This window comes from Chelmon rostratus, chromosome 1 (genome assembly GCF_017976325.1).
Source record: "Chelmon rostratus isolate fCheRos1 chromosome 1, fCheRos1.pri, whole genome shotgun sequence".
Taxonomy (NCBI): Eukaryota; Metazoa; Chordata; class Actinopteri; order Chaetodontiformes; family Chaetodontidae; genus Chelmon; species Chelmon rostratus.
In genome coordinates, this window is record NC_055658.1 from 9,123,241 (window position 1) to 9,195,329 (window position 72,089).

Here is a 72,089-nt window from a genome sequence, read left to right on the forward strand (position 1 = left end):
TTATTTGATTTGAAGTCTGGTTTCACGCAAAGATGCTTATTTCCTGTTTTTTCAACAAACTGGTCAAAGGGCACAACCAATCAAACCAGTGGGGAGTGCTTCTGCTTTGTTGGTGGTGTTTTAGAAACAGCACGTACGGCAGGCAGGAACACTTACACACCTGAGGTCTCATGTAGCTTCAGGTGAACTTTGGAACGCAATTTTACACTGAACCCACACTGTACATTTTGGTGAATATACGGTGGCACATGAGTATCGAAGTATCATAAAGGTATGCTCTGGAGTTTTTGATCACCAGTGGTGCTACGGAGCAATTGTGGTTTGGTGTGTAACACTGAATATAAACAGAACTTTTATTTTTTTTCCCCCAGAAGTGTTTCTCTCTGCCTCCTTCACCTCTCTTACTCATTATAGTGGAAGACTAACTGTTCATTTATGTGTTTACTTTAAAAATCCTGTTAGCAAGATTAGCATTATTATTAGCATTAGCATTACATGCCATTACGCAAAATTTCCTCATTCTCATTGCTCAGTCTGTACCAGAAACCTGATTTGTTCTACACATGTGTGAAAATGCAGGCCCAAGACCACAATTCATTAGGGAACTGCTAGTGTTAGGATCACCCGCTGGTCAGGCGTTAGGATCTGACCTACAGACATGCATGCACAGTACCGACTGGGCAGGGTGTACAGAGCGGGCAGTGACACTCATGTAAACGAAATAAAAGAAAAAATGGCCCACACTCTGCTGTTACAAGACAAGAAATGTGAGTGAGCTGCAACAGGAGTTTCCGAACATCTTCATCCTGGAAGGCGTCTTCCAAAAGGTTTGCTTTCACAGTGACCCAAATCTGCATTTGAGTGTGGACGAAAGGCCGAGACACATACACCGGACATGATGGCATACATTCTGGCTATGACTGATTTACAAACAGATGCTACATTTCCACTCAACTGTCAAGTAAACTTTATGTAAAGTTAAATATTACAACTTAAAAACATTAAAGACAAACAAAATTTGCATCAACTAGCTGAAGCAAGTTGATAGGTTTCCAAACCGTCCAAAAAGAGGCAAATTTGCAAACATATTTGCATGAGCAGTCAATGAGACATCCAAAGATAAACAAACGGAGAACATAACAGAGGTGCATAGCAGGCGACAACTACAGAAACAGAGACAGGGGAATACACAGTGATCAGCCAGCAAGGCAGAGAGAGATAGAGAGAAAAAAGGCTAAGTCTAAATTAAGATGTTAGATGCCGGCTTTCCAATAGGACCTTGACACAGCGGTTGACCTACTCATGACAGGATCCCAGTGCCGCGGATTTGGAATTCTATTAGTATTACCAGCTGTAGGGGAGGGGGAAAAATGTCATGCAGTCATCAGGAAGAGGCCAATCCATAGCTTCTATCCATCAGCCAATTACTGGTGCTAAAGTGGAATTAGATAGGTATTGACAATGAGAGGAGGTGGAGGGAGATTAGGGAGAGAGATGGAACGAGTTGAGGAAGGAGGAGGGAGGAGAGAAGAAGAGGGGAGAAGGTGGGAAGAGATGAAAGAAGAGTAGAAAGAGGGAATGGGAAAGGGAGGAAGAGTGGAGCGGAAGAATGACAAGAAAAGGACGGAAAAGGGAGAAAAAAGGGCAAGAGAAGAGATAATGGTGGAAGGAAAGAAAAAGGAGAATGGGACGAGAGAAAATGTGATCTTGACTGTGACAGGAGAAAAGAGGAGTTAGGAAAAAGTTAGAGATTCAAATTGGATGATGTTTGTACAGTGGAAGGTACTGAGGGAAAATCTTTTTGAAGCTTTATTGAATCTCACTTACAAAAAACATCAAGCTTTCAGCTTATTCATGAAGTGAAGAAAACACTTGGTGCACTTCTCTTCTCACTTCATGATGTCCTTACATGCTCCAAGGATAAATAAAAGAACATGAAAAATGGATTAATTTTTAAAAAGTTACTTAAGATTAAAGCACTTCATGAATGTTAAGCAGCAAATCGAGGTGACTGTGACTAAAGAACGATGGGCTAAAATGAGCTCAAACAGCAATGATCACTGCGTGTTTTCACCTTGGGTTGCAGTGCTGGGTGGAGCCCCTTTGGGCTGGCAACATAATCCCAACAGGGAATGCTGGTGGTCGATAACCATCACACCTGAAACAGCAGCAAAAACAGCCTCCTGAGTTCACACTGAAATAGAGGAATGAGAGCTGTGACGTCGAGAAAGAGGAAGACAGCGAAGAAAATGTAAAAGGGGGAAGAGAGAGATGGTGAAAAGAGAGTAAGGGAGGGAAAAGAAGAGATGGGAGATGAAGGGAGAAAAAAGAGAGAGAATATAAACTCAGAGCTATGTAATGAATTTATGCCTGGCTGGCAGATCTTTATAAGTTATTGGAAAAATAGCCGGGGCGGCGTATTGACACAGCTGGGCCTCAGATCAATACATTGAGAATGGGCAATACATTTTAATTTAAAACTGTTCAAACTTTAGCAGCAAATCCATGCGGCTCAGCGCGGCTTCTTGCCCCATCTGAGCTCACAGATACTTGCACATGCTCTCACACATACATGTGCATACTGACTCGCACACACACACGCACACACACACACACACACACACACCCAAAGGGTTTGGTTGAGAAAGATAGCAACTAAATCTGCTTGATCACAGCACAGACACACACACCGACGCCCACACACACACACACCCATACACACTTAACAAAACAGTGAGAAATTCCCTTTGGATTATGTTCATTTCTTCAACTCAACTCAGGCAAACGTTAACAATCTCATATTTTCTAAATGCCATCGAAATGCAAAATTCTCAAATGTTGCACACAAAGACATGACTAAAGTGTGAGCCTTCCTGTTCCCAGCAGCTTTACACAGGCATGCACACAGTGAGTAGGACGCATGCATAAAGCCGCTGCCAAACGAAGAAGTATACAGCAAAAAGTTACACAGAAACTTCATGAAAACAATCCAAGAAACGATCAAAAACAGAATGATTTTGTTGCAGTCATTCTGCACTTACAAATATCATGACAGGGCTACTTTGGGTGGAAACAAACATTAAATCAAATTTAAATAACTGATTGAAGTTCAAAGTTCAATATATGTGCTTGTTTATTTCAAAATAAGAGTATGATTTTGTCAAATATTACAAAAAAATCTGAACTTTCCCTGCATCCTCCACTTTGTGTCCGTCAGTGTGGACGCAACAGAGACGTGCATGCTGGTGAGGGTGCATGTGTCTGTGGCTGTGTGGCCGCGTGTGTGTACTGTGTGCAAACACTTGCATGTATTATGAGTTATTTTTAGATAAACCAATAGCATCTGTAATTAAAGGACCAGTTTTACCGAGGGATGAGTAGGAGGGCACTTTCGACATCTGTTTTCATCCTGCTCAATTAGCATAATTAATTAACGTTAATCAATCCAAACAAATTATTTCTTAACACCGAGAATAAATCACGGGACATCTCTCCATTTCTCAGCGCTGACTGATCCAGCACTCAAAGCATTCATTGATCACCCAACAAATGAGACAATGCAGGGCGATGAGGCTTATTGTATTGTATTCCTATTGTATTCTGCTGTCTGAATTCTTGCATCGTCCATCATTACCATGCCAAAAAAACAGATAGATTGTGATTAGAGCTTGGTGAAATAAATATTGACAAAATTAGTAAATAGCCGGACAGTGAGCAAGGAGGAAAAACTTTATTTGCTCAGCATTTTTCACGTCGAAGAACATTTAAGACATGTAGACGTGCAAACAATCAATAGAAATAAATAAGAAAATGGCAAATCAAACATGGAGGAAAAAGGTAGTTTTCTCTGTCTGCTCTAAAATTATGTCAACAACCAACTGAAGTGTGGCGACTATTCCAGCAGCCAGGACGTAAAAACTTAAACAGCTTCACCAGTTTTTAATTTCTCTAAAACAACCAGGCCTCTACCAGACAGTGGAGGAAAGCAGCCAAGTATGTTTATTCAAGTTTGAAGTACTCGTAGCCTACTTGAGTATTTACGTTCATGCTCTATACTTCTACTCTTTTACATTTTAGATGGCGCCATAGCAATTCTAACCCCACTATGTTCATCTGACAGATACTGTTACTGTACATCTCAGGTTGAAACTGTCCCGTTTTAGATGCCTACGATCTGTTAGCAGCTATTTCTCCTGCTTCTCAGTTGGTGCCATTGAGGTGGCTGTCAAAGACCATAAAGGGTAAAGGAGTCATTATATCACCATAAATTAGAAAAAAAAAAAACCCCACCCAACTCTAAAATAGTTAGAATAAATTTCACATATAATAATATCTGTCAGTTTTCTGCAGGACTCTTACTCTCGTACTTACTGGACTTACTTACTCTGCTTGAACTTTTCCACTGGATTTTGAACTGAGTGTTTTTGCATTAATGTATTTGCGTTTCCAATGAAGTAGAAGATCTGAGTAGTTCTTCCATCACTGTGCTCAGTCCTGTGTCCCTCTTTTCAAATCCATTGATCTTTGACAGTTACTAAGTCAAGGCTCTGCAAAGTGATACAATAGTGTCATCATGATAAGTGAGATGAAGTTAGCCTTTACTTTTTGTCTGCTCTTGTTAATTGACTTCATAATAGATCATTCAGGTTAGACAACATGCTGGGTAATGAAGCCTATTGCATTGCCACTCTATCACACTGCTCTGAGTCTGGGCCAAGTATAATGGTTCAAAATGCTGCTCCTTGGCCCTTTTTTGGCTGAAGCGCTACCCATAAACCAAATAAAAAAAAAGAATCACTATTGTAAGTTTTGCTTGTCAAGTTTGTCGTTTTATTGTTGTTTCTGCTGCTGCTACTGCCTTGACCTCTGGTAGTATGCATTAAAGTTTATGGCCATGCTATGGTGCATGGTATCCACACTAGTTGGGCTTAACGAGGGAATGAGGGACAGGTGTCACGAGTTGACAGGTGAGCCTACAGAGCCACAGGCAGGTGTCATCAGGCAGCAACAATTAGGGCAGTGAGGGTTTTTGTCCGGTTGAAATCACACTGAAGTTCAGAATAATTTACTGCAGCAAGTGTATTTTTATCTTGTATGGTAAAATAACACTTAGCTTTTGATCACTTGCCTTCAATGGCAACAGGGTAAACCACTGAATATGAAAAGCCCCTAAAATCTGCACAGTGTACATTTTCCACTTTATGGACAGACCATAATTACTGTAGCTCAGCAGTATTGCCACTCTCATTGAAGCAAAGCACAATGTTAATATACAGAAAAGATGTTGCTTGAAGGTGTAACCTAATGAAAAATCAAATAGATTTATGCTTTTTGGGTGAGTGACAGGTCAAATAAAAGGCAAGGTGTTCATTTTTTTGTGGAATTGCTGTATTATCTTGGTCAGAAAACCACTAACCCTAATAATACATCACTATGTCTTTTTTTCTGTCTGTCTTTTTTTAGCACTGCAGCATCCCAGTCCGCTTGTTTTCAACATTATCTGATTGAAATGTTTGGAAACTCGTAATTCCTCTTGTTTTTCATGTCAGTGTTGAGGCGCGCTGGCAGTAAATGCGGCGGGAAAAAGATGGCCGCTGCTACTTAAAATGACGGGTAGCCTGCGAACACGCTCACACCAACACGCGTAGATAAGCTCAGCACTGCGCTCACACACAAGCCACAACAACACTCAGACCTGTGAACGCGGCTGCGTATGTACCCCGAAGGTTTTACGAAAAGACAAAGGCAGTTTCAGGCGGACTTGGCGCACGTGCACACACACGTCACACACACACAGACACACACCGCTAATATTGTTACATAGCTGTCAGGTTTTCAGTGGTGTGGGTTAATCAGACAGGCAAGGGGAAGCGTGCTTTCTACTCACCACACTGCCACATTTATCGATTCCATTTACACACAAGCGCACACGCAAACACACAAACACACACACACACTCACACTCACACATAAACTGACACCCATTTTCACCACAAGAACAGGCACCCATAACACCCCTTTAACTATTCTATTGGCCCCAAATAGATTTTCCCATTTTACGCTGTGGAGGCAGGGGAAACACTGGAGCAGAACTGAAAGTGATATAAATGTATCAAAAAACAGATGAACAAACATTGAGGGAAGATTTATTACTGGGGATTTTAATAAAAATTGGAGGCGGATGAATTGATTTTGGTTTAAGGGAGGGTGTTATAAGGAACAATTTATCGGGATGGCCCAGGTAAGATGCATCATTTTCCGATTGTTATCCGGCTTCACTGTTTAAGGGGCTGATTTGTGTTGTGTATTGCATTTTATGGGTAAGAAGGAAAGGGGAACTTTCGATGATTTAGGTAGGATGTATTAATCAAAGGCAGCCGGTGTGAACCATAGATCGCCAGGAAAAGGAGGTACAGGTGACAGCTCATTCTGCTAAAGAATGTTTTGGAGCTGCACATCACCGCTTCTCAATTCCCCTTTCTTCTCCACACTTTCTCCACCTCCCTCTCTCTTTCCCTCTCGATCTCACTATCTTTCTCGCCTCATCATCTAAGTCCTTTTCTCTCTTCCCTTCATTTCTTGCTATCCCTCTATATCCATGCCTCTTCTCCACAGTTCGGTGCACGCTTGGTTTTAATTTTATGAGGCAGAGAGTAGCTTTTAACCATCCATGCGGCAAATAAACGGGGGATTAGGCGTATTTAGTGTTTTCCTCCTCCCTAAAAGCCTCATACTTCCTCAGTGCTCAGTGACCTTTGCTGCTGCCTCTGACATGTGAAGAGACAAGCACATCATCATCAGGTTTACACATTCACTCTGCTCTCAGTTGGTATGGTAATGCCTGTAAATGATGTACTGTTTGCCTTAGCACCAACAGCTTGGTTTCTGCTCTGTCTAGCTCGTGTTTAGCTGTCTTTGTCTTGGTCTCATGAGATGTTTCACTTTTTGCTGTTTTTGTCTCATTTAGCGCCATCGTCTATCCAAAGCTATATCATCATCTTTCTTTGTGAGGGTGGTTGGTTAGCATCCTTTTCCTCATTTTGTTTACATCTCTGTTTATGTGCTTTTATTTTCTACGACTGTACACTGCAGTTTCTGGTGAAGTCACATTTTTAACCATTAACAATGTAAACCCTTTGTCATTCACTCAAACGTAGTACAAGGAGGCCTTGCTGGTTGTGACATAGTCTAAATGTAATACAGATGCATCTATATGACTTGTAAGCAAACTAGAGAAGACTGGCTATTTCTGTTCTTTTTTCTTAATGTGTCACAGGGTCCAATTCCCCACAAAATCAGATGAAATGAGCATGTGTTTACATTTCCCAGTCATCGTTTCGCAGTGAGCAGTACATTATTCAGTTAAGAGGAAGCAGGAGGAGACTGCTTATTTTTGAGGTTACAGTATATTTCGACCAAATTGACCAGAGAGCGACAGTGACAGAGCACAGACGAAAGTGAACCTTGGTCGGTTGTTTAGCAGGTGAGAAATGTGGGATTTAAAAGGCTTCAAAACTTATTCTGATTTGGCTTTTCTCCTCCTAGACAGGTGTGTAATATGAGGAATGTTGATAACTTTAGCTTTCTCAACAAAATTGCTTTTATCAAGCAATCAAATCTGTTGGTGGGTCTGAGGTGTATGAATGGTACTTTAACATAAAGTTTAATTTATTTCACCACGGTCTTATTATTAGTCTTTCATAGCCACAAATAGATGCACTGCCTCATCGCTATGCATCCACCAGATATCTGTGTTTAAAAAAGTAGAAAAATAAAAATTCCAAAAATTCCAAAAAAGCGTCCATGATTCCTGACCACAGGACAGGAATCTTTTAATGACATTATGTACTGCAGAAGAACAATTCCGCAAAGTCTTAAGAAACAATGTTCTTAAATTGCTGCACTATTTGCCATTGCAGTTTGTCACAAAGGGGTGAACCCCTCCCGTCTTTACTTCAGAAAGACTCAATAGACCCAATCATGGTACTCACCTGTTGCCAGTTAACCTCATTCATTGTGAGATGCTCCACCAGCTGCTTTCTTTTAGCATTTCACAGCTTTTCCAGTCTTTACTTTCCACTGTCTCAGCTTTTTTGAAATGTGTTGCTGGCATCAAATTCTAAATGAGGATTTCATCTTCAAAAATCTAATCAAATTTGATATCTTTTCTTTGTGCTATTTTCAATTGAATATGGGGTTTCAATATTTTGCAAATCAGACATCTATTTGTTTGGGAAATAATATGTGAACAGAAATAAGAAATGTAGGCTACTGAGCGCAATCAGGGACCTTCAGTATCGGACCCCATGCCCTCTATCTGAATCTACAAATCCAAAACAAAAGACGCAGGCCCACACACACACATACAAACCTACTCTCTCTCTCTCTCTCTCTCTCTCTCTCTCTCTCTCTCTCTCTCACGCACACACACACACACACACACACACACACACACACACACACACACACACACACACTTATAATAAAAGGCTATTTGGCCAGGCCAGTCACCTGTGGCCAGGGCTGATTTCTGTTGATTTGAAAGTTAGATTGGTTGTGTGAAGAATGAGGCTTTTGTATGTGAGTGGGGAGAGTGCGAGTGAAATGAACTATATAACTGTAATCTGATTACATTATGCTCACTATTAGAATTTTCTGTAGTTAAAAGATAGGAAATGCAATTTTAAAGTTGGGGTCCTGGGGAGAGGTTTTTTTTATGCAACCAGCAAAACAATTGGGAAAGGTATATTAAATAACGAGTTAGGTATTTTATTTTGGACTACCTTTACATTTATACAACATACTTTCTAAAAACATTTTAAAGTAATAGTCCAATCAGTTAGTAGCAAATGGGAGTGGAAAAACGAATCCATCAATGGGAATAATGGCCAAAGGCCAAATCCAGTCAAAGTTCTTTGGACACACACAGTGAACCACAAATGCAAGTGTGTTGATGCGTGTTATAGCGTGGTCACTGGCAACCAGTAAGTACTTCACATTCAAAAGCACGGCCAGACTGTGTCACGTGGCAGCTGCTATACCCTTTCTGAAAAGAATCCTAACTTAAACTGCCAAACTGGTTTACTTTGTGTTAAGATTGAGCAATTACCAGGCACTCTCACACATCATTCATACGACTCATCCAACGCTTCATGTACCGGACACTGATGGTGAAGCCCAGGAGGAGCACTGCAGCCACACATTGCACAAGGGAAACTGGCTCTACCTGAGCATGCACACAGACACACATACTAACATTAGATGCAGAGGGCAAACATACTATAATGTACAGTCCCACATGAGCACACACCACAACCACACCCAGAGACACCACAAACAGATAAATGGGATCAGGGGTCTCTGTAGTCTGTGAATCATGCACAGAGGCCCATGGTGGCCAAAGGTCAAGGTCTTTATGTGGAGCTGAAAGCCCTGTGCTCTGAAACAGAGGACTGTTGTGTACTTTTTGCCCCCTCCTCTTCTCTTTTGTGTCTCTCCCTCTCTGTGTTCAGATAAGGGCCGAGCAATCCCAAGCTCATTCAGAAAGAGAGGAGCTCGATCCATCCGCAGAGATGATGGTTGTTGTGGTGGCGGGCGTGGTTTTGGTATCAAGCTGGGATTTGAGGGGGTGGCTGACGTGGCCTGACAGTTGCTGTTGCTGTTCGTTTGTAATCAGCGCTCATGTCTATTAATCTGTCTCTGTGGAGCACAATGGCAGAAAAATAACTTTACCACAGTGTGTTTTCTGCAGCCTGGGCAGATGATGTCATCACTGTGGCTGACAACTAGGGGCAGGGTCTGCAGATGGTGGCTGTGGTCCTGAACTCCCCAAGGCAGGACTCATGGCCAACCCCTAAAAAGTGTATAATTGGGCGGGGGGAGATTTGGTGTCTGGGGAACCCTCTGGCCCAAAGGCAGGTGTGCCCCCAGCTAGATAAGTCCATTGCCATTACCACCTGCCCGAGGCGCGGTCTTAAAAACGATGCGAGGTGGTTAACATATCTGGCACAGCTTCTGGTTGTTGGTGCTTCGTTCTCAACTTTTTGGTGTTGACTGCAGTCGCCTGGCTGATCTTGCTTGGTAGGGGGATCCAGCCCACTTGACAGAGCAGTACCAGCGGGCATTTAAGAAGGTTTATGTGTCCCACTGATGAACTACTGCTAACTTCTCTCTCCTGTTTTGTCTATGAGGATGTGACAGACAGAGGGATTTTAGCTTTTTTTGCCCAGCTCACCCAAAAGCATAGGTGTTAATCTGTAATCTGTCCTACTTTTATAGAGCATCAGAAGTTTCCCCACACAGTATAATATGCATTAACTCCACAGGAATTAAAACAAACAAACAAAAAAGTTCTCCAGAGGGGGCGAGCATGATTTAAGTAAGCATGACAAAAGGAACTTTGACAATAGCGACATATGTAGGTACAGATGTTCACACAAGAAGAGATTCAATTAATCGTAAAGTCACTCCACATGTCATTGCCTCAGCTGAACAAGGTCCAATGTATCTGAGCCAGAACCACTATACATTCCTGTGTGTGTGTGTGTGTGTGTGTGTGCATGCATGCGAGTGTGTGCGTGTCCCTGTTTGTGTGTCAGGGCTGATTGCTCTTGACTTCATTAATCTCTGCAGTGTGGTTATGATTAGCTCTCTGAGGCATGCCAGAGGACATCTGACACACACGCTCACACACTCACTGTCAGGTCTGGCCACCTCTCCAGCCTGCCTCTCTCACGGTCCAACCAATTAGCTGGGAGCAAAGAGAAACAGACTAGCTCCTGTGGTGGCAGCACATATATATATACATGCAAGCTTGCTAAAGGCTTGTGATGCTTCACACAAAAGCAGCAGAGTGTGTGATCAGAATGTCACAATTGTATGTGCAGAGTTATGCTCCAGGAAAAGCAGAACAACATGAGTTTGGTTGACTTTAGTGGCTTGTATTTTTCATTGTTCTTCATTTGTATCTGGGGAGCTGGATGATCCTGCAGCTCCCATATGGAATTTCTCAGGTGTGTGAGAAATCATAGGTTGTTAAAAAACATGAACTTTAAATCCATGTTTGAGATTCCTGCAAGCCTAGTTAAAGAGTTTGTTAACATGATATATTATGTGTCATGTGTGCTTTACGTGACAGATGGGTACAGCATGCCCATTTAAAGAAGGAGATTAAGAATGAGATGCAGTGGTGGGAGGGTGCGGGGATAATGTCAAAGAAACAGAGGGGAAAAGAGAGAGACAAAGGGAGACATTCATATGCAAGAAATTAAAAAAGCCCGGACAGACAAAGATAAAGCTGGTATGTAATGCAAACCAGACAGAGCAAGCAAAAGACAGACGTGAATCAGAACAAGAGAGCAATGGACGAGCGTAATAGTGGCTGGGCAGGGGCAGATGAAAAGAACAAGTGAAGTGTAAGTGGTGAAGTGCTACAGAGGGGGAGAAAAGGGAGAATCCTCAGATGCATGCCTACACCCTGCCATGATCAGAGTATCCACTGGATGATTTATTTTCCCTCTCCAATATTGAGTCCCTGGGAAAAAAAAAAAATCTACATCCCATTAAACTACTGAGGTTTTTATTTTGAAAGGAGAATGTGATTGTGGGTGTGGATGTGTGGGGGTAAAGGACTGACCATCAGATGTGGCAATCATACAACTAAAAATGTCTCTCCTTATCTTTGCTCTCTTCTCCTCCTCTTTGATTGCTGCTCTCCTTTTCCTTCCTCTGTATAAAAAGTTTAATAGATGCACAAATATAATAAAAAATTAAGTGCTATAAGAGAAACTTGTGAGAAACACTCGCTGCCACGTTCACTAAGCCTTTGTTTCTATCACATACCATGCCTTTGTTAAACTTGTTTTTGAGCTACTCCTTTACTACAGTAGCTGCATTCTTTTCTTTAAAACCTTGTCCAAGTTACTGTAACTTTTATTACTGTAATTTCCTCAAACATTGTTTTAATAAATCTATCTCACCTTGCAGTAAATACAATTCTATCATAAGAATTATATCAGAAGGACAACAGACATTTGATTATTGTCCCACTCAGAGATTAGTTTTAACCAAACCACAGTAAAGTTTTGGAATGTTAAGATTTCATATGCTAATGACCTGTTTTGGATTCATTACATTTAGATCAAATTTAATGTTTGTAATTCTAACCTTGACCATCTACACAGAAAACATGCTGTATGTGTGTGTGTCTCTGTGTGTGTGTGTGTGTCAACAAAGACAGCAAATTGACAAATTGTTGAAAAGAAGAATGAGAGGAGTAATGACGGAACAATAATGCCACATGTGTACTGTAGCCTGTGTGTGCGTACATGAGTGTGTGTGTGTGTGTTTGTGTGTGGAGGGGGGGTGATGAATCTCTCATTGTGACAGTGGGGCCGGCAGCAGCGAATGTCCTTCTGGGTGGGACACACACACTCACGCTCTCTCCCACACACACACACACACACTCACACACTGAGACACGCATACACAGATGGAAACGACCACACTAATGGATCACCCCTGTCTGCACGCAATCCGCCACAAATAATGATGAACCACCCCTGCATTAAACTATTTTACACAATGCTCAATTCATTACTTCTCTCTCTCTCTCTCTCTCTCTCTCTCTCTCTGCCTCTCTCTGCGGGTATAGGTGAGCTAATAAAGGTATGATATTTCTCCTCTACCGGCACAATCATAGTTTTTATCCATTAGTAGGATATTAGGATGGGGAATGAGGAAAGGTGGGAGGGAGGGGATGGGATGGGATGGAGAGGGAAAAAGAGATGGCTTCAAATTGGTTTAAAAGCATTGCCACTGTAAAAAGTAACAGCAGCCCCGGGTAGAAAAAATGAAGGAGCAATTTGCATAGAATACCAGGGCCAGCCTCGGGCCTTTTCAGGCCCTGGGTGAGCTTTTGGTTTGAGTTTGATATTTTCACCAACATTTTAGAGTCATGCAGATGACATCAGCTCAAACTGGAAGTGCTTTAATCACTTTTTGGCGTTAGCCCTGAGTGTGTGATGGGGAATTTTAATTGTCTGGATGGCAAAAACTGGGAAAATAAGGCCTAGGGTGAAAATACCCTCAATTATCCTATAAAGAAGATTCAATAAAACTTTGATGAAAACAGTGTCAGTATTTTATTAACCACTAAACTCATTTTGGAGAAACAAAGTACCCTCTTTTATGTTCGTCCTTGTCTTAAAGTTTAATATGAACATATAGTTATTCGGAACATATTTGTGGTTATCTAATGATTCACATATCTTCCCTTCAAAAACTGTCCCATTGAGAATGTGTGAACCAAGGGAAAATATTTAACAAATATATTTTTTGTATTCTTTTTATATGGAATAAAAATTTTCCTTTAAAAATGACAGAAAAATTGACAGCCCCAGTGTAAAATGCACACATTTGGTTATTAATTTGAGATGTGGAGCTGGAGCTGGTGCAATCATTAAGTAACATTACAAAGAATTAAAGACGAGCTTTGTGCAAAGGAAACAACGAGGCCCCGCTATTTTCCTTGTTTGCTGATCCTCTGAGCTGCCCATGACCAAAATAACAGTACAATCATACATCTGAGCTCAACATGTTATTTTGTGCTATGGCCTTCAATCGAACTGATTCTTTGGCTTGAAGGCCTTTTGTTAAATACACACTAAATCACCATTCTTTGCTTAGGTTTATTATTTTCTATTTAATTTCCTTATCTTATTTAAGCTGTAGGGACTAATACATAATGACACAATCCAACACGCTTATTAGTGAAATGTTTCAGGAAAAACTGTCATCATAATTTCTTTGTTTTACACAAAATTAAGATGTTTTGTGGTACCTTGAGAGTGTATCAAGCTGTTAAAAATATATATGACAGAAGGTGTTAGAATGATTTCATAATTGCTGATAGAAACCTTTCCTTTTGTGTAAAATATATTTTCCAGCTTCACTTTGCTCAGTGTGGGAGGGAAGAGAAGAAAGAGTCATTATGGATTTCAATTAAGTGATCCCTGGGCAGAGAGGGATGCGTCAGAGTGGTGGAATTAATGTGCTGTGGACAGATGTTTAATAATAATGGCCGAACTGGTCCTGCCGAGAAACACGCATTCCATCCGCCGCACCCTACTGTGGCTGTAGGAACACACACACACACATGCACAGACAGACAGACACACACAGAAACACACACAGACACTCACATATAATCACTCATCACACTGACACGCACAATAATGATTCATACACATGCACTGTGCAGAGCAGTGTGTGACAGTCTCACACACACACATACACATTCGCCCATGGACACTGGTATCACCACTGGCGTGTGCGTGCGTGTGTCTTTATGACCAGTGCTGGCCACAGCGCATATGGCCCTCATTTAGGAACAATGGGCATGGAGAATGACTGGTTGGATGAGCTTCCTGACTGTGAGAGGTGACTGGAGGCATGTTAAATGACATGCCCCGTATGGAGAGATGGAACGAGAGACAGAGAGAGAAGGAGAAGGAGAGAGAGGGTATACATGGGTAATCCTGGATAAGGAATTACTGCCTCACTGAGCAACAAAAATGTTTTGACTGAGAAAGGACAGGGGATGGCGGGAAAGAAAAAGGAAAGCAGAAATGTGGAGAGGGCAAGCAAAAGTGCAGAGAAAGAGAGACAAAAGGGGAAGATATCTTAAGAGATGAAAGGGGAGGAAGTTGATGGAAGAGTGTATTACAAGAGGAGAGGGATGTGGAGAGGATGATGGTCTGGCTGGGTCTAGAAGTGGGTCATTAGACAGTGTGTAAACAGCATGTCTTTTTATGAAGTGCTCCCGCTCTCCTGTTTGTGTCATTCTCTCACAGATACAGTACACTCCTGGTGACACCTAATCAGCGTTGTGGCAGGACGAATGGCTTCCAGCTGTCCTTACAGTCTTGTCAAAAACAACACTTCCCTAAAAATCTCTCTCACTCACATACACTGTTCATACATCTTGTCACAACAACATTTCTCCGGTAATTACCAGGGTGGCCGCCCTCCTGCCGCCCCTCGATGGATGGGCTGAGCCACCATGGGTTCGCCCCTCCAGCCATAACTCTACCTAGGACGTCTGCCTACTGCTCTTCACCACTGCGTTGGCCCTCAGACGGCAAATTGGCCTGAGAGAAAGACGGAGAGATGGAAAAAGATACTTAAACAAGCACATCGCCTGGCTCAGAAAAGCAGGAATGCCGGTGCACAGACATGAAATAGCATGCAGATACACACACTCACTCACTTTCACTCTTTGTCGTTTGCCTGTCTCTGAGGAGTAATTTAGAATACAGACAGTTTTTTCCTCTGACCATTGGCCAGACAGACAGCTTTCCTTGCACAAATGCACAAGTACACACACACACACCCTGCTGAGGTGATCATTTTGACAGGTGAATATGGCTGCAAAGGAGTGACGAGGTGGGGAAATAAGGGGGGAAGGAAGTGTGGGGAGAATTAAACTGATAACTGTATGATGAAGGGTGATAACGTCAGGAAAGGATGGAAATGGATGGAGGGATGGATGGAAAAAATGAGGCAGCTGGCAGATCAATACTCAGATCCACAATCTGCATCCAGAGAGCAGGCTTTTTAAAATATCTATTCTGGGACTTTCTCCCTTTTTCATCCCCCATCCCCTTATATTATTTACACTGTATTTCTGCTTCTGTAGCCTTCAGTAGATAAGATTGAGGGAGAAGCAGAGTCAGAAATAAACAAGATGGCATATGGTTTAATTTCTGCCTGAACTAGTAATGGCACCAAAGTCTTTATTTAGTTTTGGTGCATTTATTATGGTGACTGGAGAGGAGCAAATGGTAAACAAGGCTTTTTCAACAAATACTTTTCATAAAAAATATTTCAAAAATGCAGTATGCAGTACCCAGTGCTTAAGAATATATTTTGATATAAGCTTTTAATTGTATCAACAATAATAAAAATATTTTTTGTATAGTAATATTAGTATTAGTCTTTAAATAAAACCATAAATAAATGTTAAGAAAAATAAGGAATGCCATGCCATCTTGTTATCCATTTCGACTAAAACTGAAGTCTAAAGGGGAAAAGGGAGCTGCTTTATGTTAAAACACTCAGTGATTTAAAAGAACAAAATTTACTGAAAAATACACAGCAAACTAATGATATAACTGAGGCACAAAGTTAGTTAATGTCTTAGAAATAAGATAAAACAAACAACAAAAAGGCTGATTTTGCAGTTAGTACTATTGACTTGTTACATAAACTCGCAGATAATCTCGGCAAATATGCACACTGACAACAACTGAAGCCAGATGTTTTTGAAAGTGTCTGTTTTGTCACGATGATAGGTACAGGTACATAGGAACAGTGAAGAGAGCGTTATTCATTGACTTAGTTGGGAAAATTCCGACTATATTGGTACTTTGAACGCATCTCCACCACCTTGGGAATCTGTTGTCAAGGCAACAGGTAAACTCTGACCTGAGTAGACATGGCGGAGCTGCTGAAAACAAAAAGTGAAGTTGAAGAGTTCCAAAAGGAATACGTCTACAGAAACAGGTATTTATCATTAACATGAGCACGGTTTGTTCAGATACGAAAATCATTGTGGCGGTCGTTAAGCAGTTTGGCTGCAAAAGCCAAACCATTGCACCAGTTACCTTGCTAACGTTACCCGAAGTGTCAACAAACGCTAGCATGTTTGTACTAAGCGTTATCTATCGTTAGCAAACAGCTGGTGCTCGTTACAAATACGGTTGTGTTATTGCGATTTTTGTCATGTTTTAGCGTAAATGGTGCTTAACTTGTAATTTAACCTTAACAATTATAACGTAACTTGAATGCACTGGCAGTGGTGCCATGACGAAGGTGATGAAATGAAGCACCTGCGGAGCAACCACCACATGGAAACCACAGCAAAGTCTGGCTGTGCAGTTAGAAGAACATATGATAATACTGTTTTTGTGGAATTTTAATGGACGTTTATATGCAACATCACACTGAGATAATGTAGCTACAGTGCAGTGTTGTTTTTATGTGTCTGTGTGTGGCGTAGCCAAGCAGAGGAGAACAGACAGAGGGAGAACCAGGCCGCCAGCCGCATTCAGAGCTGGTTCAGAGCCTGCAAGGTGCGGGCTTACCTCAGGTATAATTTCTGTGTGTGGTGAGTGTGTGTTTGTCCAATATATATCAGTAAACCTCAAAAATAAACTTTTGTTACTCCTTCATACACAATAGGAAAAAAAGAGTAACAATAATAACATTTAAAAAATTAATATTTTATAGTCCAATTTGAGGTTTGCTTTTCCCTTCAGGGGTTGAAAAACAGACAGGACCCTTAAGAGTTAATTTCAAGGGAAACCCTGATACCAGCTCACTCTCATAATTATCCCACTTCTAGAGCTTTGCAAATGGCCTAGAGGAATAAATGTCGCTTGCACTCTGTGCTCCTTTCACACACAGAGAAATGAATGTCTCTATCTCTGTGCTTGTTCCTGTACTGTGACCCCAGCACCATTCTGCAGGGTCAGCAGACAAACTTCCAGACAGTAGGTTAATTCAGATTACTTTAGTTAATTGATCAACGCGTTAAGTGGATAATTAGCAACAATTTTAGCTGCCTAAGTGCAACTCCGGGGTTGTGCTATCCCCACCATAAGCATTGATTTTCTGGGCATATGAATGGCCTTTTGGAAATTGATGGCCTCATTGGAGGCAGAGAATCGCAGTGGACTTGCATTTAGAGTATGTTTGAAGATGAATACAAATGTGTGCCGCCGACTAAAGGGGGTGAAAGGCTCATCAGACATGATCGAAAAGCTTGGAGGAGCAGGTTTGTTCTGTATGTGTGTGTCTTTGTGAGAGTGTGTGTTTGTAAGTGTAATGTTTCCCTGACCTTTTAATTGAAGTCCTTTACAACCTAACATTAGTATGCGGAAAACAAAACCACTCTTTTCTTTATCTTTTTTTTTTAAAGAGATCACAGTTCATTGCAGCAGTAGTAATTTTAGTGAATCACAGGATTTAATCAATTAAATTCTGTTCGTGTTTTAGCATTCATTGCATTATTTTTTTTTTGTTAATCTGTCATATTTCGCAATTTAATTTTTAGGTTTAGAATTTTTTTTTTGTATTCAATTAGATCATTTCTGAGCATAAACAGACAAACTAAAGATCGACCAAAAAATCTACAATTTAATTTCCATCTCGCCATGTGTATCCCAATAACTTATGTCAGTGTTTTCCTTCATTTCAACAACTGAAAAATACACATCCAATCCTCTCTCTCAAAATGCCTTTTTTTTTTTTTACAGCCATCTGCACGAGAAAGCAATCATTATACAGAAGATATGGCGGGGCTTCACAGCAAGGGCACATTTCAGACAAATGGTGAAGGTAAGCCAGAGCCTGGAACGGCTATAGATATATTGATTATGTAATGATAGCATGCATTAGAATTCAATTGCTATATTCCTTAGTCCCTGTGTCTGACCTTAAGAGATATAATTCACTCATTACACATTGGGAAATTAGCACTTAGGAAATATGATGCTATATGATAAGGAATTTCATCTATATTGCAACTCCTGGGTTGTATATAGAAAGAGTATGAAGAGGAATAGAGAGAAGGAAAGAGTAGAGGAGTTTGTGTTTATGGTGTGTGTGTTTGTGTATGTGTATGTGTATGTGTGTGCTTTAGTAAAACAAGGCCCCATTTTCAGCATATTGCCTCCAACTGCTTCTTAATTGAACAGATTGTTGATACCGGATCCAATACCCAGCGCTCTCACGTATAATTTTCCCCTGGATTGAGTTTTGTAAACGTATCACAACAAGCTATTTATCATGCCTGTAAATTGACTGTTTGCTAAAGCATAACTGCCAGCCGCCGTTTGGGAGGCGTTCAAGAAATGGAAAGGAGGGGGTGGGGGGGTGGATAGTGGGGGTGGGGTTGAGGGGTGTTGAAATAAACGATGAAGGATGTGTCACAACACACATATGGGCTAAAAAGAGGCTGTTTGGTCTCATTTGGAAACAGATGAGCACTAATTTGAATCACTCAAAATTGCCACAGTGCACTATTTTGAATTAGCCCTGAGAGATTTCCTTCTTCCCCTCCTCTCTCGCTCTCTCAGTCTGTCTTTTTCTCTCTCACTCTTGCGGCCCTTATCATGTGTAATGTGACGTGCACAAAGCCTCATTTCAAAACATCAAGCTGAATTTACAACCCCCTTTCAAGTCTTTGTCTTCCTTCCCTGTCCTCTCCTCCCTCTCTTCCCTGTCGTTATTAAAAAAGACGCGTTGAGATATGAATCCCTTTTATGGCCGACTCTCCAGTTTGCTCCTGAAATGTGCCCCCAGTGGTCGGCTGGCATGTGCGGTGTGCGACGGCTCGTCGAGTGCGCCACTGAATATCCTGTGGCCTATTGTTTGTCACTTCTGGCAGTGCTGTCATTGATTATGAAATCCAGAGGAGAGCGTTTGGCCGTCATACATCTCCATTAGCTTGCTGCTTGACTACCATAGATTTTCTTGGCCCTTGTCTGCGTTGGTGTATTGAGAGAGTACCGTCCTCCCCTTGATACAGTCCCGCTAACTACTCTCTCTCTCTCTCTCTCTCTCTCTCTCACTCTCTCTCTCTCTGTCTCTCTCCCCCTTCTCTTTCCATTCCCTGACTTTTTCTCTTGTTCCTCTTGTCTCTCTTGCTTGCCCTCTCTCCTTTTCTGCCCCCTTCCCTCCTCCCTCCCCTCTACAGTGGCCCTATCTGTGCTGCCTCTGTGCAATGTATTATGTATAAAGAGCTCTTTATCTTTGACGCCTGCTGTGGACAGATCAGAGGGCTGGGAGACAAGATGTAACGCCATCTTTTCCTTTGTGTTCACAGGCGGCATATTTTATCATGAAGATGAATTTCTACGAGGAGATGGCGGTCAGGGTAAATATCACCACAGTGTCTTGTTTTAGCAAATGGAGTGTCGTGGTGGTGGTGGGGGGCACTCTGTTGCACTGTGTGTGCTGTGAACGGGAGGTCCCTTGAATAAGCAGCCTGTAACCACTTCATTGCAAACATTGCCGATCATAGCCACTTTTTTAATCTAACATGCAGTTTGTTTTCTTACTTTTTATCATGTGACATCATGCCATGACAACATTCCTGTACAATTCAATTTTACACATCACTTAGGCCTAAAATTAGACATAACAGAAACTGACTTATAAATAACCTCAAACCTTATTCTGTTTATGCACAGTGCTTGGTAAGAGGCCCTCTGAATAAAAATGTAGTCTGAATGCTTTATCCTTTATCTCATTGTCTGGCTTGTATCTCAGTTTTAGCAACATTTGTTTGTTTGTTTTTACTCAGTGGTCATGCCCATCAAATATCGTTTGTCCCCTCAGCAGCTATACTGTTCAACCCATAAATCAAAACCCTGTGGCTGTGACTGATGCTTTGGCACTTTTACACAAGGATATTGCACGGAAACCTTATATTTTTACAATTCCACGTGGCCTACTCTTTTGGCTAACAGTCTCATTCTACCTAAACCATTAAAGGGTTTTATAGGCCAACAAAAAAATCAGCTAGTGTTTATTGACGAGGGTGTGTCGCTGTCCAGCTGGGCAGACAGGGATGCAATATTTTCATATTGCTGCAAAACCCTGGAAATTGAGGGCTTCAAGTTTTACACTCAATAGAAACCCAAACAAATAAAACGGGCCACCCTGTCATTTCAATAAATGTCACATAGGAGAGACAGATCCAGGAGTAATGTTTGACCCAGCTGTTTTAGGTCATGAGGCAAAAGGTTAGGGGTGATGTCACCATGTAGAGCAGAAGCTTCTGAAGTTAGAGGGAAGAGGCCTTTATTACCCATATAAAATAACCACAGTTTCCTCAAGGAAGCAATAGGAATTTTAAAAAATGCAATATATGTGAATAGGGCAACAAAGTAGCTCAGTGGTTAGCGGTTTGAACCCCACAAGGGCCAAATGAGGCTTTTCTGTGCAGAGAGTGCATTTCATTCTGTGTGTTTGTCTGGGTTTTCTCTGTATGCTCCAATGCTTTCCCACCGCAAAAGACATACATGCAGGTATTTGTAAAACTCCTGGCACTGCCCATGACCAAGGTTTTGGTCTAAGAAGTGGCGTTGGTTCCTGAGCGCTGCACTGTGCACTGCTCCTAAAGGGATATCATGGGGCAAATACAGACAAATTTCTCCAAGCAGATTCAGTATGGGTAACTTAATAGTTCAAATGTTATTGGTGATATAAAGGTATTGTGAAAATTTATCTAGCACCTGGACCTGGACCCTCCACCTGTAGAGGATTTTTTTACTATGGGTGCCAGACTTAAAGAGACAATATGTTAGGATTACTTAGGTTATATCCTGCAAATTATTGGCAGGACTGTGAGCACTGCACTACAGTCTCTTCTGATGCTTTGGCCTTTAGGACAGAACTAAGCAACAGTGTTTGTTCATATGTATGAAACTGCAATAGAGAGAGACGGACCCTGTGCCAAATGAATGAGTGAAGGACATCTGTACTTACAGAACATATTTTACTGAAGATATATTCAATGTGTAAATAGAGAGAAAGAAGCATAGAGAAAAAGGGAGACACAAAGGGAGAAACAATCATCTTAGAATCCCCTTGTGACACTTACTTGGAATCAATTGTAAATCTTTTCTTTTTTCTCTCTCCTCCTGTTGTCTTTATCACGGCAAGGTAGCTAACAGAGGATAATGTATTAGGGCCATAATAGAAACCAGTGTTTACATGCCGCACCTCGGATTTGTATTAGATTCAACAGCATCGATTTCACTAGTCAACAAAGGTCAGCAAGAACTCGGGAGGCGGCAATTACTTTATTTAAAATTATCTATTGACTGGCAGATCAATGCTAATTCTCGTTTTGCTCTTTGTTGTTTTTCCCCATCCTCCGCTTCTCCTCTCCTCTCCTCTCCCTTCTTCTCACAGTGTGATTATTCTTTTACCTGCCATTGTTTTAATCTCCTAATTAGTCTGAAGGACATCCGCCCCCTTGCTTTAAAATGGTCCACTGGTGTGTGTGGGGGTGTGTGTGTGCTCACTAATCTGCAGCCTCCACAATCAATGTGGACTGATACAGTTAAACGTATGGAGCTGTGACAGCTGTCTGTACCCCCTTGGATTGTCCCTCCATCAGTACAGGGGAAAAAACTGCATGCATGGTCAAACACTGTTTAAAGGAGTTCTCCCATATATGTTAATACCATCATCTGTATTATTTCTTATGTTTAATGTGTCCTCCATAAGTGTAAATAATGAGAAAAAGTATTGGCAAGACTGTCTTTAGACAGCAAATACACATAAAAGCGTCTTTGGCTCTGTGACTTACTGAGTATGATGCTGATGTCTGTAAAAAGAAGAACTGATAAAACTGTAACATTTCCATGACATGTCATAATGTTTTACCTTACTGTCTGTTGAGACCAACTTGATTTAGTTTTAGTCACTGAAATAATTGCCATGTGAAACAAATTATTTCTTTGATATTTGTTAACAGCTAATCATCAAATTTGCGACACTACCGGATTTCCTGTCTCCTGCATTTGCCCATTTTGTTGGAAAACTTCTGAAGAACTCCTCTGTCATGCTTGTATCCCTCACAGATCCAGCGGAGATGGAGAGGATTCTTTGTGAGGAAGTACATTCATAATTTCTATGCACGCAAGAGCTATCTGGAAGGACTTTCAAGGAAAAATGAACTTGTCAGGTAAAAAAACTAACAAAACAAGTGGTGATGTATATGAGGCTCAAGAGAGCAGACAGTTACCTGCTCCTCCTTTACTTTACATACATATGCTGTAAAGGTAGACAGTTTGTATGATGTTGTATACTGACTTTACCTTTTCTATTTTTCTTTGTAGAAGTTTCGCGCAATTTTGAAAAGAAATTGTGGAGTACTGAACTTCACTGCTTTCCTGTCTTTTCCCGTCTCTCTCCTCTGTCTCACCTACTCTCTGTCTTGTTGTGTTTTTGTACCATTTACCCTTGATGTGTCTTGGTGAAACACATTGTTGCCCAGGGACCACTACAGGATCGTGAAGGCAATCAGCTGGTGGCACAAGTCAGTCAAGATGAAATGATTTGATTACTATAAATGCAGTTGGTTAAATGGTGTACTCATTATCTTAAAGTGTGTGTGTGTGTGTGTGTGTGTGAGAGAGAGAGAGAGGGAGAGAGAGAGAGGGAGAGAGAGAGAGGCGCGTTGGTAAGATGTGTAGTTGCATAGTTGTTACCTCAGAGGAAGACCGGGAAAGAGGAAAGGAAAAGTGAAGGAATGAAAGAGACAAAGAGAGACAGAGTGGAAAGACGACAGAGAGAGAGCAAGAGAAGTAGAGAAATAGAGAGAGAGAGAGAAGTCCTCTAAAGCGCTCGAGGCGAAGAGAGAGAGAAGTGAACGATGTGAAGAAATTAAAAATTAGCCTCTGATTTGAACTGCAGCTCGTGCATTAATAAAACATCCTGTGCTCCAGGGCTTACTGCTAGAGATACGCCATCTTTTATTTTTGACAAAAAAAACCATCACGTTTAGCTAATAGTCACATTTTTAATGTTGCTAATATATTTTACCGGAAAATATCTTTAGGCTTCTGCTAAAATTAAATGTAAATTTGTTAAAGTGCTCCTTGGATCACTGACTTCCCCCCTCACTTCCCCACCAGCGTTCCACCTTTCCTCCACACTTCTTGCCCCTTTTAGAGGTAGGGGGAACTAGGCTGTTAAAGTCCATTAAGTAAATGTTGCCTCTTCAGTTACACACAAAGACAGACACACATGAACACACAAAACTTTGTCAAGTGATCACTGACAGTGATGAAAGATGTGCTTAAAACAGTTTGTCTTTTCCAACATGCCTTGTCCTAAACAGGAAACAGTCTTTGGCTCTATATAAATTGATGGCATGTACTGCTGTTATTTGTCAAATGTGTCTAAAAATACTTTGAATGGGCATTTATAGAAGTCACAGTGAAAGTATATTTATATGTGTATGTGTAATGGGAAGGAAGACTACAGAGCTTGTGATAACTTGTTATATGAGAGCCACTAAACTCAACTAATGTTTGTCCCTAACTATCTCAGACTGGATCAGCTCTGTGCAGATTGCAGCTCATGACAGTAACATTTGTATTTTGCCATGTTCTGGACCTTGCCTCTTTTCACCTTCTCACATGCTATTTGTTAAAACAAATAAACACAAAGGGCAGAGTCAGACTAGATGAGAGAAATGTGGAAATATGTGAAAAATGTGGAAAATAATTGTAATAATATATTTAAAAAACAATAGATGTGATGTAATTTTACTCATTTGGTCTTAATGTTTCATTGTCAACTGTGTGACATCCCCAGTCTCCTCATACACACACACACACACACACACACACACACACACACACACACACACACACACACACAGCCCCTCCTCCACAGTTGTTTGGGGTGTTGAGGTCACTTTCTCTCCAGTTAATCACATGTTTATTTAGTGCTGCTGGGGTCACGATCAATTAACGCCGTGCCGGCATTTATTTAAAATATCCTTTCTGTGTTAGCCGCTGAGCCCTCGGAGCTGCCTGATCACTCACCCCGCAAAGGTCCGCTTTTTAATCCACCTGCTCCCTCCCTCTTGTAAGTCTGTCTGTCTGTCCAACCCGCTGCATAAATTATTCAAAGTTGGACTAATGGTCCCCATTTAGTGCGGGCTCATAGGCTGTGCATGGTAATGATATAGGAGTAATCCATAGACTGCCGAACCTCTCTCTCTGACTCTCTGTTTCAGTCTCTCTTTCTCGCTCATGACAGATCTCCCCCGCACGAAACCATCTGTGTCATTTCATTAGGTACAGCATCCAGCTAATACACGCTACTTACACTACCCTCTTCTATCCTCTGCCCTCGCAGCGCCTCCCTCCCTCAGTCTCCTCTCTTTCTCCTTCTCTTTCTCAATCTATTTTGCTCTATATCTTTCTCTCCCTCTCTCTCTGCCGCCGGTTCACTGTGCTTCAGTGTCCATCCTCATTCATCCTTCCTCTCCTTCTGCATAGCCTAATGAAGTCAGGACCCCGGCGCAGTCCCCACTCTGCCACAGTTTTCCTTGATACCCCAACAATTTATCACTTTGTCAGGGAGACACTTAAAGTTCCTGGGCTTTAATAAGGGCATGCAGTGGGACGATGGGGGCAATTAGGAAAGCAGAGCAAGCCCGCTTTGCATATTTACTAAATGTGCTGGTGTCATCGCCGCCACCACCAGCACGGCCTGTTGACTGCATGAATTATTCCTCTATCTGCAATAAACAGCTGGGTAATTATTACTGCCATAATCAGATAAATAATTCTCGCTGTGATGTTGCAACGACATGGCAAAATCTTTTAACTCTTCCGAACGAGAACAAGGGAGAATTTATGGACTTGGTGTTGCTAGACTGAGCAGCACTAGGTTTTTTTTTTTTTTTTTTTTTTTTTTTTAAATTCTTCTCTTCTGGTGCTATGCTGTCTCTCTTCCTCTCTCTAATTTTTTCCTGTCTCTCCTAACTCCAGCCGTCTTCATTCCTCCCTCTCTCGTGTCCCTCTCAAGGACATTCATGAAAGGAGAGCTGCTACGGTGGAGAGAGAGTGCGGGCCTGCCTGCACGCCTGCCCTGCGATCACTCTCCGCTTCTATGCGTCAGTCTTTCTTTTGCTGCTCTTTCTTTCTGATCCAGTTTGGGTGGAGACAGGTTCACTCCTTCAGTCTGATTGGATTTGTTTATTCTGTGTGTGTGTGTGTGTGTGTGTGTTGCAGTATAATGTGGTGCTTTCCCTGCCTCGTTAGGAAATAACTTTTGAAAGTAAAACAAAAGAAGAGAAGTAGTACACAAAATGTATGAAGTTGTAAATGTTTTTTCTGTTTTTGAATGATTGGAACATTGATTTGAGATCATTTCAACACTATAATCATTGTTTAAGTCTACACCTTTTCCTGGCATCAGTTTTACTACTTTAGTGAATTAGTTAATCAATTAGTCAGTCACTTAAATGGAAACACTATGTTATGAGGGTGTTGAACGTTCAATACATTGAGCCGGTCACTGTCTAAATTGACTGGCTGGCTACCCCCTCCTTGCCAGCTATTGAATCATTTAATTGGAGCAATTAAACCGCCAATCAGGTCAAGCCTCCATTAAATATTTAGAACCTGGCCAATTAGCTGCTCTGGTGCTGGCCTGGACGACCGCAGGTGTGGCCTACCGTCCCACAATGCCTCAGTCTCTGATATCCCATCAGCCCTTGATGCCCCGTTGTGAACCAAGGAGTAAATAATTGAGGAAGAAGTGAGAAATTTAGATGTACTATATTAGCCATTTAAATAAGTTCACAGTCCAGGGTGAAAATGTCATTTGGGGATTCAATTATTTGAAAGTATGCTTTATTAGTTTGTCCAACAGTTAAGAAGCAGTCAAAAGTCAGTGTGCTCACACGACAATATATGGCATATTAAGCACATTATAAGCATCTAATAATCAATTTAATAGTAAATGCAATAATAAACTAATGATCTAATGTATAAATAACTATAACTACAGTTTATACGTCAACCAAAACACATTAAATGATAATGATAATAACGCCAATTGTTGTTTAAACAATACGTGCCCATATGCACATTGAAGCAGGTTTTATTCGCTTCAGCCATTTCTCCTGCACATACTGGCTGTGAAGAGACCACTTCCTGATGCCGTCTCAATTTAACTGATAAGGGAACATCATGAAGCTAGCCACTTGATTTGAATGCTCATATTACCCTTAAATAAACTGAACTAAAATATCACTCATTGTCACTGAGATACAATAATGAGTTAAAACAGTCGAGAATTTTTGATGAGTGGTCATTGGAGCAGGAATATGTGTTATTAAAATAATGTTTCCAATAAACATAGTCGAACCGTTACATAACTGATTTTAAGTAAAATCTTTCATGAAAAAGTTACATCTTAAAGTGTGACTCACTTATGGTATGTATTCCTGAACAGATTACAAGCCAGTGTTTTAAAACACTGTTTCTTGCTTTCTTTCTTTCACTTTCACTCTGTCAAACACAGACACACACACACACACACACACACACACACACACAGGGCACGTGCTGCGTGCCGAACAGGGCTAATGAGGGTTGTATGTTGTGGCGGCTGGTTGGGTCGACACAGATCGAGGTGCCTTCAGCCGTTACAAATCTGTTTGGCTTTTGTCCACTACACAGCAATTAATAACACTGGGGCTGGGGGCAGGGAAGCAAAGGTCACCCATTCAGCCTGACATGCACACACACACTCACACACTTTCACACACATGCACACATATGGACACACATACACGCAAAAGTATGTGAACACATAGCATGAACTTTGACGCACGCATACGTATTGCTTACACACACGCACACACACACAGACAGGTCCTGACCTCTGAAAACATTGCTAGTCAGTTTTTAAGGTGTATTAATGCATGAACGAACAGAAATACACACATATACTGCAAACACACACATGCACCAATTGGTTTGTGAACCAGACTGTCCCACACTAAACCAAAACTTTATATTTTACATTAATAAGTAATATCCCTGTGAGCCAGGTGGACAAATAGGGGCCAAGCAACCTCTATTTTTACGCATATTTAGACACACACACTCACACACACACAGACAAACACACAAGCACATATAGACATACAGCCACACATCCATATGCACAGTCCTAAATTACTGTGCTTAATATTACATAAACACGCACAGACACATTTAGACTCGCTCTCCTTCTCACCAGATGCACGCACACACATGCACACACACACACACACACACACACACACACACACACACACACAGTGCTCTGCATATTTCATTTATTTTGTAATTTAATCTGGTGCTGAGGAAGGAATGAGAATGCAAAGGCAATGGAGACGGTGTTGTGATTTCTTTTTAAATGTCAGTAGCTGCAGAATGTGTTAACCTCACATTACAGACACACTATGAATATTCTGATTCCACTGTGGAGGCTTGTAATTGAAAACAGAAGCTGGGTAGAGAAAGAAGCAGTAGAGAAGAAGAGGAGAAAAAAGGAGGAATATGAAAAGAGAAAAACGAAGGATTGTGGATGAGCTCCGGCTTTACTCTTAGCTGTGTGTGTGTGGGTGTGGGTGTGTGTGTGTTTATTTTCACATTACCATAGCATGTGTGTTTAAGTAATTCCCTTTTTAAGTTATTACCCCCTTGTAACAATGAGGCTGTGTGATTGCGGAATGAAATTGCTGTGTATGGGCTTTTAATGCATCCCATTTAGCCGGCTTCGCTTAACAGATGTCACAGACAGACCTGTCCTGGCTGCGGTGATGAAATATATCCATCATCCTCCCACTTATAGCCCCTTGCGCTCTCACTTTGCTTTTTTCTGTCCAAGCAGTCTCATTGCCTTGTTTTTCTCCTGCAGCTCCTCTGTCTTTCTGTGTCTGTCTTATCATTTGACAGTTTTTTTTATCCATCTGAAGGACACTTCAGGGAACAATCAGCATTTACGACAGAAGACTGTGTTCCAAATACACACTAACATGTGCGCAAATGCACTTGCATGAACTTTGCATTGTGCACATGTCTTTCTTTTATAGATTGTTAAGCTGTAAGGTCAGCTGAATTTCTGGATAATGTGTAGCGTAAAATGTTCGTCTCATGTGATTGTTACAGCAAGTAATAGACTTAAATAAACTGTAGCAGCAGTATCCAGTCATTCAACATATGTGAGTGTGAGAGGATGATGAACTTTTGCTCCCGTATGATTTAGATTGATTTGACTATTTGCCAAATCAAATTATGATGCAATTTTCCTTCTTTAGGCCTACAAGATAATATGACAAACTCTCTGTCCCTTGAGGATGACAGGGCAGTTCAGATGTCCCAATCAGGCCATGAAATTACATCTTAGATAAATAAACTTAATTACTTATTGTATTTTTTTCAGTTATTATACAGTGCTAAGTTATTCTGTTTATATTTGGCTGTGGTCACTGTCAATAGCCATCATGTAAATTCATTAAATGGAAGTTTGAATTTGAATTGCAAAAGTATTCATGTATTGTGTGTTTGCCCTGTAGGAGGGAGCTGGATGAACTTGAGGGACTCCAGAAGAGAGAGAGAGACTGCCTGGAGATGGTGAAAGAGCAGACAGCCAAGGTCTACAAAGCTCACAGGTTACACCACCTCCTCAGTACAGAGCAGGTTGGTCTACGGGAACACAAACACACGCAATGTCACACATTTCACATAAAAACGACTATGATTAGACAAATAATTGACTGAGGCTGATATTAAATTGTGATTCCTAGTTGACCACAGCTACAAAAAATATTTTACATAATTACATTGAGCACCTAAAGCAAACGAAAGTTCTGCACACAGGTGTAAGATGCAAAATGGTACTAGGATCCTAAGTTCCTTAAATAACTGCCTTCATGCACAAAGTGTCACTCTGCCTGCCATCCTCAGATTATAAAATTAATTACGATTAGGGATCTTACCCCGCAAAAAGATTTGAATTATAATTTCTTTCAACTAATTTTTACATTTTTTTCACAAGACACATCTGGCGGGCCAGATGGAACCTCATTGCGGGCCCCACTTTGCCCTGAGCTAGAGAATATACAGATAATGTCACTGACTTACTAGAAACTTTGTCCTAAGAGAGTTAGCATACACATACCTACACACATACATACATTTCCAACGCACATCTTAAGATTTAGAGAACCACACAGCCGTGAGATAAGAGCTACAGATAGGGAGTTCCTCCAGAAACTGGCTGCAGCGAGAAAAACTTTTTTTCTTTTCTTCTTTCGTTAACACAGGTGGTCTGTGTGGAGCTTAGGTGTGTGTGTGTGTGTGTGTGTGTGTGTGTGTGTGTGTGTGTGCATGTACGTGTGTGCCTCTGTGTGTGTGTGTGCATGCACATGACTAAGTATGTGTCTTCATGGCTCTTCTGATGTGCTGAGTGGAGTATTTTAGTGCTTCCCCTGGCACAGGTGTGCATGTATCTGTGTGTGTGTGTGGCATCTACGCAACTCTGTGGCTCCCCACTGGGATCATAATGAAGACAAAGCACACTGGTCACTGTTGATTCAGCACCAGTACTTCTCTCTCCCTCTCTCTCTATCTCTATGTGTGTCTCTCTCTCCCCTTCATGTGCGACCAGTATTGTCATCATCTGGCTTGCTTCCTACTTTCAGCAGGTATCACATTTTCATCTAAGACACTCACATACACACAACTTCCAAACATTTTATTATGCTAAACTGGAGTGCAGTAGATTTTGCATTTTATCAGATTGTGTTTGACTCTCCAAATGCTTTGGATTGGCTGTTTACCCTGATGTTCATTGTTTTTCTCATTTTATACAGTATATAACTATATTGCACATTTTATCAATAAGTAAGAAGGAAAGAAAGCAAGAAGAAAAGTTTGTGTGCTCTTCCCCGCCCTCTGTCCATCGCTTTCTCTCTATATATCTCTCGCTCTCTCTTTCTCTGCATATGGCAGGGGACTCCTTCCCTTCGTAGCTCTGACCTTGTCAGCAGTGAATAGATGGCTCTCCCACACAGTTCATCCTTCCTCACTTCTCGGACCCCAGCCCACACACACACACGCACAAACACTCACACAGCTTACCAAAAGGCCCCAAGTCCCTATGACAGAGACAGAGATGGTGTGTTCCTGGGGTCAACATCATTGCTCTTCCCGTAGCTAGGTTGGTACTTTTGGGCTAGCATGTGTGCATGAGTGTGTTTGTGTGTTTGTGTGTGTGTGTGTGTGTGTGTGTGTGTGTGTGTGTGTGTGTGTGTGTGTGTGTCTTTAGGAGTGGTGAGGATTACGTCTGTGTATGTGTTTGTGTGTCTCCAGCCTTTTGCCCCTTCCTGTTTGAGTAGGCTGTGTACATCCATCCGGAATACATGTAATGAGGATATTTCTCATATTTAGAGTGCCCAACACTTCTCAAGATGCTGCCGAGTGGTCTCTTGCATCAACAATTTTCAGAGATATTTACAAGGATATTTATTCAGTATGGTTGAGTATAGAAGCACTTGATTGTTTAGGACCAAAGGAACAAGTGCAGTCATGCTGCAGTAGTACAGTAATACAATATTTGGCAGAATATAGTGTCAGCATGTGGAGTTGGTGCAATCTTCAGTCAGGTTTCTGGAGGCACAGAGTGACAAGGCACAAATATATGGCACCAAGAATATTCTTCAAGGACATATAACATCCTATTTTTATAGTTGAATTATGGTTGAATAAACACTTTGTCTTCTAAAATAACTGAGTTAGAAGCTATTTTGTAAGATAAGAAGGCAAATATAATTAATTGTAGTGTAATTGTTTTTGATTACATTTTAATAGCTATTGTCTGTTGGCAATATTTATTTAATTTACTGCAGTGATTTAAAAGGTGGCATTAGTCTTATTAGGTTTACATGCCCACAATTATGCTGTGAGTGCAAATAATGAGCAGCAATGGTCTGGTTGCCTACATGATTACATGAACTGAGAACATCCCTCAGTGATTCAGTTCTTGCTGGTGTATGATGCCTGAGGTTTGTCTGTTTATATGGGACCTTATATGCACATTCTGCAAGTAGGTATGGAATGGATTGTTGAAAAGAAGCCCCCATTAATCTACAAAGTCGTGACTCTGGCTTGATCATATTATCATTGTATTTTGATGTATGTGTGTCTGCTAACCAGAGCCATCGAAGTTGCTCTAGTTTTAAACGCACAATGTTATATGTTTTGTTGAGTTGTGTACTTACATTATCTCAAAAGTCAAACTGCAGCTTTGGTTTTCATTGTTTTGATTGAGAGACCCTTGTGGCAGGAATTACATGCTGAGTGGAAAATAATGCATTAGCTGTACTGCCAGCTTTGCGTGGATTTAAAAAAAAAACTACATCAAGATAGAGATCCCTCAGTTAAAAATCTGTTATCCAGGTTTGTCTGCAGCACATGGTCACAGAAATCAGTGTCAGTGCAGTTTCTCTCTACTCTGTATGAAACCCTTGACTTGTGCATCAACAGTACTCATGCTCTAATAATGAAACATTTACTAATTAACTAGCTTGTTAAAACATTATTTTAAAAAGAGTCAGGTTTGGGTCAATATAGTTGGAGCAATGTCCCACTTCTGCCCTTTCTCTCTCCTCTCTCTCTCAGTTGTCCCAGTCTTTTAGAGTGGCCTAAATAGCAAGCAGTGTTATTAGCATATAGAGTAGATACAGAGTCCTCCAACTCAAAGCTTTGGTCTCGTAATTAACGCACAGGCAAAAGGATCACTGTGATTTGAATAATTATTACTGAGGCCGTCTGTGGCAAATCTCTACCCCACTTCAGAACAGGGGAAGCAAAGTTTGTATGTGTGTACATATGTGTGTTTGTGTGTGTGTTGTTCTCATGAACAATGAGATTCATGTCTTTTATAATGTCACATTTGAGAAAGATACAGCTAGGTGATCCCTGTCATCATTTTTTTGTTGTTTGTCTATTCTTGTGTGTGGTACACACTGAAAACAAAAACCTTGGGTTGGCCAAGAGCCATGGTGTATGCATTTGAGGCTGTGAAGATCAACAGCTATTTTCACCGAACACAGAAACAGTTTAGGTTAATATGGATAATATGAACGTCAATATGATGTAAAACTTTGATGCAATATGCCATAGCCCATAATACTTGGATTCAGAAATATACACATGCATGTAATCATATCACATTGCTCATACTGATTCTCTATCTCTCACTTTCACTATTACATCGGATTAACCTTTCTCCCTCCTCATCTCTTGCTCTCTCTCCCTCTCTCTTGTCAGTGCCCAGGGGTCTTCAACTCTCCATTCAGGCCAACCCCCCATGAGATGGAACAACTTCTGAGGCAGGTCAAGTACCAGGCCCCCACCAGGCTGGCCCCCAGGGGCAGGGCTTGTCTCTTGGGCATGCCTGGCCCAGAAGCCCCCAGTTTCACTGGGACTCTTGAATCCCCATGGATGAAAAACACAAGAATCAGCTGCTCCTCCAGGCTCATACTGCCCCCCATTGCCAGCAAGAAACAGCAGGTGAGATGGTTGAAGAGGCACCATACAACATGGGCTATAAGATGGGAGAAAACAGAAAGCAATAGAACATGCGCAAAAGGTGAAAGAGCGTATGCGTTTTATAAGTGTCTAATACTAATTATTAGAGGCTCCCAACATCCCCTTCTTGTCCCACTGGAGATGCGTCTTGATGAAAGCAGAGATCCTTTAAAACTCCTTTTAAAGAAGAATGACATCATTAAAACATGGCAGACAGCTCTCTTGGGGGCTACTGCACAGAGCAGCTTAATGCCTGTCCCTCAGTGAGTTCTATATGTGTGACTGTGTGGCTACAGGATACTATCACATGTTTTTGTACCGCGGTGTGTGTGTATCCCATGTCCCCTTTTCATTTGTGTTCCTCATTATTCAGTGTGGCTTGTCCAACCAGTGTGATGTGACAGGCACACAAAAGATTTGTATCTGAAAGTTTAATGTATGATATAATTTATTTTTAGATGTATTGGACCACTCGAATGTCCAATTTATAATATGCTTCTGAGATAGATATAAGAACAGTGGGAACTATGTCATATTTTAAGGGAGCTCTTTATTGCTACATTAAAGCTTCATTGGCAACTTTTTACTTCAGTACTTTTTGGAAAAAAAACAACATTGTCAAGTTATTGGCTAAACCTCATGCCTTCTTATATATTCAGCAGACAAAGCAACATGGTCGTCCCACTGAAGTTTTCTTTCTTGTTACCTGTTGGATTTCAGTCCAATATTCACTCAGCCTTTTTGCTTGTTTTTTAAAAAGGCGATTTGTTGAAAAGTGCTACTGAGATTTAACATTATGAATGTAAAAAAAGCAAAACAGTGAGTTGAATGTGCCTGGAAGAAACAAAAATCTGAGGAGTAGATTGGCCATTTTTATGTTACAGTGGGGAAAAAAAGCGTAAATAATGACATTAATGATGGGAGAATTCCATTTAGCTGCTTTCAGTTTCAGGGTCCTGGTGTTATGCATGCTGCCTCATCGTCACATTGTCACGGCCGACTCTTAGATAGAACTGAATCATCACAAATGTTCTTTGTAACAGCTGTGTTGACCCGTCATAATGTCTGTTGTGAGAAAGGCCTGTGAATTCAGTGTTAATATCAACCTATGATTGGAGCTTTAAAGCTATGCAGCAGTTGAACCTTGAAGAATTTATCTCAGTACAATTTATTGTAGTCCAGCTGTGCATTTGTGACTGTGTTTTGTGCATGTGTGTGTACGTGTATGATTGTGTGCATGCATATGTGTGTGTATGTTGATGATTTGATGAGGAGCCATCTCACCATTTGTGTTATTTACGCTCTGTAGCTCTTTATTGCAAAGTACTTTCCCTATTATTAGTTTCTAGTAATGTATAACATAAGTGAGCAGAAATGAGGCGTGGCTCTGTCTCATTTTATTAGCTGCACTTCATACACACACACACACACACACACACACACACGCATATGCGTCTCCAGCTGGCTGTAGTTAGGGTGAGTTCATTAATGGTGTCAGGAAAGTCTCCTGGTCCTGACATGGAGAAGAATACATTATTTATCTGTACTTATGCACATCTGTCTTTCTCTGTCTCTGCCTCCCTGTGTTTGTCTGTTGTGTGTGTGTGTGTGTGTGTGTTTGATTAGTGCAGGAAGTCCCCCTTTCTTTCTTTTGCACTCACCCCTACACCCCACACCCCCTCCCTCCCTGGTGTGATAACTATCTAGTGGTGATGGATAAGGTTGAGGTGCAGGCTGTGGAAGTGGTCAGGCCAGGCCACCGATCCCGTGGCGATAGGAGCAAGGACAGGGTCCCCGTCCCTCCCTCTATCTCTCTGCTCTCATCCTCCCTCCTTTTTTAACACAAAACAACAACTGAAGGTCACCTCAAACAAAGCAACAACATTTAAGTTAATCTGCACTTCACAAAGTTTACACACTACTCTCAGAATAGAGCATACACACTTACATAGAGTTACATATTAATGCATGTTTAGAGGCTGCACTTTATTCTCCACCAGACACACAAAAGTTTGAATTTGTTCAGTATTTGCGACCAGCGAACACACATTTTGCATACTGTGTAAAATAACATGAACCACTGACTCTCGATCATCAAAACTGGAATTGTTGTGCTGCTTGTGCTTTTAGAAATGGCAAAAGCTGACTTGTTAAATACATACTGTGTAAATTTGTTTTTCAGTGAGATCACTTTTGCATGTACTTGTTAAGACAGTAACCACTCGATTGAACATTTTTCAGTGCCTTTTGTACAAGAGTGTGACAGGCTGAAGTCTCCAGGGGAGGTTAGTCAGGGAACGGCACGAAAACTTGTTGCTAAAAGCGACTTTTCTTTTGTCTTTGCAACTTTGATATGTCAGCAAGACATCAGCACCACATCACTCCAGGGTAGGAGCCACAATGTCAAGAAGATGTACAAGGAATAAAATTGACGGACAGCTGTTTAAAGTTTAAGTGACTTGTTTGTGAGATGTGGTCTCAAAAAACAGCTGAATAAAGTTAGAGAGAAAGTCAGATGCATATTTCATGCAACTGCATGTCAAACACTTTAAGATAGAATTGAAGATGATGGCGTTCCTTTGTCTTTTTCTTTATATTTATCAACAAATCCTCAGAAAAGACCAAAACCAACAATGAATTTACCCTGTTAGAGGCATCATCTGTGTAGTCTGATATTGCATATGCCTTTGTTCCATAGCTCTTCAGCCTGAAGAAGAATGCAAGAACTGTTAAAACACATAAAAAGGATATGTTGTTGTAGTGATAACATTTAACTTTTTGTTGTCTTGAAAAAAAATTTTTATACACTAACAACACATTTCTTTTATATTTACTTATATATTGAGATCGGTTGTGCAGATTTAGTACAAAGTTAAGTTGTTTTTTTCTTTAATGACTTTAATGCTGTGATAATGTTGCCTGGGTCCCAAAGAAATGATAAATGACATTAAATGTGGAGGGGATATGAAAATAAAGGATATAATCATTGGGTGAAGGTAGAACAGAAGTGTCTCTGGGGTTAATAAGACAACAAAGTAGATGTGCAGCTGAGTGTGCATGTTTTTCTTCTCTTTTCGCTGTTTTGCTCTGTCGCTCCACTCTGTCCCTCACTTTTACTCAGGCATGCCTGGCTTTACTCCTCCTTTCTCTTTCTCTCTCCCAATATGATTTTCTTCATTCTCTTTCTCTCTCTCTCACACTGCTCTGTCTTTGTCTCTGTGTCACAGGAGGAGAGATGAAGAGGATTGGCCTCTGGTTTTAGCAGTAAGCCATCACTACCTGTGGGAGAGGGATCAGAGAACGAAAGGGACGGGGGTCTGAAACAGAAAGATACAGTGATCATTATCTGATTCTTGTGTTTTTGTGTGTGTGTGTGTGTGTTGGTGGTTGTGTTTATTCCAGTGTCTGTTCAGAGAGCCGGGGGAAGTGTGGGAGCAGCGCGTGCATTGTCCTGACCTGACGGTGCATCTGCAGACCTCTCGCACACACCTGGAGGAGGCCCAGAACCAGCTACGACAACACCAGTACGTAAGACTCCACAGAGGCACACTTTTAGAACAATACACAGACGCAGAATACACGCAAAAACACACAAACAAAATTAGATTACAAAAGCATTTTCCTATACAATCACATCACGCATAAACCAGAAGTGTTTCATTAAAGGTTTCCCTTTGTAATGTAATTTTTTTCTGCCATATGCACCAAGGAATACATGCTCGTGAACACATACGTGATTGGACACTCAACACAGTTACAAGCAAATTCATGCAACATTAAGTAGCAAATGGACACATCCTTAATATGAAAACTAATGGGTGTATGCTGGGAGATTATTTTAAGACTGCTTCAGACTGGGGCTTAATACAAACAGTCTCTCCCTGCTTTATTTCAAGGCTTGTATTAGTTTTAATTAGGAATGGTGCATGTGTATGTGTATGTGTCTTTGCTAAAACACTTGGCTATAACCTCATTACTACTCACGGGCTAATCCACTCAGTTGTGTGAGTGTGTGTGTTTGTGTGTGTGTGTGCGTGCGTGTGTGAGTGTGTGTTTAAGTACTGTTATTAACCCCTCTGTTTGATCTGCCTCACACAATAATTTCCCTGACTACAGTAGAAAAGACCACCCAGTTTTCTTTCCACTCCAGCCCTCATTTAGTCTTTTGTCTCACTGCAATCAAATGACACAAGACATTTTTTAAAGGAACTTGCATACCGTATCTGAATTTTCTCCATGTGTCTTCTCACTGTATTTTGTGTTTTTTTCTGGTTGCTGCATTTTCTGTATTGTAGATTCTTGCTCAACCTAATGACTGTATGACTGATATTTTAGTAAAGACTAACCTGAGGTCAGCTGCGACCTTTGTGACATATAACTTTTTGTTGTTGTTTCATGCCATTCGCCAACCAGAGGGACAGGAAGTATGCTCCACCATCCGAGCCACAGAGGCAATTATTTTAGCCAGCCAGCCTACGGCAGGAGCTTCAGATAGTAGATTACACGCTGACTCCAAGATGAGGTAGGTTGTAAACTACAAACTCAAACATTATTATCCGTTTAGTTATCGGGTATATGTACTATGTACCTAAATTAAGTCATCGCTGTAGACCGCACACACCCACCTCGCTATTGTGCTGTACAGACATGTAGAGCTGATGACTGCTTCCTTTTCTGACTGGCCTCTGCACACAGAATCCATCAAGATGGAAAACCCACCCTTAAATCACTTTCACACACAAGCCCTGCATGTTACACAGGATAATGAAGATGTGGCCAACCTGCTTATGAGCCATTTATTTCTGATTGCTTTCATCGTTGTTCACCAAAAATGTAGTGAAGCAAATACATCATGGCTGAAACACACAGTTAAACAAGACCATGTATAAATGTATCTTTCTGTCAAACAGAGCTATTGTGTTTCACTTCATTTAAAGAGGTTGCTGCACTATTTTTGCTGGACATTCAACATAATTGTGAGGGAAATTTAGTTTTTTTTCTTTATATCACCTCATGGTAATGCAGCAACTTAAACTGCGCAATCAAGAGTCAAACGTCTCTGAGATTGAGAAGAACAAAATTTATGGCCGAAAGGGAAAGATCATGTAGTATTTGCTATAGGTTTATAGGAATCCTATAATAATTTTATTGTGATCATACAGTTATTATAGAAACCTGTGTTCACCCTTGCAGATCAAAGTCAATCAATGTCAGGCCTGCGTAAAACCCAGGTTTGGAGTGTGGACATGAAGCCAGGTTAGACGACACTTGTCAACCCCTGCAAACTGATGGCAGTCACGGGTTTATCCTGGGGTTGCCTGGGTTTCGGTCTGAAAGGTATTATTCTCCTCGAAAAAAAAGAGGAAAAACAGAGAAGCAGTGCAGCCTAACCCTTTCAACTTCAGTTACACAAATTTGTCAAAAGTGACAGCAATTTAATAAATCGCCGCTCTCCATCACACGCATATGCACACCCACCCACACACATGCACACAATTCCCAGTTATGCCCTCCACTGCCCCCTCTCCATGTATACGTAAATGAGGTGCATGCATGGGTGTGTGTGTGTGTGAGTCTGTTATAGAGAGAATGTGTGTGCGTGGGCCCTGCGGTCTGGTCCAGGCATTAGGTAATTGACTGTGTCTTTGCTCAAGGCCTTTCATGGATCACCGTCCTTTATTAGCTCACTTCCCAGCACACACACACACACACACACACAAACACACACACACAAAGTTCCCAGCAGCTCCACCCCAACCTCTTACCCCCCACTACCAGCACCCAGACCCAATTGCCTGGAAACGAGGAGTGAAACAAGAGAGAGAGAGGAGCAAGGAAAGAAGGAGAGAGCAGCGACAGGGGAATGAACTAACACGGCCCCAGGAAGTGGAGATAAATAAGTATGGGGAGTGAGTGGGCGGGTAAATGGGGTCTCCTGCAGCTGACAACAGGGGGTGAAGGAGTAAGATCAGTTTTGCTCGGTGCATCTATGCTCTATCTGTAAAATACTGTATTGCTGGAAAGCTTGTGGGGTCTTTGTGCGTTTGTTATCCCATCAAGGGTAATTTAGCTCACCATTCAAATTAGAAACCCTACACACAGAGCAAAACACATTGGCACCAGCCATCATTGAACACAGTTTGCAACAGAGTATCAGTAAGTTTTGGTAAATTTAGTGTATGTGTGTTTGCACTCATATTGCTATTCCCTATCATCTAGCTGTCTCTTTGATGGATGCTGCAAAATGACAGCTAATGTCAAACACACACACACACACACACACACACACACAAACACACACACGCATACTTGTACCGTCATCGACATTATGCGTTCTGTAGCTCCTTACCCGTAACCTTAACCATCACAAACCTAATTCTAACGCTACCCTTAAAACCAAGTCTGCACATTCCAAGAGCACATTCCAAGAGCCCTTTGAAGTTGTGAGGGCTGACCAAAATGCCCTCACTTCCCAAAAATGTCCTCACTCAGTATGTAGCAAGTACAGCCACGCACGCACACAGAAACACACACACACACACACACACACACACACACACACACACAAACATATCATCAAGACCCACATTCATACATTTTGGCTAAACTTGACCTCCCTTTTCTCTGTGATAACATTGCTGCTGCTGTGTGGGATGTTGAAGAAGATGATGAAGATAGCAGCGCCTGTTCTCAGCCCAGTCGTGTCATACTGCTGTCACTCAGAGCTTATCAGACTTCAGATTTTTTCCCTGTTTCGTCTCTCTGTCTGACGCTCCATCTTTCTTTATCTCTCTCTACCTCTGTTTACTCTCTCTCTTCTCTCGCTCTGTGGTAATTAGTGCATTAGTCCTATCGTTGGCATGACCCCCAGCTACAGCAGCAGCCAGCAGAGCTTCTTGTCACAGCTCAGAGGGCCAATGGAGTGGACAGCTCAGCCCTGGTACTCATCATCTTCATACCGTGCCCAGCCAGCCTCCCCCCAGCCACATTATCTAGCTATGTTATCCAGCCATGCTCCTAATTATTTTTCAACCCCAGCCACAGCCCTCTCACCCAGCCTCTGCCACATTACCTAGCCCTGCTTGTAATCATCACCCTAAGCCTTGCTTCAACCCTCTGTACAGCCTGAAGCCTCATCATTAACATAGCCCAGTTTTTTCCTAGTTGCAGACCACAGCTCTCTGGCTTGACCATCACAGCTCTTGGCAGTATTTCATACAGCATCCCCAGTCCAAACTAAGCCCTAGAAATAGACCCTGACTCCTGGACCTTTATTTACCTTAGCCATCTGTGTCACAGTAAGAAAATCTATCAATGCAAATGTAGCCCTGCCTGTCAGGACACTCACACATAATCACATAGATGCTAGTGCCCACCTCTCCAGGAACTCAATGGCCCTGGCTTAGGCCAAAGGGGGCTGTGTAATGGTTGCCCTTTCTCCACCTCCTATGTGCCCTTGCCTTGACTTCCCAGCTTAGCCACTAAAGCTTAGCTTCATAGACCTCAGACCCTCTACTGCAGCTCTGTCCTTCATTTATTCACATCCCCCCATCTTTTGCAAAAGGCTAGGTTTTGTGAGTGAGCAGTGTCTAAACCTCACAGCACTGTAATGTTCATTGTAAATATTAGTTATTTAACTTCTGCACCAGCTAAATGCACCAGTAATAACTAATTTCAAATGCAGATATGGGAAAGCCCTCTCTGTCCATGCTAATTTTGTGGTTGTGTTATTAGCCATGTCACCAGCAGTACTGCCTATAACCATAGTGGAGAGCTAATTAGGAGGCTACGTGCTAATCAAGTACACTGCAGTGAGTGGTCACGTCTGTGTCTGTCTGCGCTCCAAGCCTTTCTTTCCCCTTGCATTAGACTGACACCCGTCACAACTTTCAAAAGCTAGCGTCTGATCAGAAAGAAAAGACACTGATAAACACCACAACACACGTTTGCACAGCATGTACAATCATATGTATACACACGAATACATGCATATACACAGTCCACTGCCAATACCCCAACCACACATACACTTTAATGTTGCCTGAGTGTCGTCCTCATTACTGGCTTTCATGGGAACACACACACACCACACACAAACAAACACACATCCCTTCTTGCCCCCACAGAAACACACACCGTCATCTCCTCCCAGCGAATATGGTGTAGCTTTATTATTGTCGTTTTTGTATTGTGGGTGCAAAGCTTCAAGCAATGGGGACAGGAAACTTGTGTCTGCACACATACAGACACGTGCTGGCTCACTCTAATGGCCTTAGCTAAAATGTATCACCATGATGTACACAACTGATGTATGAGGGATCTTCTTAATGGGAACAGTATTCAGTAGCAATTAATACCTAAACTGAAATAGGCCACAAGTAGAAACAGTGGAATTAGGTGGGGCAAGGGCAGCAAATGCATGAACTCATATGTGTCCACCTTTTATGCGCGTCTGTGTGTGTATTTCCAGTGTTATCGTGTCCATCCATCTCTCCAGCTCTGCTGCATTAGTGTCCAGGTTACTGCGGTGAGAAAGAAAGAACGCTAATTCTCCATAACCATTTTACGGCGTGTGTAAAACTCTGCAGCCCCTTCATTTGCACAGCCATAAAACATTCCCTCTGCCACACTCCTTCCTGCTCAGGACCTCAGATTTATCAATTAACCCAACACTTCGCTTCCATTATGGTGGCATTTTGCACCACGAGGCCTGCATACAGTAACGATGAGGGCCGAGTGCACACAACATGATATTAAATGGACAGTCTCACTTAAATGATTAGCCATCATATTTTGGTGCGACTTAAGAGAATGAATGACATTAGACTTTATTATTTATGTTCAAATCTGTTGGACCTGACTTGACCAGATTAACTCAGGTCACTTCAGGCCAATCTTTTTAGCTTAATTGTATGAATTTGTGTCAAGCTCCTGTTTAAAACTAATAAATTAAATGGTGTTGGTAATTTATGATTAAAATTGTTCACAACTGCTGCCATGAGTAAGATTCAGTAGCAGGTTTAGATTTGTTTCTTTTGGCCTGAATGTAACCTTCAGGCCTGCTGTAAATCAAGGCCTTTTCACAACAAGTCTGAAACAATTTGTAGTCTGCAAGCCAAAAAAGCAAACAAAAGAAAAAAGAAAAACACAATCTGTATGTTGTAGCATGAGGTTAGCAAGACTCAAGTCCTACAATTCAGCAGAAAATAAAGCTGTTCAGATGTACCATCATAAAGAGCATGAAAGAAAATGGGAAAGAAAGTTCTTTAGTCGTGATGCAATGTGCTGCTAAATGCATCTAGCCAAGTACATGAGTTCTCAAACATTCCAAACAAAATATTTGTATAATTAGCATGTATGCAGTGTATATGGCCATTAGAAAAAAGGAACACATGAATGAAACGCAATGCTATGCCCAACAAAAGGAAATAAAAGATAACTACTGTATAAAATGCATTGTCATCATAGTTCTTTTGAGGCAAAGTCAAGATGGGAGATTGCTTTCAGGTTTATTTAGATAGTTTCCTCTCCATGTATACATGGATGTAAGAGAAAGTAGGCAGACAAGCAGGATAAGGATGTCTGTGCTTTTAATGGACCACCTGTCCCTGTGCAGATATGCTCCACTGAACCATACTGTATGTTGTGTGGTATAATCACTGCCTATCTCTATCTCCTGCCATCACTCTTTCTTTCCCTTGCCGTCTTGTTTATTTGCACACTTGTTCTCTTTTTCTCTATCCTCTTCATCTGCAGTGGGTAGCTGCAATTCCCCCCCCCCACCCCCACCCCCCACTGCTTTTCTCACAAGCTATGTGTTGCGTGTGTGTGTATGTGCCATCAAATAACTGAGTGCACAATACACACACACACACACACGCACACACACACACGTACTTGAGGAACATGACAGCCCTCTCATACAGCAGTGTGTTGGTGATAGAAGTCAGCCCTGGCTGTGAAATGCAAATGGACTGTGATGAAGCTGCGGTGTTGACGGACATTGAGGAAGCAGCAGACAGCATACATAGACTTACACGTGTGCTTTGCCGTCAAAAAAGCGAAAAAATACATTTTCTAATAGCAGGTAGAAGATATGTTTTGATTCTCCTGTGTTACCTGTTTCCTCTTACATTTTACATGTTCTGCTTCTCTTGAGGAATTCTAGGCCATTGTTTTGCTCTAAACATCTTTTAAAGTATTTCAGCCATGCAAACCTTTCACCTTTTGCTGACATTCGCCATTAGCTCACCTGCATGATTCTTGGAGAAACAGAAAAGGAGTGACTACTAGGTGACTTCCACAAGACATAACAGTAGAGCACAAACATCTTACACTCTAGATTGTCCAAAAAAAAAGGCCCCTGGTCACGACACAGTGGAAGCCCAGACCATCAGTCTGTGACCTGCTGTGTGGAAAAAGCCAAAGCATAGATGACAGAGTTGATAGCATCTAACATTGTCAAATATCCTGTTAGATAAAGTAATATTACCAATTCAATAGCTTGAATGCTAGACAACCTAGTGTTGACAGACAGTTATGGCAGCGTTCGCTCGCTACCTAATTTTACAACATCGTTACATGGGATCTCTGATATCTGAGGTGCCAAAGGTTCAGAGGTCCTATGTTATCCTTCACATCTCAGTGAAGAAATTACAGCAGTAGCTGTAACCTAGACGTAACTCAGTTCGCCATCTCTTGCACTAGATGATAAATGCATGTTATGTATACAACATGAAATGTATGCATGAGTTAGCTCTTATCAAAAGCAGACGGGACAAAACTGAGTTTTAAGGATTTTTTTTGAAGCTTTTACATTAACAAGGCCATGTTCCATTCAACATGTTGGACACAAAACTCTTGCAACTCTGCTCACACTTGTTTTACACAGTTGGTAAGCAGTGTCATCTTTATGTGAAAGCCGCACATTTGCCTGTGGCATAAAACGGTTTGTGTGTGTGTGTGTGTCTTATTGCAGGCTTATATGCTCACTAGCCAGCACAGGGAGCGTAGGGGGGTGGAAAGGGAAGCAATCACAAACACTTAAACCTGCAAATGGCCTTGATGTCCTGTGCTAAGCAGCCTGTGTTGACTGATGAGCCTGTTAACCCTGGCTGAAACAACTCCAGCACAGGGGATTAGACAGCAACGCTGGTCCCGGCTGTTCCTGGCCCATTTTGCATGGGAATTGTGCATATTTAATCTAAGGTGTGCCGAGGTGCAAAGACAAGCCCCCCTCTTCTACGTTTCTCATTATAGATGTGTAATAGCACCCTGAGGCTGGGGGCCTTAATTCACCAGCCCCAGTCTTAATCTTACCCTCAGTCTCAGCCCCCACCTTTCCCCAGCGTCTACTCTCAACCCAAATCAGTCCTAGTCCCAGCCTCTTCCAAGCTGTGTCTCTCTTAGTACTTTCCTGCCTTGTGTGTTAGCTAAGATTACCCTTTCAAGACAGCAAGCAGCCCAGCACTGCAACACAAGGGGCTGTACTGGTGAATGTGTGTTTTTTCAGGTATCAATCTGGCTCAACTTTGGGAAGTTATCGCAGCAATTCTTTTATCTTTTGCTGATTGGAAAGTAAACAGTAAAAAAGCTGCATTTTTGTTAGGAATGTGGTTGTGCATGTATTTCATTTGACAGCGCTGCACCTATCCAGATGTAGGGAGTTGCAGCAAATGTTGAACTACTCAACTTTCTTCAGACCACATTTTGCCACACAGTCTTCATGAGAGTCTTCTGACAGACCCTCCAGGAGGTAAAGGTGAATCTGACCTGAAAAATCATTCCGTTGTAGCACAGACGTATATCCCCCCAACAAAAACAGACTAAATCTGCTCAGAAGAAAAAAGACCTAATGAAAATGCAGTTGATTGACCAATGATCTATGTTGCCAAGCTATGTATTCAGAGTATTGTAATATTTCTATTATTGAAGGATGGCAGAAACAATGGGGTTTGTTAGGCAAAACACAGAATTGAGTCCCAGCTCACAGTGCTTCTTAGCTGGTAAGAGACACCTCAATGCTCAGTGAGGTCAATGAGGTCAATAAAGATGGTTGTTATATTTGAAGAGTTATGTTTATCAGTTCTGGTGAAGGCTACATTTCTGAATGGTGGTGGTTCAGACTGTTTTCCTGATTAGTTTCTTTTTTGTCACCGTCTACAGACGCATGTCGACACTCATTCCTTCAGTAGTTGTCCTCGTTTAGACTTGCTGCCGCTTTTTGTGTCCGTCTTTGTTTCTTCATGTTGCATTAGTTGTGAATTCTGCATCCATTCCCTGATTAATGCAATTGAGTGTCAATGACAAGAGCTCTCTGAAGCATCTATCCATCTAATTCCATCTATCACTCCATCTCTCTCTCTGTCTCTCTCCTCTCATCCCCCTCTAATCCAGCCAACTCTCTGCAGGACAGAACAATTAATGTGTCTCCTCGTTTACTCACTCTGTCTCACCATTGTCTCTATTTTTTCACTCTTCCTTTTCTTCATACGTTTCTTCAGACAGTGTTTCTCATGCTTGGCTCATGCATCATATTGCTACCTCTTAAGAGAAAAGTATGTGTGGAGTGAGCGTGGGTGTATGCGTTTGTGTGTGTGCATGTACATAGTTTCAAGAGGGACCCCATGCTGTGTGTGTAATTTCTTGTTTGTACACGGTTCCAAACATCTTTGGCCACTGCAGAGCAGGGAAAAGATATTTAGAGAGACAGAGAGGTTGAACAAGACAAAAAAAGATTGAGAGAAAAGGAAAGAGAGGGGGGAGAGGGGAAAAAAACAGGATGATAACAAAAGCAGCTCGGATTTCACAGACGCATATTTCATCAATCATGTGAATAAGTCGTGGTGATTATGCATGGCGGTGGCAGGCCGAGGGGGGGCTGATTACCATACACCATAAAGGCTGCTTTCTTATCTCACACACACTGATTAGTTTCTGTCTGCAGATAGCCTCTCACTCTTCACTCTTTTTCTCCCTCTCTCTCTCTCTCTCACACACACACACATACACACACACAGACGCACAGACACTCATGGGGTGCGTCCGTCTCTGCCATACACATGTGTGCACATGCAAACACAGGCTCATGCACACACAAATCTGCTAAAAATCCGGGTAAATTGTTACAGTAGGCAAACCCCAAGAGCCAGATGAGAAAAGTTCACAGAGTCTTTCATTGCTAACTGGTTTTACTTTATCAGTTGTTAATCTTCCAGATAATAGTGATAAAACCATAGCAAATGCAAGGAACACTTCCCCCCAATATTGTATGTTTGAGGTGGATTTGGGTTCTGAATGGCACAAATTACATGTATGTTTTTAGAAGAAAACATGTAAGCAGTGTGACACCGAGATTTCTGCATCAACACTCAAACTGAGTATTAATCCACGTTTAAGAGAGCATTCTTTTGTATTGTAAACAGCAGCTGAAATTTATTTTATCGGCTTTCGCTTTCCCTTTTTCTGGTGGGTGACTAGGAAATTAAAAAGAGAGTGTCTCACTGTCGTTTCTCAGGTTGGTATTTTATGGTCCTCTTTTGATAACCGTGGCACATTTTGCTGGAACTGTGGCTTTTACATGATGCAGAACGAGAGAGAGAGAGAGAAAGTGAGGCGGGAGGAGGATGAGGAGGTGAGGCTGGGGCAAAATTAGCTACGTATGAAAGGCCTCGCTTTGTGTCTCAACCAGGGAATTAGAAATTACTCCTTTCTCTTGCGCTCCCCTCTCTCCGTCACTCTGATATATAATGTAAACTCATTTGGTAACCAGGCTGGAGCTGCGTTGCGCTGTCTGAGTGCCTGCATGTGAGAAGTGCGCCTGGGACGCATTAGGGCCTCCTGACAGGGGCCTGGGTGAAATAAGTGAAATTAATGGAGCTCCTTTCATGTCGGACAAGGCCGCGGCACCCCTTTCACGCCTCGTACAGTCACAGAAAAGTCAATACTTTTTTATTACTCCTCGCTTGCCCTACATTCCCCGCTACAAGTGCTCTACTCACTAATTGGTTTCAGTTTGCAGAGAAAGAGAGAGAGAGAGAAACGGGAAAGAAAGAGAGGGAGAGGACTCCATCCCAAAGAACACTGAAGCAAATAAATCAATCTCATATTTTTTCTCCCCGCTGTCTTTTTTCATTGAGTAACATCATGGCAGAGAGAGGGAGAGATGAGAGAGAGAAATAGAGGAGAGAGGGTAAATGGTTGGTTAGAGCACGCCTGGTCCCCAGGGAGCATAATGATATCTGGGAGCCTGTTAATGGAGACGAGTGGTTAAAGTGGTCTGGGGCCCTGGCCAGGTCTCCCCTGGGGGTTTTTAACCGGCAACCTCACCTTCGGAGGCTGCTTGTGCTCTGGGCTCAGAGGCACAATGGAGCATCCCACCAAAATACAATTTCAGGCTTTGATAGATTTGCAGAAAATGACATTCAACTCAACGATGTGTGTGTGCAGATGTGTGGAGATGAAGTCTTCAAATGCATCACGGCCTGTTTAGTGATTGTTTGGTGTTGCTTTTCTCAAGCCTTGCCGGACTGATGTCATACTGTATGTAAAATTCCCTCAAATATTGTCAATATTGACAATATTGTCTTGTGTGCTGAATGAACGCATATTTTTCATCTGAAATACGTATGTTTTACTGTAGCAATTCAAAATGACAAAGGTACATGAACACCTTGTGAAGGATTTGGAATATGGCTCCTGTGGATGCGGTGTCTGTGTGTGTGCGTGTGTGCACACATGCATGTGTATACTGTATGTATGTGTCCTGTCTGCCAGTATGCTGTTCACTGTTGTGCTAAGCTTAAGTGGCAGTGGGGTTAGCCTCTTTCAGAAACAGCACAGCCACAAATTGATGTGACACTTTGAACCCCCTCACTCCCTCCCTTCCCGCCAGCGCACCACCTCCCACAAACACACACACACACACCAAGCAGCCTCCAGTTAAAAGGAGGTTCCACCAGTCTCGTTTTCTTTCTGCGTCCCAGCTTTCACAGCTCTGGAGTGTGGGCTAGGGTAGGTTTGAGGGGTTACAACATGTGTGTATGCGGGTGCGTGAGAGTGTGTGCATATGTGTGTGAAGGAGCTGTCACACAGTGCTGGCATCACCATCCAGTTTGCCATCTCTTCCTCAGCTTGACAAGTCCCTGCTCCCTACCCCATGGCTAACACACACACACACACACACACACACACACACACACCGTCTCTTTATCTCTCTCTCTCACTCCTCCCTCACACACACACGTATGATATGTGAACTCACCGATCAAAAGCTCACATGCACCGTATGAATGCATACAATGAATAAATGCATAAGCGAACGCATACACACACACACGTACGCACGGGCAAGCACACGCTGAATTTTACACAATGAATGTGTTTGACGAAACACGCAGCATGCTCTGGACAGCGTGACAGTAACACATCACATCACATCACTGTTACTGAAAAATGTAGCGGAATTTAAAGTGGAATTTGCTTCAAGTTTTGTGTGCAAGAGTTTGTATTTGTGTGCACCACTGTGTGATGGTGGTGGTGGTGGTGGTGTGTGTGTGTGTGTGTGTGTGTGTGTGTGTGTGTGTGTGTCTGTGAGAGATCTTCTCGGCAGTCGTTGGCGTCAGATCGCGGAGGGGTTCTGTTTGTTACAAGGACAGGCTTGTCCCCGCCCCCAGGCGTCGGCATTACGATGATTGTCATGGCGATGGAGTGTGAGTGACAGGCGGGATCACATGTGGTAGCCGGGGAGCAGGAAGCCCGAACCGCCCCAGTCCCTGACATTAGTTTGTCCTTCATCAAAACTTTACACTCGTTTATAACTACTCACTCCCTCTGTTGCAAAATCTCGCCCGCTTACTTCTTTTTTTTTACCATCTGTCTCTCTCATGTCCTGATCTCTCTCTCTTTTATTTCTACTTCTCTGCCTTTTCCCTCTCATTTACATTTCATTTAATACTCTTACAACTGTATATCTCTGCTTGTCTCTCTCTCTCTCTCCTCGTCCCCTCGTCTCAGTTTTTCTCTCACTGTTTTCTTCCAGTGCCAAGCTTAAGATATGTTTTGGGTTTTTTTTAGATATCACACTGCTTTCTAGGAAATCTAAGTGATTGTTTCGGAGGGTAAATTCAACAGATTGTATCAGTTCACACCTACACAGTTACACACACAGTGTTTGTAAAAATGGGCTCAGAACCACCTATGGAACAGCAAAGTGTGTTTGGATGTGTGTGTGTGTGTGTGTGTGTGTTATCTATATTCTTTTGCCTCAGCAGTGGTTTTTGTCAGAGCGTATGTGGTATGATGCAAACGTATTCCTGTTTGTGTGTGTATGTGCACAGGAATGGACGTGTATGTGTGTGTTGTGGTGAGAGAGCTTTTTGTGCATCGCAGCAGAAAAGGAGGTCAGGGTTTGCACGGAGACTCGGGCATTCATCATTAGCCCGCTGCCGCTGCCGGTAATGTTGCCTGTTACAACCGTGATTAAGAGCCCCGCTTAGTTCCAGCAGCCGGTGCACACACACGCGCACATGTGTGGTACCAACTATGTCCCTGGTACTCTGTCGTTTGACAGAAAACTCTCTCTTTTACACCATCGTCCAGTTCAGCATGCGTTCATGTGAGCATGTGTGTGTGTGTTTGTTGTTCGGGGGCTGTGCTGTAGATGGTCTCTAACTGCGAGGAGGCTTCAGGGCCTGATGAGAAACCTGTCACAGTCACTCATGAAAAGAGCAATTCATTGCTCCACACACACACACACACGAGTTGCACACGGTCTTGGTGAGTGTATTTGTGAATCATAATGGATGGATGTACACCTTCATCCTCATTTATGAAAGCCAGAAAACCATCACGACAGCCTCTGTGTGTTCATGGGACGGGATGTTACTTGTGTTCAAAAGTACACAAAGAAAGTAATCAAATGCCTTCGTATCACACCACATCCTGACAACTCTGGTTCGAACTGACCCGTTAGATTTCTGGAATTATTCAGTATGTTTTCAGATGCAATTCCAGCAGGTGAAATGCACAGCCACAGAATAAAAGAAATCTTTTAAATGAAAGAAACTTTCCACTCTCTCTGTTACACAAGTCATCTCCTGGGTGTCCTGTGCCTCTGATAGGTTTGCACAAAAGTTTTTTTTTTTTTTTATTAATCTCAAAAAGGACTCTTGGACACATTTTATGACCACTGTAGTTTGGTTTTAACAGTCTTTTCGCTTCGTGTTTGAACTCAATCATAATCAAGAAATAAAATGTTTAATGCCCTTGCTTTTTTGTCCCTCCTTTCCCCACCATTTTTAAAAATGTCCCTCCATCCTCTCTGCCTCAGGTTTCCTCCCCTCCAGCCGTTCAAGACCGTGTTCACCACCTGCACCGCCTTTGATAAGTTTCCTCGTCTGTACTCCAAGACAGGCATCATTGTGTGACACACCTCCTCATGAAGAGATGAACAAATAAAGAAGGACTGCTTGTTGTATTTTTGTTCTAGTGGGTTTATTTAATATCTGATGTCTTCATCTGAACATTTTCTTCCTTTGGGTCTTTAAGTTAAGTGTTGCCAACCAAGTTAGGTTTCACCTCATGTAGCCTAACACACTTCACAGTGTATTGCTGCCTAAGATGTCAGTTGTATCGTCCAGAATGTGTGTGAATCAGAGTCAGAGTGGGACTGTGCAGCACACGCAGGTCTAATCGGTTGACCCATGCTAAGAGACAGCATGTGTGCCTATAGGCACTGATAGTGTCAGCAAAGGAAAAGATGCAGAACAGTTCTTATGCTGTTCACCACAAGCTCTGCACTGTGCATACGGTGTATTAACATAGATATCACACTACATTACAATGCATGGAGGAGAATTGGGTTGGATTTTCTACCACATGTTTCATTTTCAGTAGCAGAAGTCCAGTGTTGTTTCCAGCAATAAAGGCCAAAAGAACATTGAAAAAGCAGCAGCAACGTTGGTGCTTAACATATTAATTTCACAACCATTAATCGATTGTCAACACAGTTGGCAAAATCTTCTTTAAACAAGTTTTACGATGATTTGGCTTCCGATCCTGATTGGATGAGGAAATCCAGAATTTTTGTGATGCTAGGTTTTGTGCCATAGATATCACATGGATTTAACATCACACCCTGGCTAAAAATGATGATACTGTGTATTTTGACCCCTATTGGTAATGTACTGCTGTGATCCTTTTATTTGGAACCTTGTGTAGCAAACAGTAAAATAATTAGGGCTTAAACTATTGATCGTTTTCATTGCAGATTAATCTACCTTCATGATTAATTGTTTGGTCTATGAAACGTTCCAGAGGCCATGTTTTATCTGAGAAAATTAAGAAAACTGTAAAATAATCACGTTTGATAAGCTGAGTTTTTACAATGTTTGGTTATTTGATTATCAAAGTTCATTCATTTTCAGTCAATAAACTAATTGTTTCAGCTGTGATAATAACCATAAATATGTCCTCCACAAATGTATCATCTTTCTTTATTCTGACACCTTTCGAAAGACTTTTGTAGCTTATTTAAAATTTGAGTCTAAATTATTAAGACTTCTGAACTGAAGACTTCACCTGACACCTCCTCCTACGAGGCCCTGAGGCAGAGCGTCCTGGTGTAGTTGCCTGTGATGATGGTGGAGTTTAAAGTGAGTTCAGTATCTCCTCTCCATCACTTTCTGTCTCTGGAACAGTCACAGATGCAAAAGTTTTTGCATTAAATTTACTTGGTAATTCTCTATGACGAACTTCCCCCTTCTTCATTCTTTCCTCCACCTGCTTTTCCTTTCTCCCCTGTCTGCCTCTTCATCCTTCTCCTCTCCCTCTCCTCCATGTCGCTGGCATTCCCCCGGGCCTGTGCTGTAAGGCGTGGAAGAGGAGCAGAGACAGAGCATTTAGTAATGGCTTCTTAATGGGCTTGTCGACAGCCACATTAGAGCGCGCAGGCAGCGGGCGAGGCCGGGCAACGATATGCCAAGCCAGATGCCATGCCAGCTGTGGCACTCCGCACTCTCACTCACACTCTCATTTGTAATCACATTTCTCATACGGATGGACGCTGTGTGCGTAAAGAGAGAAAGCAGACAGACAGGCATGTCCCCTCCCTGTTCCTTCTTTTAGTCGGCTCTGTGCTGCATCTGCTGCACTCAGTTCTTTTAACTCATGGTCTTAGGCAGCGACGGAGCAGTTGTCATCTTTTTTAAGGGACGATGAATGGAAAGGCGTAAATAAACTGTGATTAGTAGTCTGAGAATGCGACTTTAAGCTTTAGTGTGTAGGATTTAGGGGGTTCTGTTGGCAAAAATGGAATATAATATGCATTATCATGTTTTCATTAATGGATAATCACCTGAAATAAGAATTGTGTTTTCATTACCATATAGTGATCCTTTTGTATCTACAGAGGGAGTGGGTCCTCTTCCATGAAGTCCGCCATATTGCACCCATAGACCGCATAAAACAATGGACGTAGTCTCGGTGACGTCACCCATAGGCTCCCGAAGAGCCATTGAGAAGCTCAGTGACAGTGGCTTGGCACTGCCTGATTCCGCTAAACTCCTGGTTGATACAAGAATAGGCAAAGAGATGGAGTGCGGGTGCAGCTGAGGCGGGCAGAATGAAGCCTGGTTGCTGAAACTGAGCAGGTAGCTGTTACCCAAAGCAGCCATGTCCACAATGCATAACTTTAAATATTAAGTTATGTAAGAATTCACTCCCCATATAGTCGTAATTGGGGAAGTTAGCCATAGAGACCAAAACCGTTTTTTAGTGCCAGGCTGCAAACATGTTCATTTCTGCCGTAAAGTCCCCATTTTAATATGCGCCTTTATGGGACTGACTCACTTTTAAAGACAGCCTGATGTGACCATTCCAAGAACTGCATTTTTTTGGCATTTTGGCGTTGGCTTAATTTTTCAGCCCCACCAACATGTTTCTACAGTAGCCCAGAATGGACGAACCAAACACAGGCTCTAGACAGCACCTTTTGGGGAAGGGTGAGGTGAGGGCTCTTCAATGCAATGTGCAGCCTCACTGCTAGCTGCCGAGAGATCCTACATACTGGTCCTTTAAAGGAAACATCTAACTTTGCACTCACCACTTTATTGGTTCATACGGATCATACAGGTTTTCAACAAACCCCCTGGTTGGACTTGATTCAACTTGCCTCGCTATAGTTCAGGCAGGCACAGAAGTCATTTATAGTCACATGTTCCATCCTCCAGTCGTGTGTGTCCATGACCTCACTCTCAGAAGGTGGTCCATAAACGTTTGGTGTTCATTTGATCTGCGTAGAAAAGCCTGAGCTCTGCATCCTCCGGACATGCATTTAGAACTGTTACTCCCTCCCTCTCCCCTCCAGCCTCTTCCTGTATTAGCATTTATGTGAATTTTGAATGGTGGTACATCTTCCTGGTACAACTTTGGCCTACCGTACTTGGTATTGCCAAACTGATTCTTGATTTTTGAGGTTGATATGATCAGTATTTCAGAGTTTAAACTAAAACTAAGTGATACATCATCGCCCGTTCATTTTTAAAACAGTCTTCCAATCTCTATAGTAATTTCTTATTGGTTATCATTCAGTATATATGCAGATACTGATGAATCTGTGATAAGATGATAACTAATGTTGGTATGTAGGCCTGACTGGCTCTAGTACTTCCCATAGTTGTGGATTATTGACACTTGTGCACACTTCCGATCTTCTGACCAATTGTGTTTCTTGCCCTTTTTGTGGTGTCATTGTGCTCCCAGTGTATAAATCTATCATGATGGATGGAATGATGATGCTGGCCAAAACAATTAAAATATGACTCAAGTTCTTTATCACCAAGCATTTTCCTCTTGAAGGGTCGATTCTCACTTTAATTCAATATCTGTTAGAAGTTGTACACATGTGTATATAGGAAACAAAGATGGAAAGAAAGGGTACAAGGATACAAGTTTAGCAACTAAATGAAAGAGGGAAGACTTCGGGAAGGAAAGAAGGAAGGAAAGAAGTAAGAGTTTGGTAAAGTGAAGAGAAAAGTGAGAGAGGGAGGAGTGATTAAATGAATAGACGGATGATTGAATCAATTAATGAATGTTAATGTGCTGCAGTGTAACCAGGGATTGGAATGTCATTGCCAAAGGTCTTATAGGTCTCCAGTAGGGGGAGCCGTGAGTCAGTGACTCCAGTCTGTGTCAAAGACCTTCATCAGTGAGATAGTGTGTGTGTGTGTGTGAGTGAGTGTGTGTGTTGCTAAAGACTGAATAGTCGGAAGGTGGTTCTTTGTTTCCTCATCTGATCTGATCTTGTTGCTACCAAACCAAATTTTCCTGTGTCAGCGATGATCAAGTGTGATGAGGATGCAAAGAGAATAAGGTGAGTGTGTGTCTGTGCATGTAAAGCCGTGCATGTGCTTCTGTGTGTGTTTATGTATTGGCAGCTGATAGCTTTTTAGGAGCTGAAGCCTACATACAGACTGGTGGCCTTCTACGCTGTATCGACAGCTGCCAATTGTCACTCCAGTGACTGACAGTTCTGTATTGATGGACGGGACCTGCTGACGGAGAAATGGAGGACAAAACAAAAGGAAACAGAGCACCTTTGGCAGAGAGGGGCAGAGGAGACAGCGAACGGAAGGAGAAGAAAAGGCTGGAGGAGTACGCTGACTGGGACCTATGAAACTTTCCCAAGGTGGTGGGAAGGAGAGGAGAAGGGGGGTTGGAGGGAGAGTTTCTCACCTGGGTCTGGATCAGTTCACATTCAGTTCCATCAAGAGTGTCTGTAATCTATGTGTCTGGTATCTGTGGACATTATCATTGTGAACATGATAATGATGCTCTATAATGAATAAATTGCAATTTCAGATTTAACTGAACCTACCGTGATGACATATATTTAGACCAACACCACTGAAACACTACTTCTATTGAAAGTTTGTTTTTTTTCACTAAATCTGGAAACCATGTCCCCACCACTCATAATACTTTTTGGGTTTATTTTCATTGCATTACATTCATACAAAGTGACTTAGCAACAGGCCTTTGTCACAGCAGACATTGACTCATTGTAGGTGAAGCACAGCTGTTACTGACGATATTAACAATGGCTCCTTTCTGTTCACGTGGGGATCTGCAGCTCTCCCCTCCTTTTCCTATTGTGTCTTTGTGTTTCCCTCTCCCTCTGTCTTCTGTCTGTCTCCTACCTGTCGCAATCACACAATCAAGACTCACCTGCAGCCACACTGAGCACCTAAGCGTCTTTCCACCCTTTATTTGTCAGGTCATCGGTTTATCTATGTGGTAAACTGAGGACCTCTGGTGAATCACTTAAGTATTAATGATGCCTTATTCCCTGTCTGCTTACCTGCTGTGCCCTGTCTGTCTGTGCCTCGTGAGTTCACCAGATTTGGACACTCTTCTGGCCTCATCTCTTAAGTGTTCCAGTGAGCAGTGACAGTTTCACTGAGCTAAATGGAATTCAGCCATCATTAGATCTGTGCGTTTCTTATTGTGACAAAGTGTCTGAAAAAGGCCTTAAAGTGCATTCGACCTCCATTTCAACACAGTATGTATGTTCTGCCACTAGGGGTCCCTCAGTCAAAATAATGAAAACACGTAGTTTGACGTTTTGAAGCACTGTGCGGATCATGGGAGTTGTTGTCTTTATTGTTAAACGACCACATTGCAGATAAAAGTCTGACTTTCACTTGAAATGTTCAGGGACAAGGTAACATGCTAAAGTTTTAGTCACGTTACATTCAGACACAGTCGCCAGCTTCCCTCCTCGCCCTCTGACGTGTCATGTGGTGTTTCCCATGTTGGAGGCGACCAGATGAAACTCTCCCACAGTACCGATGAGAAGGATAAACACACCTAACCAACACACAATGTGAAAGATCTGGATATCAACAGTTTTTCGGACATGCACAGATATCGCAACGCTGACCTTTGCAAGAAGGTGGTTGAATGTATGAAACAAGGAGGCTGTGTTCATTAATCTGAGTGCACAGCTGCATGTACACGCAAGTATTAGTGGAAGATTCATTTTCAGTAGTCATGTAAAAAGTAGTTTTTTCAGAATAGATGCAAAAACAGAATATTTTCTATGTAACTACACAACTCAGCAAAACATTTAACATCATGGTCTCAGAATTTTTAGACATTTTAATGCAGAATACTTATATACTTAATATTTTGCATTTAAATAGTAGCAAACAAAAGTTGTTTGTTTTTTAGGCGATGAGATGTTAACAAGAGCGAGCGTGGCGTGTTTATGTGTAGTGTGAGAAGGAGTTTTCAGCATGCTGCAGAAGATGAACAGTGGTTCCTGTTGTGCTGAACTCAGTGGAGGGTTTTTCCACCTCAGTGGGGGGGGGGTTCTTTTTTTAAACTAAAAGGCATCACAGAGGAAGAAACATAGGAAAACTCTGATGTGCACTTTTTTTAATTTTCTCTTTGTTTGGGCAGCGTAGTTTTGGACTGGAGCCGCAATCTTTGCATGTCTTCTGATTGACCTTCGCAACACATCCCCGACACACACATCACAACCAAACTATCGTGTACACACACATACAGGACACACAGTTGTGTCTATAGGTCTGTGTGTGTGTGTGCGTGTGTGTGTGTTGCCTCACCTCAGGAAACTTGTGGCTAATTCCATTAGTGGGAGGAGAGAGTATGTAAATGAGGGGAGACAGCTGGTGGTGAGGGGAGGTTGATGGAGTGAGCCTGGGGGGCCACAGACACACACCCACACACAAACACACACATGGCCACACTTTCACACATGTGCAGACATTATCTTATAAGGAGACAATGCATGCTCATACTAAACATAGTGTTATACATACAAGGCTACATTCATTGCTTTTTGGGAGGGGAGGGGCATTTCCTTCATTACATGGTCTGCTGTATAGAATAATCTGGAAATGAGGGGACAGAGAAATGAGAAATGACTTTTACATGTGCACCATTGAACAGGCGCACTTTGTCTAATTTATCCACACTCGTGCTGCTGCTTCAACAGACTCTGTCAATGCACAACCCCGTCTCCAAGAAAATACATTTACATACTGCTAAATACTTTCCTGTTGAAACATAGTGCCCCTGTAATTGCAATTTTTATCAATATAATGAGCAAACATCATTGATTAACATATCTTCCAAGTCACAAGACACTCGCAGCGGGTTTTGCATGTGCCCTTCTTAAACATTGAAGAATTTTCCTAACCTTAACCAGAGTGGGAGCGGGTTTGGCTATATCCAATCAAAAGCACTGCTGAGGATGGGATTCCTATTCTGTAGTGTCAAAGTCCTGCACCTCTTACACCCACCATCCACCCGACCACCTCCTCACAACTTTAGATAAAATGTAGCATGCTGTACAGTCGAAAGTGCAAATACGTTTTGAAGGAAATGTTTGTGCAGTTTCTTCACACACACATATAAAATGTGTCTAAGCCACATTTAGCCATAACTATAACTGTGCTTATGTTGTATGTATGCACATGTTAAAAACTCAACATGTGTGTATATGTGTATGTGTGTTAGGGCTGAGAGGCTGAGGGCTGATGGTTTGGGGTGGGGGGTTTGGACAGAGGGTCCAGATGGTTGGAGAGATAGATGGAGTGATAGATAAAGACAAAGGCAGAGGGAACAAAGACAGATGTAGTCACTGTTTATCATTCAGGAGCCTCTCCCGTTGGTCACTGCTCATGCACACACACACACGCACACACACAGGTAGGTGTTGGTCATAATCCTATTGTGTATCAGCAGTGACCACAGTGCAGGACTCTCTCATCACCTGTCACCTCACACACACACACACTATAATCCTGTCAGTAACTGTGATGGAATTTGGAGAGGATTTAATTTTTTCTAAATCTAGCAGCACACTGTGAATCATGGGAGCAAAAAGTAAGGTCCTGGACATGCGTGCACACACACACACACACACTTCTTGTTCCTATTCTTTCTGCAATATGTTTTCATGTCACTTTGATCCCCTGGCTGCTGTTTTTCCTCCGTTGCAGTGCCAGTTTGCCGTCTGTACAAAAGCCTCAATAACAGGTGACAACTTACGTATTCACAGGATCCATTATTTTTAACAAAATATTTATGACTCTTCTTCTCCCCCATGGCAATTTTGCATGATATTATAACCAAATTAAAGTGAAAGCTGCCTATGTGGGACTGGAAATGGCTGCAGGGATATGGCTGCAGATGGGAGGTGCGAGGGTAAAGGCTACTAAATGGCGCTGAATGTTCATAGATGTACATTAAACTGTCCCGAAGCACAGGGACAGCATGTTAAAACTGTAATTGGGTGGTTTTTCTCTTTAAAGTGAGGTATTGTTGGCTGAATGTGATGTGCTGTGCTTGATTGACAGGAAATGAGAGAGGAGGCTGGGCAGTCTGTCATATCGCTAATGTGATAGGTAATGCCCTGAGGACACACACAATGGAGTGACTATCTGTCTCTCTATACACTCCTACACACACCTCAGTTTCTCCATCTCTCTCAATCTCTGTCCACGTATACATGAACAGTTTGTCATTTTTTTCCTCTTCACACACACTCCCCCGCTCTCTCTCGCTCTCTAAGTCACTCGCGCACACACCGATATATGCACTCAATGTTTGGCTGTGTGGCGTTTTACTGCAGGTTAATAATGAGAGGAGAGGTGTGTGACCCTGTCAGAAGTGTGAGAAACTGACCCAAAGAAATCAGACAGGGGCCGAGACCCCCCAACCCTGAGGGCATAAAGTGTGTGTGTGTGTGTATATGTGTGTGTGTGTGTGTAATAGAGAGGAGAAAAAAGTGTGTGTGTGTGTGCGTGTGTGTGTGCGTCCATCCCCATCTTCTCATGGATGACATATGTGGGGTCATTTACATACTATTACCTTTCTATTGGATATGAGGCACCACACACACATGAGTTGGTGGATTGGCCTGGTGTGATGCCCCCGTCAGATGTCAGGATGCAGATGGGATGGGATGGAGGGGGGTAGGTCACGTCTGTTCCCCTGTTTTCTCACACACACACACACACACACCTGTCCTGCCCCCCTAAGGTGCCCAATCACTAAGAGAGTTGTCAGTACGTCTGCGTGAGGCTTCAACTGTTTGACATCTGCCAGCGACCCGCATGCACACACACACAAATTTCTCCCCCACCACCTCATTTCAGAACAACAGAGCATCTCCCAGTGATCAACATTTAGACACAGTCATCACTTACTGGTCCCAGCTGCCAACACACTCACACCACACACACATGCTCATCAAGAGAAAGAGTGTGAGAGAAACACTGAGCCACAAGCCTGAGAGGCAGGAAAGAAATACAAGTAAGAAAACGAATAATAGATGTCCAGTTGTGTGTGTGTGTGTGTGTGCGTGCATGTGTGTGTCTTGTTTTTCAGCTCTCCATACTTACACTCAGAGTGATAGAGAGACAAGCCTCCATTTGTCCCACTTTCATACAAGATAATGAAGCTGTCATTCTCAGACAACTTCATTGGATTGGTACAGGAGCACAGACTGCTGCTCAGGGACACACACACACACACGCACACACACACCTGCATAAGCACACAACGCTGCGAGCGATCCCCCTGGTCGCCGTTAAGCATATGTCAAATATAACCATGTATAGAAAGTGAGATTGTGTGACATATGTACAGCTGGTTGAATGGCAGACACACACACACACACACACACACACACATCCAGTTCATATCTTTAACATGCAAACAGACAGACAGCCCTGATAGCGAATAAAATGAAATCAACCTTGAATGGCAAAGCCCTCTGTGAATACTTGTCTCCTCTTTACAAGTCAATTTCATATCCTGCAGCTCCAGACAAACCTAAAGAGATTTGAGAACAGTGCAGAAACAGACGGAAGACGGGGAGGAATAAAAGGGGTTACAGAGAGAAAGTGAAGAAAGTGAAAGAGAGTGTGACAGACGGAGAGGGAGGCCTTGGTGAGAGCTGGGATCGTGTGTTAAATTGGGGTTGAAAAGTCATAACAGTAGCACCGATTCATAACTACGACTGCGCCGACTTGTACCACAAGATTAGAGGGGATTGGTGTTCTTTCAGACAGCTCAGTGAGTTAAGACACACGACATTATTTAATGATGTTGTGGGTTTGAGGTCTTTGCCTTTTTGTCAGGCAGTCAAAATGAATAACAATTTGCCTTCAAATGGCCTGTGTGTCTTTTAGCGATGGAGAATAACCCTGCGAAAAAGGTGAAGAGTGTGCACGTCCAATGCCAGCTGTGTAGATGTGCAGGATGAAAATGGGTGTTATTTTGCATCATGTGATCTCATAATTGTAGGTGGGACTGTCATTTATTTGTCTGTATATAAAACCTAATTTTCATGTCCACGTATTTGTTTGTGCCTGAACTTAACCGAAACAGGAAATGTTGTCAGATCATAAATCAGATTCATTTTCCAGCAGTGATTTGTGACGGTTTTGAAAGTCATGATGATTCTGTGGTCTGAAGGGAAGATACAAACCACATCTTTTGTCATTTCTCAATAGTAGTAAATAGTAAACTACAATGTTTTTAATCTTGGACAACTGGATAATATTACTATTTAGGTAAATAATTTCTCGGTTTTCTAGATGAACATTATTATGTATATAAAAACATGAAATACCTCATATGTGAGCAACCATTCATTAGGAAAAGGCCTTCTACTGAGTCATAAAATTAGTAATATTTCAAATTCTAAAGGAGTAATCCAATGATTTAATGTTGCACCTTCATAAAGTAGGATATTAAACAAATGAACAGTCACCAGAGGCCAGGATAACTTTAGTCCCTAGTGTGATTCATAAACACTGGATCCTGCACTTTCCATAATGTAACAGGGAGCCTTTCGTTCATCCCACGTCTTTCTACTTCGACAGCCTTTCCCACTGGTTTCAAAAAGCAAAGGGATTCAAAACACAGTTTTCACACGCTGAGTGGTCGTGAGTAAACCGATCTTTATCTGGAAAGTCGGTAGAGGTCCCCGTAACAGAGTTTAAATAACGTAATAGAATCTATCTGCATCTTTGTCAACTCATTTGAATTAACTTTACTCTCTTTTTGAAATCGAGGTGAACAAAACCCAACGAAAAACTCAGACCAAGACAGAAAAAGACAGGCAGAATAGAGGTGCAGAACGAGTGTCTGCTGTGTGTGAATGAGAGCGAATGAGGGAGGCAGTTAACTTCTTTTTTTATCCGATCATCCTCGTACCCACTCATCTTTGTCTATTCAAAGAACGCCATAATTACAGCTTTGAGTATTTAGCCTCATAATTTACTCGTTCTGTCACATTATTTACAACTCTCTCTCTCTCTTTCTCCCTCTCTCAGCAGGGGTTCACCCCTATAATCTAGTCTGTTAGGTCCAATCCGTATTCCAAGTTATTATCACTCTCATTTGCTTATTAAGTGCTCCCTTGTTTTCTTCAAATAAAGTTATAATTAGAGATTTAGTGTCGACGGCTTGAAATACTATCTCCTCTTTATGGAATCTTGGGTGGGATGAGAGAGAATCGTGTTTTATCATACTCGACGAGTTAATGAGGATGTGCACAGCTTGATATTGTGTTTGTATGTGTGTGCGTGTGTGTGTGTGTGTTTTCTAATTATGTCTCTGTGACAGCTTTCTGGCCTCCAAAATACCCATATACTGTATACCCTCTGTTGTTTTGTCTTCCCACTGATTTATGTTAATGAAGTCGATCACAAAAGAGCGGATATATAAGCCTGTGCTTCATATGTTTGTTTGAGCTAAAAGCATTGCAGCCATATTGACTTCATGCTACAGCATCATTTTTCAATTTTTATTTTTATTTCATAAAAATAACACGTTTTAGGACGCTAAGTATTTTTGCACTCTTTTGCTCTTTAACAGCTTATTTAACGTATATTACAGTCATAGGAACAGGAAAGACTCGGGCCTCATAACTCGACCAGTGTTCACAGCTTTGAATACCAATCACCAGTGTTTCCTGAGGATGATCCACTGATCCATTCTTACCTTCTCGTGACCCACCCTGTGGGCCCAGCCCTGTCTTTGAGAAACAGCAGAGTAGAGTACATTAAGACACGCCCCAGCAACACACTGATTACATATGCTAGCTACGGTAATGAGCTGAGCTGGACAGTGGAAGACTGCTGCTGTTTATGGCAACTCATTATCTGGCCCATTGACCAGAACTGTTCTACACATCATAGAGCCCTGTGTCCTCTACATCTATTCGACCATCACTCTCCCTGCTCGTCTGGATGGGGGGGGTGTAAGCCTCCCTGTGTGTGTGTGTGTGTCACTTGATGGTGGGTTGAATGGACTGGTGTGTGTGTGCGTGCATGCGATAGGTAAGATGTGGCTGTTAGATGGATGGATAAATGAAGGGATGAGTGGATGGATAGATGTGAAAATGTGTGTTTGCGTGCATCTTTGCTTACATAATGAAAAGTAAGATGATTCCTAAGCTAATGATCTCACACCCGCACATGCAGCATCACACGTTCATCTGAGTAATACTTTGTGCCGTTAGTTTCGTTTAAGTGTGTGTTTGTGCATTTCTGTATTCGATTATGTGCTTAAGTGTCTTTCTCACGAGTGTGTGTCTGTGTGTGTCTGTGTGCGTCTCTGCGTGCACGCGCATGTTACTATGATCGCCTGCCAAAGTAAAGTGTTTGCAGCCGAGAGAGACAGGGGCGCTAAGCTCAAGGGCACATTTGTTTCAAGCTAATGATAGAATGTAAATGGAGCAAATTTCCTCTGCAAGAACAGAAGCTCTCTCACTGAAACACACACACACACTTTCATACCCCCCCCCCCCCACACACACACACATAAAGACACGCTTTTTCTCATGCACACACACACACACACACATAGCGGCATCGTGTTGATGGAGTGCAGAATCTCATTACACATCTAATAGAATAAGTGTAGTGTGCGTATGGGGAGAGGAGAGGAGCAGCCAACCTGATTAGCCTTATCACTTTATTATGCCGCTCTGCACGCAGCGCACAGGACAATTGCATTAGAGAGGAGCAGATGAGCTGAAGGCAAGGAGAACTCAGCAAACACAGCCTTAATTGATTCCTCACCAAATTAGCAGGGACAGGTGGGGGGCTCGCCGGCTGCGTGGCTGCCTGACTGACTGGATGCTTGGTCGGCTGCTTCACCAAGTGGCTGACTTGTTGACTTGTTCGGCGGTCGCTCGACTGAGTTGCGGCGAGAGTAGTTGACTTACTGATTGGTTTGCTGACTAGCTGCCTGTGTAAGAGGCCTTCAGCGGAGGTGAAGGTGAGGAGAACTCAGGGGAGGCGACAACTGAAAATGACCTGCCGACTGACACTTTACTTAAACAGCATAAAATTCAAATATCTTTATATAGAAATGATAATGGCATTAAGTATCAGCTATCAGTGGCTGCAATCAAAATGCCCGACTAGTCCAACTCGGCACAGCTGAACTACTCTGTACAAATCTGTGCATTTTGACGCTTAATTACAAGAACTTCAGATTATTTGGGTTATTTAACGGTTATTTTCTGACCTGCAGCACTTTAATTGTAGCAAAACCCTCCAAAAGTGGCCCATAATCAAGATTCTTAGTCTTAGTCTTTGATTTTATAGCAAGAAGTTAGACCTGTACTTTATTAATTATGTTCCTGATAGTTCTTCCAGTGTTGAAAACCTGGTTCTCGGGTGGCACAAGAGGGAAGGCGGGGGGATCGGGTGGGTGTTATTGGGTGTGGGAGGAGGAACGAGGGGGAGAAAGAGGGGGACGCGCAGGACACAAGGGGGAGAGAGTTTGTCTTTGTCTCTGTAGGTCCCCCCGGGGGGATTGTGGGATAGCAGAGGTTAATGAATCTGATTGGCTGGTGGGAGTTTTTCTGCTGGTGCTGCGGTTTGCACACTCGCAGGGCTTCGCTTTTTTATTTTGCCGAGTTTGGCTTCGGCACAGCGCGGCATGAAGGGCAGAGTGGCAGACAAAAAGTGTGCTAAATTTTCCTGAAGGTGTGGAAGAGGCTGGAACTTTGATTCAACGCTCCGGAGACAGAAACACACAGGTTACATGTAAACTGTTCAACACAAACTCACTGACACCTGCAGTGATACAAGGCAAACAATGGTTTTACATTATTTCTCCAATGAATTACACACACTGTTTTTTAATTATGATCTGTTTAGAGCACTTCACCCTCCGTCTTTTATTTGGCTCAATCTGTTGTTGTTGGTATTCGCTGTGTGTTTGTGTCTTTAAGTGGATTAATAAAACAACAGAATGTTCATTTTAACAGGTAAACACACTCAGTTTGTATAAATGTGTGGTCTCAGTTATCAGTGTGTTTACTCTGCTTCTTGACATGAGAATTTTAATTCTACAAATATTTGGAAATGCATAAGGTTTTTGTGTCCTCATCGATATTTCTTATTAGATATTTAGATAGAACCAGTGACAATTCTCGCCATCATGGACGTCCTTGAAGTCTGCCTTTAAGCTAATAAGCACATCGGATAAATTTCTGAAAACTTGAAATTTGGCTGCCCTTCAACTGACTACACCTTCATCAAAACCTAAGCAGAATGCCAATCTCACATGGTTTGGTCAACAATGAATTTAATGTTTCTGGAAGAAATGAAGAAGTTTTTCTGTTCGGCACCACTGCGCCTTCTATGTACATATCCATAAAAAAATCATGACCAGCTTTTTAAGATGAGCTGTTGAGCTCTTCCTAAAATGTCTGATCAAATATGGGGTCACTATCAAGTTAATCCTCAGAAAGTCAATATTTTAGCAACATTAGTCCACATTGATATCACAGGTAATTTCACCAAATGATTCCTCTCTCTCTTCCTATATACACTGTATATATAAGCATAACTGTCATGTGTTTAAATTGTCCAGCCTTTTGAGTCTAATAATCTTGCAGAGAAACAACTTAGACGAGTCCTGAACTAATGACAGATCAAAGTTTGCATGTGTGTCTCTACATAGTTCCATATATGTGAAGCTCCGTGTGTGTGCACACCGTGCACATACATTCATCCATGCCTGTGTGTGCATGTGTGTATGAAACTGTATGTGTGTGTGCTAATGAGAGTGGGGGGGAGCGGGCCGTCGCAGCAGTGCGTCCTCTGCTCTCCCGGCAGGTCACTAGCGACAGATGTTCTCAGCATATGTGGCGAATTAATTAGCCGCTAGTAAACAGAGGGGGCTGCCGCCATGAGCTGCTGGTCTGTGCCGCCGCCGAGCCGCAACGGGCCGCCTTTTGTCCAAATTCCTCTTTTCTCTCTACCCTCCTCTGGTACATAGTTACGTGGAGCATCATTCTTTTTGATCAGCAGACCCATAATGAGTTAGGGGCCACGTGTGTGTTTGAATTGTGTTTGCGTGTGTTTCCAGGGGGGGCGGTGTGTATGTAGCTGTGTGTGTGCACACGCATGTGTGTTCTGTGGATCAGCATCTCTTGAGTTTGGAGCCAAACGAGGATCACGGCTGTGTTTGCGTGCATGTGTGTGTGCGTGGGTGGGTGTTTGCACGTCAGCACCCCATCATTTGGACATGGCAGTGAGCCTGTTTTTGTGATGAGAGATCCCCTTGATGACCTAATTGGTTGATTGAGGTGCATCTCTGCGTGTGTGCGTGTGTGTGTGTGTGCATGCCAGGGCCTTGCATTCCCAGAACTGGGAATGTTTTCACAGCCTCAGAACAACTTGGCAGAGCTTGGAAACACTTTGAGAGCTGTTTGGATAAACACACACACTCACAAAGGGACGCCATGCTGATACACCTGGACTGTGTTTGTAGCCCTTTAAGGAAGATCATACTGTTTTAAAGCGATTTTCTTTTTCAAAGTATTGGGTGATCATTTTCCACCAATGGATATCCGAGGGTGCCACATTCACTGTGCCTCATTGATCAGTGTAGCGGGAGAGAGTAAACTTTGTAAGTGAGGGTTCAAATCTAATATTTCAATGTAAAATGCTTGTGAGATCATTTCAAAATAAGACTGAAATTAGATAAGTCACATTGTGAAACTGCCTTTGATCAACAGTGTTTGTGTTAGGCCATGGTTTGGTGTGTGTGTGTGTGTGTGTGTGTGTGGCTGCAGTAATGAAGTTGTTAGTTAAAGTGGCCCCCACCCCTTGGGACTGGCTTAAGCTGTGTGTGATTGCTTAGGGATCGGGCAGATACACACACACTTATCATTATCCACACACACACACACACACACATACACTCAGAGTCATTACTCCATTACGCACATGGACTATTGATTTTCTGCCATCTTTCCATCAGGTGAGAGCTTGCCAGGGAATATGGGAATGAACGCCTGGCTAGGAAAATCAAACTGTCACTCCTCCTTTCCTCTCTTCCTCCCTTCCCTCCTTCATTACAGACAGATGACAGGTCAAAGCTGCCGCCGTTCACGCCGTTGTTTTTCCTCCATCCGTCATCACTCAATCACTTCTTGCTCTCTTACGTCTTCATCCAGCAAATCTCCGTGTCTGCTGATGTCTCTCTTCATCTCTACCTGTCTAGTCTGTTTTCTCCTCTGTTTCGCTCCTCACTCTATACCTCCAGCTGATGTTGCTGCCTCGTTCTTACATCTCTTTCTCTACATCTCTTTCTTCTGTTTTTCGCATCCCAGTGCCTTCCTCTCTCTTCCTCCCTCGAAGTGATGGATTCAGTCCTCTGTTTTCTTTTCCCTTTCCCCCTCTCCTCATCCCTCTTTCCTCAAGTCTCCAACACTCTGCACAATCAATCAGATGCCCCCTCCTCCCTCCCTCCATCCATCCCTAAACCCCATAGTCCCCTCTGTAGTCCCTCTTTCCCCAGATTTCTTCCAGTCCTCCCCCCTTACTTCTCTCTACCTTTGCCTTCCCTTCCTTCTCTTCTAATCTGTACCTTCCTGCACTCCCTCTGTATTGTTCAACTCCATCTAATCACTTCTTTTCCTCCTCTTCTTCTGCGCTCATTTCTCCTTCGCTTCCCGCTCCTTTTCTCTGGTCAACTTAAACATTTATGAGCCACTTTTAACAAGACATGTCTGCCATAATCCTCTCCATGTCCTCTCTACCCCCCCTTTCCTTTCCTCTCCCTGCCTTCCAACTCTTCTCCTCTCATTTAAACTCCTCATCTCCTCATCATGCCCTTTCCTGCTTCTCCTCTACCCTCTTTCCTCTCTCCTTACTTCCCCTCTCCTCCCATCCAATAACCATTCCTCACTCCCTCTCTCTCTCTGTCTCTCTCCCCAGTTCACCTCTTGTCCTCCTCCTCTCCCCTCCTCATTTTATCTCTCCCTTCCTTCACCTCCCGTGTCTCCTCCCTCCTCACCTCTCCTCCCTGAGAGGAGGATATGGGATCAGAGGATGTAATTCACTGACAAGGGTATCTATATTTAATATTAATGGGCGCATAGGACCCTTCACTCTCACACTCACACACACATATGGACACACACATGCTCAGTGCCAAATAAAGAGTGATCAGAGGCTGTGTAAGGTGCTGCGTTGTAGCCCCCAGGATAGACGCCTCGTGGACACACACGCAACACACACACACCTACCCGCGTGGCGCTCGGCGCTCCAGGATGGATGTGGCATCATTAGGCAGAGGAGCGTGGCCGTTCTCAGCAGAAACGGCCACGCCGGCGGTACACATCAATCTCGCACCGCACGCTCCCTCAGATACTGTCTGCTTCACACACACTCACAAACAGAGAGAGAGGGAGGAACACGGGAGAGCAGTGAGGGGTTCTGTACCAGTATAAACACACACACACACACACACCACGGGCCTTGTAATGTATCTGGCGCTATCTCCCTCGCTCTGTGTTTCTCCTCTCTCTCATACACACACAAACACACACACTTCCATTGTCTAATTTATTTACTGTTGCAAAGTGCCACCAAGGAGAAAGGGACAGAGAAGGAGAAAAATAATGTTCATCCTCTTCTTCTTCTTCTTCACGGCACTTGACTTTTCTTTCATTTGCTTTTTTATATTATCGTCCTGTCTCCTCTTGCCTTTATGCTACTGAACTTCCTTTGATGTAACTTCTACTGACTAATTTCTTTCTTGTGCAGTGTGTGCATATCACACAATCCAAACAAATTTATACAAAAATTGGTGACCAGCATATTTTCACATATGCACACTAGTGCAATGCTGTCTGTACTTTGCATGCTTGCTCAGGGATCGTTTTTTTGACATGATACACATGTTTGATACCCGGTGAAACACAGCATCCTGTCCTGGTCCAAAGTCACTGAGCACCTTCACAACCCTTCCTAACCCTGCGGTCTAAAAGGCATATTGTACACTGGTGTTTGAGTTGTAGTTATCCCTTTTTATACTTAACATACACTCCAAGGACACCCAAGCACAGTTTTATCATTTGTTGGTAATTGATTTACATTAGACATTTTTAACAAGTTGTGTGAATTGAACTGAAATTGAGAGAAATGTCACTAAATAAAGTAACGTCATTTACATGTTTGTGGACACAGCAATGTTTTGACTTCCGAACACCAGTGATATGTGTCTCAAGTGGGACATTAAGGGGGGTATTCTATCTTGCCAATTTTCTCTTTATTTTTATGATAAAAATTAACATTTTGAATCACATTTCCTGGCGCTGCATGTGTGGGTTCCTCACGTCCTACCTGCATATCTGTTGTTTTTAGCTGCGGCATGTGTGTTCAATGATTTGACAGCAATATAGTACAGAGAAAAATCACACACGTGGCTGCTTTAATATGCTGATTTCTGAAGTAAAAAGTTTTATCTCGTCTGTGCGCTTCAGGTGTTTCAACGTATTTTAGTGTTTTCCTTGTGCTAATGATCTCCATATCAGAGTTGTTGAGAATAACAAGCGTCTACTGTAGATACCATCTGCCTGCAGGCTACACACAGTCTGGTGTGTGTGTGTGTCTGTGGTGTCTCCTTGGCTTCAATTGATCCATGGGTATCATACTGTATCAAGTAATAGAATGCGTTGGGACAGGGGCAATATTGAAATGAACAGGGATGTGTGTGTGCACATGCACAGACACAAATGAATACCTGTTCGTGTGAGTGTGTGTGTGTTGAAATGAAAAGAGAGCGGTCGTGGGACGAGTGCAGAGCAGAGTTTCTCTCCGTTCCTCCAGCCGACAGACGAAGAGGCGGCCCTATTGGTAATCAATGGTAAAACTCGAGCCATTGAACAACTGTCCGCCTTTTCAATTGTGTCCCGTTTGAGAAACAATTTGACAATAACGTCAGCTTGAGAAAAAAGACACACAGTCAATATACAGGGAGAGCCGTGTGAAGGACAATTTAGAGAGCGTCGTCATCTATATGTCAGAGTGTGAGTGTGTGTGTGTGTGTGTTCTTTGTCCCAGTGTTTTTTTTTTTTTTTTTGCAGAGCATTGTGTACCCTTCACTGATAAACAGCTTCCACAGTCATTAAAACAGAGTTAGTGTGTGTACACGCAGACACACTCAGACACACTCGGGCGCACAGAGACAAATGTTTCAAATAGAAATTTAATCACTGCTTAATGTTCAACTGAAATTCAATTTTCTACATCAAGTTAAAATAAGGGATGGATTTATTCACATTGTGGAATGATGACGGAATTAAATGAATATTATTGAATGCTTCAGGTCAGTAGATGAGCATCTAAATCACTACACACGTTAGGATCTTAAGACTCATGAAAACTAACTGAGGAATGATAAAAGTTTTGTTTGACTGCTCCCTATATCTTCAATCATTTACCAAGAAGAGACATAACGTGGTTACATTAATGCAAACGAGGTGTCTTACATGACAGTGCTGATGGCTGATGTAAATATGAATACATAATAGATTTGCAAGAAAAATGGGTAAAAATTAAAGCCTTTTTTAGTTTTCATTGTCTTTTTCACTTACAATTCACAAAATTTGCATTTACAACATTTAAAAATAAACCTGCCGTGTCTAGTTTGCAAGATCTCAAACTTTTTCAGACGTTATAACCGTGTGCAAAGGTTTTAATTTCAGGCTCACTCTTTCTCTCTCCTGTGCCCTTGCTGCCATCTTTTGTCTCTGTCTGCCGGCACCTCTCATCCTACATGAGGCCGCGGTTCTCAGAGGTTCTTCCAAGGAGAACATACAGTGTGGAGAAATGTATATGCTTCTATTTCTGTGCGTACATGGCTGCTGAAGGATGTGTGTGCACGGTATGTTTACATGCACATGTGGCTTCTCAAGTGTGTGTGTGCATGCACACCTGCGCATGTTTTGTTTACAGTCAGCAAGTTTGCATGTGTGCTTTTTTAGAGGTCTTCATGACCACTATCCTAAAGACACTCAGGCAGACACATGCACACAGCACCATACTGTCTTGAGTTGTTAGTACTCAAATTGTTGCAGCGTGTGTGTGTGTGTGTGTGTGTGTATGTGTGTGTGTGTGTGTGTGTGGTTGATTAAGGCAGGGGTCCACAGGGCTCTGCCCCCTCCCATCCATCAGTTTGATACGTTCCTGAACAGGAAATACATTGCCTGGCACGCGAAGATACGGCCGGGGATATCAATTTCAGCCGTCTGCGTGGGCTGTCACACACACTCACATAAACACATGCTTTAAAGATGCACGTAATCACACAGGGTGTAAGCACATACTAACTGATTTCAGCACACACGCCACACACACAAAACATCGGAGCGGAGGGAAGAGGTGAGGGGGGAAGAGGAGAGTAAAAGTGTGTCTTTAGGTGTGTGTGTGTATGTGTGTGCAGGGGAGGTGGTGGGTTGAAGGGAAGTGTTTAAGAACTTCCTGTTGTTTTTTGTCTGTTTTATTCCTAATATGCACCTCGTAAATTTCTCTTGCGACACCTCATGTACCGAGTTGTTGTCTGCTAAAAGAGCTAATGTTCAGCAATAAAAAGTAAAGGAGCAGCTGTATCAATTCATCTACTTTGGTCAATAATTTGTCATATTATTATTATTTCTCTTCGCTATCATCCTCACTTTTATCTCCATGTAGTGCGAGGATTTTTGTCTGGCCTTCAGTTCGGTAAGTGTGAACCTTGTTCTTCACAAATAATATCTTTCAATCTGTGGCCGTAAATGGAATAAATTCAATCTCACCATTCCCGCAGGTTAAGTTTATTTATAGGCCTCCAAACTGTAACCCATCTAGACCCAGACTGGCCCTGTTTGTCCTATTAGCCATGAACACAGCGGCCAGGCCTCTGTATGTGTGTGTGTGTGTGTGTGTGTGTGTGTGTGTGTGTGTGTATGTGTGTGTGTATGTGTGTGTGTGTGTGTGTGTAGGTGGATCAATAACCATCCTAGAGGTGTGGGTAGTGAGGGGAAAGGTGAGGGTCAGGGTTAGCCGCCCAGTGTTAGGGAAATAAGTGGATAAACAGATGAGAAAGAGAGCGAGAGAGATTGAAGTAAATGAATTCCTGCAGAGGAACGTGAGACAGTGACACAAAGAGGAACTGTGTATCATCATGTGAATTCATGGATTGTTTCATGTTTTCCAGCAAGTACTCCACACAGAAACACATCTGACAATAATTACTCTTTTTCTATCTTTGTTTAAGAGGTGGCAATGTTTACGCATCACAAATGTTTGTGTACATAACTACAGAAATTCTGCTTTTTTTTAATTACTTTTCAACAAAGGGGGGCCAAAAAGTAAACGCTTGTTGTTCATATGATAATTCTGACACAATTAAAGAGTTGGGTAATGTTTATTGGCGCACAAAGACTTAAATATTAACTGTTATTCTACATTTAATCCTGAACACAAGAGCTATACATGTTTAATAAAATGGACTCATGTGTGAAACCTGTGGTGTCACACAGTTTGTCTTTTTTTTCCTACCTAGCTT

The 72,089-nt window shown here is 42.3% G+C and overlaps 1 protein-coding gene across 1 annotated transcript; it reads left to right on the forward strand.

The window, feature by feature from the left end:
- Positions 1-16,495: 16,495 nt before the first annotated feature.
- Positions 16,496-50,648, forward strand: spata17 (spermatogenesis associated 17). Its single transcript, XM_041942718.1, has 10 exons — positions 16,496-16,563; positions 17,060-17,149; positions 18,318-18,399; positions 19,889-19,939; positions 22,659-22,762; positions 29,171-29,294; positions 32,928-33,170; positions 36,591-36,712; positions 37,602-37,710; positions 50,518-50,648. The coding sequence occupies exons 1-9, from the start codon at positions 16,496-16,498 to the stop codon at positions 37,681-37,683; spliced, it is 966 nt and encodes a 321-aa protein (XP_041798652.1). The 3' UTR covers positions 37,684-37,710; positions 50,518-50,648.
- Positions 50,649-72,089: the final 21,441 nt, after the last annotated feature.

Excerpts from the sequence above, each read along its gene's own strand:
- spata17 (XM_041942718.1), top strand. The coding sequence starts at position 16,496 with ATGGCGGAGCTGCTGAAAACAAAAAGTGAAGTTGAAGAGTTCCAAAAG. Across the intron at positions 22,763-29,170 it reads AGGAAAAATGAACTTGTCAG|GAGGGAGCTGGATGAACTTG; the intron begins GTAAAAAAACTA and ends TTTGCCCTGTAG. Across the intron at positions 33,171-36,590 it reads TTGCCAGCAAGAAACAGCAG|TGTCTGTTCAGAGAGCCGGG; the intron begins GTGAGATGGTTG and ends TGTTTATTCCAG.